At 43.8% G+C, this 71,821-nt stretch overlaps 5 protein-coding genes across 5 annotated transcripts; all 5 read left to right on the top strand.

Moving 5' to 3' along the window:
* The first annotated feature begins 17,484 nt into the window (after positions 1-17,484).
* On the top strand, positions 17,485-18,444 carry LOC115638112 (olfactory receptor 6B1-like). The gene has a single exon (XM_030539693.1). The coding sequence runs from the start codon at positions 17,485-17,487 to the stop codon at positions 18,442-18,444; it is 960 nt and encodes a 319-aa protein (XP_030395553.1).
* A 12,588-nt stretch (positions 18,445-31,032) lies between these two features.
* On the top strand, positions 31,033-31,998 carry LOC115638111 (olfactory receptor 6-like). Its single transcript, XM_030539692.1, has one exon. It carries the CDS (start codon positions 31,033-31,035, stop codon positions 31,996-31,998), a length of 966 nt encoding a protein of 321 aa, XP_030395552.1.
* A 10,860-nt stretch (positions 31,999-42,858) lies between these two features.
* On the top strand, positions 42,859-43,823 carry LOC115638110 (olfactory receptor 6P1-like). The gene is given in 2 exon segments (XM_030539691.1): positions 42,859-42,961; positions 42,964-43,823. Coding segments are annotated over 2 exon segments (963 nt in total).
* Positions 43,824-54,180: 10,357 nt separating this feature from the next.
* Positions 54,181-55,140, top strand: LOC115638109 (olfactory receptor 6A2-like). Its single transcript, XM_030539690.1, has one exon. It carries the CDS (start codon positions 54,184-54,186, stop codon positions 55,138-55,140), a length of 957 nt encoding a protein of 318 aa, XP_030395550.1. The 5' UTR covers positions 54,181-54,183.
* Positions 55,141-66,709: 11,569 nt separating this feature from the next.
* On the top strand, positions 66,710-67,657 carry LOC115638108 (olfactory receptor 6Y1-like). The gene has a single exon (XM_030539689.1). The coding sequence runs from the start codon at positions 66,710-66,712 to the stop codon at positions 67,655-67,657; it is 948 nt and encodes a 315-aa protein (XP_030395549.1).
* Positions 67,658-71,821: the final 4,164 nt, after the last annotated feature.

Here is a 71,821-nt window from a genome sequence, read left to right as displayed (position 1 = left end):
CCAATTTTAGATTTTATTCCATATTTCTTGTTCTGAGTTTCTTCATATGATTTGCAAACTCAGCTAAGACATAGTAAATAAAAGAGAAGATTAACACTCTTTTGGTTAATAGGAAGCATAAATTTTACCTGTAAAGGTGCAGTTCCGCTAGACTGATGCTGTGACATCTTCTCTTAGCCTTGTCATTTTCTAACTGCCTGAAGTTTCTCTCAGAACTTTTCACATACTTTCTTTCTCTTAGTAAAGTGAACTAAGACAATTTATAGGATACATTGGTTCATTTTAGTAGCATTTGTAAAGGGAGTAATGCATCCTTTTATATTTATATCCTTCATGTTATCTTCCTGTGAGGCAGCTACAGCAGGATATTTTAGTTAAAGTGATGGGGGACTTAATTAAGAGAACATTTAATTTGTTTGCAAGTTTAACTCTCAAGGCAATCAAACTTCTAACCTTAGCTCAATTATCAAGGGCTTATATGCTACGCCAGTGGTTCTCAAACTTCTGCACTGGTGACCTCTTTCACACAGGAAGCCTCTTAATGTGACCCCACTTTATAAATTAAGAACACTTTTAAATATCTTTAATGTAATTATAAATGCTGGAGGCAAAGCGGGCTTTGGGGTGGAGGCTGACAACTCACAACACCCCTTCCCCCCATGTAAGATCCTGGCAACTCCCTGTGGGGGTCCTGACCCAAAGTTTGAGAACCCCCTGTGCTAGTTTGAGGGATACTATAGAAAATCTATCCGTTTATCTATCTATCTACATAAATGTATAAGAATCTACTGGAGTTACCAGTTAATGGAGTTATCCTTTATCTGTTTTTTAGAGGCTCAAATGTTAGGGAAGTCAATGAAACACTGCTGACATATATCACTGGAGGATCTGGTCAAGTGTGTAAGATCCAAACTCTCCTCCCAAATGAAACCTTTTCATTTGATATAGGTTATTCTACGGTTCCTCCTTCAGGACTGCTCATCCCACTCCCTAGATCATCTCTCCGCCACACAGCTATTCCCCAATCCTATATATACATGTGGGCCGAAGAATCACCTATGTCAATAACTCAGGAGAATGGTATAAGTCTAGCGTCCGACTCTTTTGAGCAAGTGTCATAAACAGATAGCTAAGGGTTAATGTCTCTTACACCTGGAAAGAAGTAACCTGAAACACCTGACCAGAGGACCAATCAGGAAACAAGACTTTTTCAAATCTGGGTGGAGGGAAGTTTGTGTGTGAGTCCTTTGTTCTTGTTTTGTGCCTGTCTCTCTCTCGGCTATGAGAGGATTTCTGTTTCCTGCTTTTCTAATCTTCTGTTTCCCAGTTGTAAGTACAAAAGATCAGATAGTGATTTATATGTTTTTTTTGTATTTACATGGGTATAGTTGCTGGAATGTTTTGAATTGTATTCTTTTTGGATAAGGCTGTTTATTCATATTTCTTTTAAGCAATTGACCCTGTATTTGTCACCTTAATACAGAGAGACCATTTTTATGTATTTTTCTTTCTTTTTACATAAAGCTTTCTTTTTAAGACCTGTTGGAGTTTTTTTTTAGTGGGGAACTCCAGGGAATTGAGTCTGTGCTCACCAGGGAATTGGTGGAGGAAGAAGTCAGGGGGAGATCTGTGTGTGTTAGATTTACTAGCCTGACTTTGCATACCCTCTGGGTGAAGAGGGAAGTACTTCTGTTTCCAGGACTGGAAATAGAGAGGGTGGAATCCCTCTGTTTAGATTCACGGAGCTTGCTTCTGTGTATCTCTCCAGGAACCCAGGGAGGAAACACCTGGAGGGGGGAAGGGAAATGGGTTATTTCCCTTTGTTGTGAGACTCAAGGGATTTGGGTCTTGGGGTCCCCAGGGAAGGTTTTTGGGGGGACCAGAGTGCCCCAAAACACTCTAATTTTTTGGGTGCTGGCAGCTTTACCAGGTACAAGCTGGTAACTAAGCTTGGAGGTTTTCATGCTAACCCCCATATTTTGGACGCTAAGGTCCAAATCTGGGACTAGGTTATGACAGACTCTTTTGAGCATTTCTAATACTCCTGAGACTTTGCTTCCTCATTAATTTCCAGCCCATACTCTAAATCCGCTGTCACCCACTTATTCCCACATCCCTTACTATCATGGCAAAACTGTGAATCACCTGTCTGAGTGAGGCATCAGAATGGTATAGCCCTGCTGGCTAGCTCCTCCATTCATGAGTGACTCCATTCATGAATCATCATGTAACTCATGGGATGACTCCTGGTTTACAATATAATAGCTATAATTAACATATAGGTATTACCATAATATTGGTAACTGATGGGAGGACATATTTAGTGTAGGTCTATGGGGGTCAGTCCTGGGTCTGGTTCTGTTCAATATTTTCGTTAATGACCTGGATAATGGAGTGGAGAGTATGCTTATAAAATGTGCAGATGACAGCAAGCGCTTTGGAAGACTGGGTCAGAATTTAAAATAACCTTGATAAACTGGAGACTTGTTCTGAATTCACCATGAAGAAATTCAGGAATGCTAAGCGGAAAGTACTAACTTTGCAAGGAAAAATCAAAAGCAGAACTATAAGATGAGGAATAACTGGCTAAGTGGTCATACTGCTGAAAAGGATCTGGGGGGTTGAGTGATGCTGATAATTTGTATTTCAACAGTTATAAATCTTTAACTTTTTGAATCTCAGTGTCTAATATCATTAAATAATTACTCCTCCACACAGTTTCACTCAACTGTTAACATTTAATTAAATAAAAATTGAAAAAAAAATGCTTAAAACCCATCATTTTGTGCAGATGTGAAAATGTTACATGTATAAACATCTAAAATAACAAACAAAGAGTTAAAAACTATGGCCCCAGCAGAGATACTATTTTTATGAGTCATTACAAATATATGTAAACCCCTAACCTTCCTTTTTCCAAGGACTGCAAAGGTGTAATTGCCCATTTCATCTGAAATGTTCCCTTGTAACTTGTGTTTACCCCTTACGCTACACAATCTGTCCCACTGTTGTATTTAGCTCCAACACTCTGATTACATGAAGAACTCTGTTTAGCTTGTGGGCTAGTCTCTCTCACCAATAGAAGTTGGTCTGATAAAACATATTGCCTTACCCACTTGGTTTCTTTTAAAAAGTTAACATTGATATTACTGTCAGAAATGATCAAAAAATAAACATTTAATTTTGCCAAGCCTAGTTATGTGCAGCAGATCTCTATTTAAGGAAAGAGCAACAAATATATTACAGGGGGAATTCTGTGACAAAAATTACGCAACCAAAAAAAAAGAAATCTGTGCACAATATTTTAAAATTCTACATACTTTATTTGTCAGAATAACACACTATGTTCACAGCAGATTCAATTATTTTTGGTCATTTATTTCAAAATACCTGTCAGCAAGTATGTCTGTAACAATACAATACAGACAACAAAAAGTATTCAGAAATTGTTTAAAAAAATAGATTCCTTGCTAGGCACATTAATAGAGAACTCTGAGAAATAATTCATTTAAACTACAATACAGAACTGTCCCCTGCAAACACTTGAGGGAGTCAGGGGTAACAGAGGAGCTGAGGGATAGGGAAGTAAATTGCTGGGAGGGAGCCTGGGTGTGAATTTGGAGGCTTGTTGGGTATGAGTGGGAGAAGTCTTGAACAGTTATTTTCAGGGGGCAGGGAGGGATTGTTAGGGAGCTTCCCCCATGCAGACTCTTGCTGATCCCTAGCCTCTTGCATTCAATCAGGCACATTTGCCTTTGTGCCCATGTGTTCCTATGCCCCCATGTGTCCTTGCATCCCCTGTTCACATGTCCCTCCATCCAGACTCAGACAGCCACTCCGCACATCCCCATGTGGCCCTGAAGCACCTTCTACGTCTTCATGTGTCTCTGTGCTCCCACGAGGCCACTCTCCTGTCCCCTTCCCCATGTTTCTCTGTGTCCCACAGAGCCACTCCCCTGTCCCTGTGTCCCTGTCTCCCTCCCCCGTCCCAATGTGTCTCTGTATCCTCACATCGCCATGCGCCTGCCTCTGTCACTGTCCACTTCTCTGTCCTCATGTGTCTCTGTGCTCCCAATCAGCCACCCCTATCCCTATATGTCCCTGTCTCCATATGTCTCCGTGCCTGCCCCCAGTCACCCCATCCCTATATGTCTCTGTCCCTCTCCCCTTTTCCCCACGTATCTCTGTGCCCCCTCCTAGCCAACCCTGTCCCTATATTTCCTGTCACCGTCCCTGTCCCCATGTGTTTCTGTGCCGCCACCCAGCCACCCCTCCCGTCTTCATGTGTTTCTGTGCCACACAGTGCCACTCAGTTGTTCCCTTCCCCCTATCCCCATGTGTCTCTGTGTCCCCACACAACCACTCCCCTGTACCTCAGTCCCTCTTCCCTTCCCCCCGTCCCTATGTGTCTCTGTCCCCCTCCCTGTTCCCATGTGTCTCTGTGCCTCACAGAGCCACTCCCCTATCCCCCTCCCCCTGTCCCCATGAGTGTCTATGCTGCCACCCAGACACTCCCATCAGTATGTGTCTCTGTCACCCTCCCCTATCCCTATGTGTCCCTGCCCCATTCTCCTGTACCCATGTGTCTCTGTGCCCCCACCCAGTCACCCCGTACCTGTCTCTGTCCCCCTCCCTGTCCCAATGTGTGTCTCTGCCCCACAGAGCCACTCCCCTGTCCCCTTCCACCTGTCCCAATGTGTCTGTGCCACTATCGAGCCACCCCATCTCTATGTGTCACTGTGCCTTCCCTCATCCTCATGTGTCTCTGTGCCAGCACCCAGTTACGCACGTCCCTGTGTGTCCCTGTCTGCCTCCCCTGTCCCTATGTGTCTCTGTGCCACACAGAGCCACACCCCTGTCCCCCTCCCCCATCCTCTTCCCTGTCCCCATGTGTCTCGGTGCCCAAACCCAACCACCCCCAACCCTATGTGTCTCTGTCCCCCTGCCCCTGTCCCCACATCTCTGTGTCCCCAGCCAGCCACCCCCATCCCTATGTGTCCCTGTCCCTGTCTCCATGTGTCTCTGTGCCCCACACAGCCACTCCATCCCTATGTGTCCCTGATATCCTCCCTCGACCCCATGTGTCTCTCTGCCTCACAGAGCCCCTCCCCTGTCCCAGTGTCACTGTTCCCTTCCCTGTCCCCACGGGTCTCTGTGCCCCCACTAAGCCACCCTGTCCCTATATATCTCTGTTCCCCTCCCCTTTCCCCATGTGTTTTTGTGCCCTACCCAGCCACCCCTGTGCCTATATATATCCCTGTCCTCCTCTCCCTGTCCCCATGTGTCTCTGTGTCCACATAGCCACTCCCCTGTCCCTGTGTCTCTGTTCCCTTCCCCCGTCCCCATGTGTCCCTGTGTGTCTTCTCTCCCTTGCTGTCCCCATGTGTCTCTGTGCCCCACAGAGCCACTTTGTTGTTCCCCTCCCCCGTCCCCATGTGTGTCTGTGCTGCCACCCAGCCACCCCCTTCCCTATGTGTCCCTGTCCCCCTCCACCTGTCCCCACCTGTCCCCACAGAGCCAATCCCCTATCTATGTCATAGAATCATAGAATATCAGGATTGAGAGGGACCCCAGGAGGTCATATAGTCCAACCCCCTGCTCAAAACAGGACCAATTTCCAACTAAGTCATCCCAGCCAGGGCTTTGTCAAGACTGACCTTAAAAACCTCTAAGGAAGGAGATTCCATCACCTCCCTAGATAACTCATTTCAGTGCTTCACCGCCCTCCTCGTGAAAATGTTTTTCCTAATAGCCAACCTGGACCTCCCCACTGCAACTTGAGACCATTGTTCCTTGTTCTGCCTTCTGCTACCACTGAAAATAGTCTAGATCCATCCTCTTTGGAACCCCCTTTCAGGTAGTTGAAAGCAGCTATCAAATCCCCTCTCACTCTTCTCTTTTGCAGACTAAACAATCCCAGTTCCCTCAGTCTCTCTTCATAAGCCATGTGCTCCAGGCCCCTAATCATTTTTGTTGCCCTCTGCTGGACTCTTTCCAATATTTCCACATCCTTCCTGTATTGTGGGATCCAAAACTGGACACAATAGTCCAGATGAGGCCTCACCAATGTCGAATAGAGGGGAATGATCTTGTCCCTCGATCTGCTGCCAATGCCCCTACTTATGCAGCCCAAAATGCCGTTAGCCTTCTTGGCAACAAGGGCACACTGTCGACTCATATCTGGCTTCTCGTCCACTGTAACCCCTAAGTCCTTTTCTGCAGAACTGCTTCCTAGCCATTTGGTCCCTAGTCTGTAACAGTGAATGGGATTCTTCAGTCCTAAGTGCAAGACTCTGCACTTGTCCTTGTTGAACCTCATCAGATTTCTTTTGGCCCAATCCTCCAATTTGTCTAAGTCCCTCTGTATCCTATCCCTACCCTCCCTGTCCCCCCCTTGTTCCCATGTGTCTCTGTGCCCCCACCCAGGCACCCCCTTCCCTATGTGTCCCTTTACCTGTCCCCCTCCCCCTGTCCCCATGTGTCTCTGTGCCCCTCACAGGCAAAACCGTTCCTATGTCTCCCTCTCCCACACCCCCTGTCCTCACGTTTTTCTGTGCCCGCACCTAGCTACACTCATCCCTTTATGTTCCGGTCTCACTCCTTGTCCCCATGTGTCTCTGTGTCCCATGTGTCCCTGTCTCCCTTCCCCTGTTCCCATGTTTCTCTGTGCCCAACCCCAGCCAACCCGGACCCTATGTGCCCCTGTCCCCCTTTCCCTCTCCCCATGTGTTTCAGTGCCCCCATCCAGCCACTCCCATCCCTATGTGTCCCTGTCACCATCTCTGTCCCCATGTGTCTCTGTGCGCCCACCCAGGCAGACCCGACCCTATGTGTCCCTGTCCCCCTCCCCTGTCCCTATGTGTCTTTGTGCACCCATTCAGTGACCCCATCCCTATGTGTCTCTGTCCCCCTCCCCTTGTCCCCATGTGTCTCTGTGCCCCCACAGAGCCACTCCTCTGTCCCCGTGTCCCTGTCTCTATGTGTCTCTGTGCCCCAATGCCACTCCTCTGTTCCCCTACCCCTGTCCCTATGTGTTTCTGTTCCCCCACCGAACCTCCCCCATCCCAATACGTCCCTGTCCCCCTCCCTGTCCCCATGTGTCTCTGCGCCCCCACCCAGCCATCCCATACCTATGTCTCTGTTCCCCTCCCTGACCCCATGTGTCTCTGTGCTACGCAGAGCCACTCTTCTGTCCCCTTCCCTCTGCCCCATGTGTTTCTGTGCCCCACAGAGCCACTCCCGTGTCCCCCTCTCCCTGCCCCCATGTGTTTCTGTGCCCCCACTCAGCCTCCCCCATCCCTGTGTGTCCCTGTCCCTCTCCCCCTGTCCCCACGTGTCTCTGCAGGGCTGACTCCAGGCGCCAGCCCAGCAAGCAGCTGCTTGGGGCAGCCAAGGGGAGAGGGTGGCGCTTCTGGGTCTTCGGCAGCAATTCCTAGGTGGTTCCCTCGATCCCTGTCATAAACAGATAAGTAAGAGTTAATAGCACAGAAGTACTTCATATCTCTTTTGCCTGTAAAGGGTTAACAAGATCAGTGAGCCTGGCTGTCACCTGACCAGAGGACCAATCAGGGGACAGGATACTTTCAAATCTTGAGGGAGGGAAGCTTTTGTGTGTGCTGTGAGATTTTGGTTGTTGTTCACTCGGGGGCTCAGAGGGACCAGACGTGCAAGCAGGTTTCTCTCCAATCTCTTTGATACAGTCTCTTATATGTCCAGAATAGTGAGTACTAGGTAGATAAGGCGAGTTAGGCTTATGTTTGTTTTCTTTATTTGCAAATGTGTATTTGGCTGGAAGGAGTTCAAATTTGTATTTTGCTGGAAGGGTTTTAATTTGTACTTGTATACTTAGGCTGGGAGGGTATTCCCAGTGTCTATAGCTGAAAAACCCTGTAACATATTCCATCTTAAATTTACAAAGATAATTTTTACTGTTTTTCTTTCTTTAATTAAAAGCTTTTCTTGTTTAAGAACCTGATTTTTTTTTATTCTGGTGAGACCCCAGGGGACTGGGTCTGGATCCACCAGGGAATTGGTGGGGAGAAAGGAGGGAAGGGGGAGAGAAAGGTTAATTTTCTCTCTGTGTTAGGATTACTTTCTCAGGAAGAGTCTGGGAGGGGGAATGAGAAGGAAGGGGGGAAGGTGAATTTTCCTCTCTGTTTAAAAATTAAAGGAGTTTGAATCACAGTGATCTTCCAGGGTAACCCAGGGAGGGGAAGCCTGGGAGAGGCAACAGTGAGGGAAAGGGTTTACTTTCCTTGTGTTAAGATCCAGAGGGACTGGGTCTTGGGGGTCCCCAGGCAAGGTTTTGAGGGGGGACCGGAGTGTATCAGGCACTGGAATTCCTGGTTGGAGGCAGCGCTACAAGTACTAAGCTGGTAATTGAGCTTAGAGGAATTCCTGCTGGTTCCCCATCTTTTGGACGCTAAGGTTCAGAGTGGGGAATTATTCCATGACAGTCCTTCTCGAAGAGAAGGACCGACCACCGAACTGACACCGAAGAGGTGCTTTTTTTTCTTTTTTCCGCCGCTTGGGCTGGCAGAAACGCTGGAGCCGGCCCTGGGTCTCTGTGCCCCCACTCAGCCACCCTCTATCTCTGTGTGTCCCTTTATCCCCTCCCCCACCCCCATGCGGCTCTGCACCTCCCTCCCCCCTGTGGCCCTGCACCTCCACTTCCACTGAGCCCCTGCCCCAGTCCGATCCCCTCAGCCCCCAGTGGTGTCTGTCTCCCCACAGCCCCTTTCTCTTCCATCGGTGGCAGGGAGCTGCTGCTGTTCTTGTGCCACAGCTCCCTCTCTTGAGCAGAAGGTGGAACTGCAGCAACATTTCGGCAGAAGCTTTTTTCTGCGCAAAATAAAATAAAATAAAATATGAGGGACTCATAATTATGCATGCATGCAGTAGTGCAGAATTCCCTCCACATACAATGCAGTAGGTTTTCAAAATATTCTTGGATACAAGTCCATCTTCCCACAGTATTCCAGATGAAAGAAAGAGCATATATATAATAATTAAAGACTCCTTGGGCAAGAGAGAGTGAGCATGGACAAGCATTAGGATGACTCCATAGCTTGGTGGTTAAAGCACAAACCTTAGGCTGTGGGAGAGACTGGATCAGGTACCACTGTTCCCACGACTCTTTAGGTAGTTGTCTGAAGTGGAAAGGCTTCAACAACAGAGAATGAGGTGGCAGATACATTTTTTATGTATCTCCCCACTCAGCTGGAGGATGGAGTTGAACGAGTGTGGCCTACATCTCAGGTGTGTGCCCAAACCACTTGGCTATAAGTTATCTCTCCACCACCACCACAACATGGCTGCACAGGTGCCAACTTTCACTTTTCTGCGTGGGTGCTCCACTCCCGCTCTGCCCTGAGGCCCCGCCCCCACTCCACCCCTTTCTCCAAGGCCTCACTTTTGCATCATTCCCCCAGGAAACACATCCTTGCTCTGCCTTTTCACACTCCTGCTCCACCCCCACCCCAAGTGCACCCCACCCTTGCTCCACATTTTCCTGCCAGGCTCTACTCCCTCCCCCCAGTGCCTCCCACCCACCATTGAACAGCTGATCAGCAGGTGGCTGGTGGGTGCTGAGCACCCACTTTCCTCTTCCATGGGTGCTCCAGCCCTGGCCTATGCATGGCTGAGAAACCCATGCAGATGGAGGCTCATCCCTACAGCCCAAATTCAGGTGTAGAACACCCTGAGAGGGTAGGATTTTGCACACACCCTTCTACCTGGCATGTCTCATTGGCTATTTTAGGCAGCTCCCCTCCAAGTTTGTTGGCTTTTGCCAGTCCCCTTCTTAGGCACCTATCTTTCCCCATTAACTGTGTAAAGAGCCTAGACGCCAAACTCAGGTTTTGGGAATAGCTGTGATTTTCTAGGCCCATAAAAGTTAGACATTGCAACCCTCAGCATCCCAGTGCCAAAGTCCCTTTGTGAATCTAGCCCATAACCACTTGACTCTGAGTTCAGTGGAAGCTTTGCCTGAATAAGGAACAAGTAAGGTCATCAGACTTTGTCTCTGTGCGACATTTGGTTGAATAAGGAGGAAGGAGGACTTGAGGTTATCTGTCCACCAGCTGGGGGCTCAGATTTCTTTCTTTTTCACATTGTTCTCCCTTGGACCACAAATGATTAGTGGAGCTCTTTCTGGTGCAATCTGAGACCAAGCCGGGGTTGATTTGGGGTGATCAGTCTGTGTGAATATCTTCCTCTGCAAGGCCGGCTCCAGGCACCAGCCCAGCAGGCAGGAGCTTGGGGTGGCCAAGGGGAGGGGGTGGCATGTCAGGCTCTTTGGCAATAATTTGGTGGCGGGTCCCTCAGTCCCTCTCAGAACCCTAAGAAGAGGCCGAATTGCCGCCGAAGAAGAAAGTGACACAGTGGAACTACCACTGATCATGATTGCGGCTTTTTTGTTTGTTTGTTTTTTGTTTTGTTTTGTTTTGCCTCTTGGGGCAGCAAAAACCCTGGTGCCGGCCCAGTCCCTCAGACACAGCAGCATTCAGAGTCACACAACTGGAAAGCCACTGGCTGGGAATGTGTGCAAGAAGTTCAGGAGGAACAAGATTTTTTATAGGGCTGAGTTTTGAATCATCATGGCTTGTTCTCTAAAAACATTCACTCAATGTGCAGGGGCAGACAGAAAGCAAACAGAATGTTGGGAATCATTAAGAAAGGGATAGATAATAAGACAGAAAATATCATATTGCCTATATAAATCCATGGTACATCCACATCTTGAATACTGTGTGTAGTTCTGGTCACCTTATCTCAAAAAAGATATTTTAGAATTGGAAAAAGTACAAAAAAAGAGCAAATAAAATGACAAGGGATATGGAGCAGCTTCCATATGATGAGAGATTAAAAAAAACTTGGACTTTTCAGCTTGGAAAAGAGATGATTAAGGTGAATATGATAAATGTCTATAAAATCACGACGGTGTGTAAAAAGTAAATAAGGAAGTGTTATTTATCCCTTCACATAACGCAAGAATCAGGGAGTTGTCTGATGAAATTACCCCCCTCACCCAGTTCAAATACCTTATCATCCTCAAGCAGAGGGAGGGTTGATCTTGGGGTTGTGTCTCCCACAGCCCAGGTGAGTGCTGTGATGCAATTGGGTTCATGGCCTGTGAGTGGAACACTGAAGCTGCCATGATAATAATAATTTAATCGTAATTTGATTAGGCCTCTTCTTAGGGTCAGATTTCCAAAGGTATTGGGCTCCTACAGTGCAGCCAGGAGGTTAGGTACCAAACGACCATTGATTTAAATGGGAGTCAGGCACCTAACTCCCTTAAACCCTGTTGCAAACCTTACAAGGCAGCCAAGTTGGTCTTTGAGCACCTCTATATCTTGGAAAATCCAGCCTTGTGTGAATTGTGCCACATTCACATAGGGAGCCCATCAATACCACATAAAAAACCCAACAACAACAAAACAAACCACCAGCGGCGAGTCTCTGAACCTGGGTTTCCAGAGTTGGGTTCACACTCCAGTGCTAGAAAACAGCCGTGCAGACATTCCCACTTGGGCTGTGAGACCCCTGCTCCTTGCTGGCTTTCAGAGACCAAGTGGGAACATCTGTTTCTAGTGCCGTTGTGTGAGCCCCTGTGAGTTGACCTAGGATCTGAGACTCATGGCCATGTGTCATTTTTATTTGTAGTGTAAGAGATAAAGGAACCTGGTTTTCTGAGACCCAGGCTAGCGCCCTCACCTCTCAATCATCCTTCCTTTGACCTGCAGGTCCGCTGAGGGCCTGTGGCTCGCACTGGCCTCGTTGCTCAGCCCCACTGGAATCCAGGCCAGAATTGGGCAGTCCCTATCTTGAGACACCCCGAATCACTGAAAATTATGGCCAGTGCTTTTTCTTTCCTTGGTACTTTAGGCTATCGTTTTCAAAGGAGAAAAAGAGAGTAATGCGCCTGTATCTACTTCTGTTACTGTGGGAACTAATGCCTCATTTCCACAGGCTTTTTAATGCCCAGAAGTCTTCGAATGAAGGCTGGGATTTTCAAAAGGAACCTCAGGGAGTTTTGTGCTCAGGTACCAATTCAAAAGGGGGCCACTATCATTATGTTCCTGTCATAAACAGATAGTTAAGGGTTAATGTCTCTTTTACCTGTAAAGGGTTAAGAAGCTCAGTAAACCTGGCTGACACCTGACCAGAGGACCAATAGGGGGACAAGATACTTTCAAATCTTGTTGGAGGGAAGTCTTTGTTTTGTGCTCTTTGTGTTGTTGTTGTTCGCTCTCAGGACTGAGAGGGACGAGACAGCAATCCAGGCTCTCCAAATCTTTCTGAATTAATCTTTCATGTTTCAAACTTGTAAGTAGCCAGGCAAGGCAGTTTAGTTTTATTTTTGTTTTCTAAAATTGTAAATGTTTCTTTTGCTGGAAGGATTTTTACCTCTGTTTGCTGTAACTTTGAACCTGAGGCTAGAGGGGGTTTCCTCTGGGCTACATAGATCTAAGTATCCTGTAAAGCATTTTCCATCCTGATTTTACAGAGATGATTTTTACCTTTCTTTCTTTAATTAAAAGCTTTCTATTTTAAGAACCTGATTGATTTTTCCTTGTTTTAAGATCCAAGGGGATTGGGTCTGAACTCACCAGGGATTGGTGGGGGGAAAAGGAGGGGGGATGGTTAATTCCTCCTTGTTTTAAGATCCAAGGAGTTTGGATCTGTGTGAAGCCTCTCAAGGCAACCCAGGGAGGGAAAAGTCTGGGGGGAAAGGAGGGGGGATGGTTAGTTTCTCCTTGTTTTAAGATCCAAGGGATTTGGATCTGTGTTCCCCAGGGAAGGTTTTGGGGGAACAGAAAGTGTGCCAGACACTAAATTCTGGCTGGTGGCAGCATTACCAGATCTAAGCTAGTAATTAAGCTTAGAAGTGTCCATGCAGGTCCCCACATTTGTACTCTAAATTTCAAAGTGGGGAAAGAAACCTTGACAGTCCCTTTTACAGCTGAAGAAATTAAGGCACAGAGCAGGGATGTGTAATCCAGCAGGTCAGTGACAGACCAGGGCCTAGAACCTAGGACTCTGGAGTCCCAATCTATTGTTCAAATGCCTTTGAAAACCCAGATTAATTTCTTGCAAAAAGTATTTAACAAAGAAAGAGGTTGGGGATGGGGCACTAAGGGAAGCCCATCACATCTAGGTGTGTAACCAGGACTGGGAGGCTCAGAGGGAAGATCTCAGGAGATACCAAATAGAATTTAATAAGCTGCTCTTGACACACCTGGAACAACCCCTGCCCAGTGGAAGCTGGTCCAAATTCAGGAGTCAGTGGAATTGTATCTACTCGCAGTTCAGAATCCTGCCTGCTGGTCCTGCGAAGAAAACAAAGGGGAAAGGTGCTGGGTAAGAACTGGAAGATGAGAAGGGCCTGGAGCTGTTGACCTGCTGCACAAGTGATGATGCAGAAGTTTCTATTCCTCTATCCTTCTTTGGGGGCTTTCTTAGGGCATCTCTGTGCACCCTGAATCATGAGTGGTGCAGGATCATGCTTGAGTTAGAAAACAATATTAGATAGATGATTATATATGCAGATAGCGAGAGATTAGATGGATGAATATATATGCAAAAACACTGAGGTATATAGACACATGCAGATATTAAATAGAGGGGTATGTAGGCAGAAAGACAGAGAAATAGAGATTAGATAAATGCATGGACAGATTTGTATAGGGCTGGACAGATAAATAGATTCAAAAGCAAAATCCTTGCCTAGATTTGAGTTAATCCTTAGTCAGGCAAAATTGCATTGAGTGTTTTGTCTGAATAAAAACTGAGCAAAAGGAAATGAAATTAAAACATCCAGATTTGGTTATGTTGTTGATATGTTACATTTGCAAAGGAGTGAGTGAATTTTTATCCCTTTGCACATTTGGCACAAGGAGGGGAAGCATGCATCCTGGGAGAATATCATTGCTATAGATTCATCTTATTTTGTTGGTTCTCAGATCGCCAACACACTTGAGATATTTTGTTTTATGTTACTTTGCTGTAATTTCTGCAGTTCATTTTTCTGTTGCTAAATTCCTCTCTTTCCTTCTTTCTGTTGTTATTTTGGGACTATCATAAACCCTGTAGCATTTAATTGAATATATTATTTAAAAACACACCCATACAAAATAATCCCTCCTGACTTGGATCTAAACATGATACAGAAAGTGATCTTCACAGCACTAGAAAAGCAGCCCAAAATGTTTTCCTATGTAGATAAACCTTGCAACATAAATGCATTGTCCGTGCTGCTCTTAAATAGGAATGTCATAAATCATTACTAGCTGTGCTATTTCTTAACCTATGTCTTGTTATGAAAATGAAGACTCATCTTTGCTAAGAAGGGATTTTCCAAGAGAGTTTGAAGGTGAGCTGGTGAGAAACCTGAATTTCTGTTTTCTGGGGAATTGATTTTTGAGAGACAAAAGAGTTCTGATTTGGAATAAAAGAAGTGGCACATCATAGTAGCTATAATAATAATAATAATATATGGGAAGAAAGGGTAACTGATTGAAAATTAATAGCCTGTGCTATGCAGGAGGCCAGATTAAATGATCTAATGCAGAGGTTCTCAAAGTGTGGTCCGCGGACCATCAGTGATCTACAAGCTCCATTCAGGTGGTCTGCGGATAGTTCCCTCTAAGGTGCACGCCTGCCAGACCACACATGAGAGAATGAAGGGCTGCTCACCAAATTAGTAGTGTCATGCAGGTGAGGTGACACTAATTAGGTGCCTGGACCCTGCAGAATATGCACATATAAGATGAGGTGGTGGCCTTGGGGGGAGTAAAGTGTAGGTGAGAGGGGGTAATGAGATGAGAAGAGAGGGTGGGGGGAATTTGAGAGGTGCAGCACTGCTGCAGCCTGGGAAAGAGACTACTAGTTCCTGGGCTGTGACGGCCCTTTTTCCCAGCCTCAGCTTTGTGGCTGCTGTGTCGGGGGAGAGACCTCCCTCCTTCCCAGCCCCAGCTCAGGGGCTTCTGAGACAGGGGAGAGAGGGCACATCCATCACATTAGAAAGGTAAGACTACTGATATTAAAATATGAGTTGTGTGCTTTTATTTGTAGAACAAAAACATTATTATTATGGGGTTTTTTTATATAGCACTTTTATACTTTTATCCAAAGTGCTTTACAATAGTTAGCTAATGGTACAAACAACATTTGGAAAGATCATTGAGTGATTTGTCGAGACCCTAGCAATTTTAAAATGGTCCATGAAAAAACAAGTTTGAGGACCACTGTAATAAACAATGACAAAGAGTCCTGTGGCACCTTATAGACTAACAGACGTATTGGAGCATAAGCTTTCGTGGGTGAATACCCACTTCGTCAGACGCATGCATCTGACGAAGTGGGTATTCATCCACGAAGGCTTATGCTCCAACACATCTGTTAATCTATAAGGTGCCACAGGACTCCTTGTCGCTTTTTACAGATCCAGACTAACACAACTGCCCTTCTGACACTTGTAATAAACAAAGGAAATGTTACTATTGTTTCAACTTTTTGAAACAAATATTTTTGTAGTAAAATTTTGAAATTTACATATAAAACCCCAGCCCTGCAAAGACAGAACACTGATCTTTATCTACTTGTGTCATCCATTTCAAGAAAATGTAGTTACTCATGTATTCTAAGTCAAGCATTTGATTAAGCTTAGCCTACACTTAAAAGAAAGACTAACATAGTTACATGGGTCAGAGGTGTGAAAAATCCACATCCCTGACTGATATGCCTATGCTGACATACCCCCAGTGTTGACACATATGAGTTGATGGAAGAATGTTTCGGTCAACATAGTGACTGTCGCTCAGGAAGGTAGTGTTTCTACAATAACAGAAAATCTTCCAGACATGTAGCCTGCATTATACTGGCAGGGCTACGGCAAGGTAACTATTACACTGTCATTTCGGTAGCGTAGACACGCCTTAAATCTTTGCAAAACTTGGAAATAAGTAGGCTTGGCAGAATTTAATTTTTTAATCTCATAATTTCAACAGATAATATCAATGTCTATTTAAGATTTTTTTTTCACTTTTTATCAATGTAAGTGTTCAGTTTTAGAAAATGATGGACGGGTCTGACACTAATTATTAATGATGGTAGACACTGAGATTGAGGGTCAAAGCTTTATAACTATTAAAACACAAATTGTTAGCATTGTGTCAATAGATATCAAGTAAATAGCCATAAATGAAACTAAGAAGTTCTCAAGTAGCATTTTTCTTACTTTGCTGAGCTGTAAATTTCAGTTATCAATGGAAATATTTGTGTGTGTGTGTGTGTTTATGATGAAATTGATATTTACTATTTACTGGCATTTACCAAAAAAAAATCCTTCTAAGCCTAAGATTGAAAATCTTTTTTTAAGACGACAAACAAACAAATAGGAATTGAGTTTGACACTGGCAGGATTTGAAGCAAAACCCTCAAAATTGCTGTCCGACCTTCCTCTGCTGCTGATGATTTTCTATTGACCTTTTTGTCCCCTGAATAGAACATGATAGTAGTGGGCTATTAAATGAATATCAAAAAGATAATTTCTGTTATAGAATATTTGTTTCATTTTGGTTTTAATGGAAAACTGGAGTTCTGACAAACTGAACATTATTATGAAATGTGTCCACTTGCCATGGAACATTTCTCTTTTCATTCAAAAACAGAAAAAAATCTTTTCTTTAGCTGAAAACTCAGTTTTTTCAGTTTTGTGGATCTCGGTTTTCACAAAAAGTCAATGTTTACCATAACCACCCTCCCCAAATTGTGTTCCAACCACCTGTAATATTTTCAGATGTGCCTAAGAACACAAATTCCATTGGTTTAAATCTTGTAGGTCCCATTGAAAAATGTCCCCTACTCAGATTTAATAAATTAGGGACTGTTGAGTTGAGAGAGGGATCCTGCATTTGCTCTTCAGTTGGGATAAATTGGCAGAGATCTGGCAGTAATTAGTTTAATACAAACTGAATCCAGAAGGGAACATAGTGATAATCTAGCCTGACTTCTGATATAACACAGGCTGTAGAACTTCCCCTGAATAATCCATGTTTGAACTAGAGCAGATATTTTAGGGGTGGGGGGAAATGCAACTTTGTTTTAAAAATTTCCAGTGATGGAGAATAAATGTTTAAAACCGCACACTTTGTTTCTGGTCTGAGTTTCTCTAGTTTCAAAATCCAGTTGCTGGATTGTGTTATACCTTTGTCTACTAGATCGAAGAGCCCATTATTAAATATATTTGTTTCCCATGAAGGTATCTGAGGATTAGGTTTATTTTTTCCCCCATAATGCTGAGGGATTCAAAAACTGCAGGATGGGATCTCATATAAAAAATATCAAACTAAAGAACGATGATAAAAAAAATCTCATGAAATGGGTGTCTATGATATTAAAATTTCTGTTCTTTCTTTCCCCTTCTCTCATTCCTTCCTCTGACTTCCTCCTTCCCCTCTGCAGACCCTCAGCTGAACGATGGAGCAGGACAACCACACCAGAGTTCGGGAGTTCATTCTGCTGGGGTTCCCGACCATCCTGGAGCTGCAGGTGATGCTCTTTGTGGTATTCCTCACCATGTACTTGTTGACCATCCTGCAGAACATGGTCATCATCACCCTGATCAAGACAAACCATCACCTCCACAACCCCATGTATTTCTTCCTCAGTCATCTCTCCTTCCTGGAAGTTTGGTACATCTCGGTCACTGTTCCAAAACTGCTGGTGAATTTCCTGGCAGAAAATAAGAGCATCTCCTTCATGGGCTGCATGGCCCAACTTTACTTCTTCATTGCCCTGGTCTGCACTGAGTGCGTCCTCCTGGCCGTCATGGCCTATGACCGCTATGTGGCCATCTGCCACCCACTGCGCTACCCAGCCATCATGAGCCACCAGCTCTGCCTGCAGCTGGCAGTGGGCTCTTGGCTGGCTGGCTTTCTCATCTCCATGCAGAAAGTCTTCTTCATCTCCCGGCTGTCATTCTGTGGCCCCAATGTCATCAACCACTTCTTCTGTGACATCTCCCCGTTGCTCAGCCTTTCCTGCACGGACATGATGGTGGCAGAGATGGTGGACTTTGTCTTTGCCTTGATCATCCTGCTCATCCCGCTCTCCATAACCATTGCCTCATACGTCTGCATCATCAGCACCATTGTGTGCATTCCCACTGCCCAGGGCAGGTGGAAAGCCTTCTCCACCTGTGCCTCCCACCTCACAGTGGTTGTCATCTTCTTCTCGGCCACCCTCTTCATGTACGCCCGGCCCCGGAGGATCCACTCCTTCAACCTCAACAAGCTGGTGTCAGTCCTGTACACGATTGTGACCCCCATGCTAAACCCCTTCATCTATTGCCTGAGGAACCAGGAGGTGAAGGGGGCACTAAGAAAGATGCTGTGTGTCAAGAATGCTGTCCCCAAGGTCTTCAGCAGTGACCACTAGCTTTGGACGGGGCTGATCATCATCCCATCCTTGGAATCTGCCTTCTCTTACTGCACACAAGGGGCTTAGTGGAAGTGACTTCTTAAGAATGGCTGGATGGGATTCTACTCAGGACAATAGATGGCATGAGGTCACCTGAGTATGAACTGAGTTTCATGTCGAGGTTGAGCTGTATCTTGAGTGAAGTACGTGAGTGCAAAGAAGCCAAGAACATACAGATGTAGAGGAGGAAGGACATTTATGCAAGCTCTGAACATAAATCAAGTGGTTTGTGGCCAAGGGCAAGGACAACTGAAAGGTTGTTCTTTTCTTTTTGAGGTCTATGTGAAATGAGTTGTGTGGTCTGGATCTCTCTCTGGCTGAGTTTATGCTCAGTTCTGGCTCGGTTTGGCTACCAATCTGAAAGTAAAACAATTCCATTTAATGATAACAAGGATAAAATCATATTCTTGCAAATTTGAGGAACAAAGCTGTAGTTTCACTGAGCCATCACAAACAGAACTCCCTTCCACTCAGTAGGGTTATGGGTTGAACCTCCACTGTCACCAGTATGTGCTAGGAATAACTTAATTGAAACTGAAAACTCTAACTCTCCTCGGACTGGGGTAAATCAGAAGTAAGTTCAGGGGGTCAATGGGGCTCATTCTCCTATTCTGCACCCCATTTTGAATTAGTAATAACTCCTCTGGAGTCAATGGGTCTGATTCTTCTCTGACTCACCCTGGTGTAAACCAGAAGTAACCCTATTGACATTTTTGGTGTTACACTGGATTAAAGACAGAGTAAGTGACACCAGAATAGGGCCCTGAATTAGAAGTGAAGCAATAAGTGGTTACAGGTTACATTTCCCCCCAGATTGAGAGAGAAGAGATCATGCGTTTTCAGCCAGTTGTTATTTCCGATTAAAGAGAAAACCAAACCAAATCCTAAGAACACGCAGTTTTGGATATTTTAAAGGGGCATACAGGAGTCATCACATAGCTTACATTTACAGCTGGATGAATGATGATATTTTTCAGTTTGCTGTCAATTCCAAAAATAAATAACATTTTAATTTCAGGATGAATGGAAAATGACATGGTTTGAAATTCTTCAACAAACTGAAAACTCAATTTTTTTTCCAAGTAGAAATAAAGCCTTTCAGTAATGTTGAAATGAAATGTTTTGTTTTGACCTGAAATATTTCATTTTGATTGTCAGCCTTTTGTGGTGTGCATTCTTCTGTCATGTGCGAGATCCAAATTCAAAACACTTTCCCACATCAGGCAGAGCGCAGAATCAAATACAGATCTTTGATGTTCCAGATAGGCACGCTAACTGTAACAGAATGCTAATCTGTATTATTCTGGTCAGCCATTGTGTTCTACATACCTTATTTAAATGAACCTCAGCTATACCTGACAGAGCATTACAGGATCTTGTGATGAACACATCTGCTGTCTATAAGCAAACCTTGTAGCCTGAGCTAAAGTTTATAAAGGAGAAAATGTTACCGCTTCCTCCTACCCGTACTTCATTCATTTAGTGACCCTGCCTTTGCTTTTGACAAAAGCCTGGAAACTGAAACAATTTGGAGGCTCAAAACATTTTGTTTTGTTTCAACATTACCAAAACCTTTCAGATTTTTTTGGTTCAATTGAAACTATTTGGCCAACTGTACCCAAAGTCAATAATTATTTTTGCTCATCCCCAAACTGCATGTTGTTTGGTGAATTAGCCACACACCTGAAAAGTTTCACCCACCTCTACTCACAGGATCTGTCAATAGGGACTTGGATACCTAACTCCCTTAGTCTCCTTTGAAAAATTCTTACCATAAAGTCCAAAGACATCATTTTAGAAAAAAATTAGGGTTAGGGGCAAAGTTGTGTCAATATCTCTGTCTCTTCCTTCCTGCTGAGGATGCAGTTGCTCGTGTGGGGCTGGCAGGTTGTTCCTGCTTAGGTTGGATATTAGGAAAAACTATTTCATTAGGAGGGTGGTGAAGCACTGGAATGGGTTATCTAGGGAGGTGGTGGAATCTCCTTCCTTAGAGGTTCTTAAGGTCAGGCTTTACAAAGCCCTGGCTGGGATGATTTAGTTGGGAATTGGTCCTGCTTTGTGCAGGGGGTTGGACTAGATGACCTCCTGAGGTCCCTTCCAACCCTGATTTTCTATGATTCTATGATTTGTATGCCAGACAGGGGCAAGGATGTGACGGACTAATCCTATCCCAGGGAATGGGGGGAGGGGGGCGCTGGGGTGGATATCTGGGCTCAGGTTGCACCATGCTCAGCTGAAGCCTTGGCTACCACCACTGATTCCTCTCAGTTTGGCAGGGAGAAGGGGGTGGTGCTGACAGATTAACTCAATACAATCTGCCACTTCCACACCTCATAGGCCTGGGGTGGCAGATTTGTCCTGGCTGCCCTTCCATTATGGTGGATGGGCGGTTTGGCCAAATGTGAGTGCGAGGGTGGGATCCAGTGCATTAGGCCACAACACCATGCAAATCTAGTACTGGCCCAGCTGTAGTGTAGACATACCCACAAGAACCCCCACAGATGCAGGGAAAGCACCACCAAGCTGGCTGGTGAAGACCCCTCACACAGATATCCACCTCTGAGGGGGAGATCCAAGACTTCATGGGACCTCAGAGTGCTACAGGCACAGCACTTGGATTTTACACACAACTCCCACAGACAGACACAGAGCAGAAAGCAGTCCTTACAGATACGACAGATGAAGACTGGGATGGGAAACAAAGGCACAGGCTGAGGAAGTGAGTTGGTCAAGGTCACACAGCACATCAGTGGCAAAGCCTACAGCAGAACCGGGGTCCGCTGAGTCCCAGACAAGTGCTGCATCTTCTCATGGCTAGGGTTGAACTCTGTGGCCATCCCACCTCTATTTCCCCTTCATCCAGGCCCATTTAAGAACTCATAGTTCAAAGAGGTTTCAAACAATCCCCACAAAGGGTCCCATGTATGGAGTCCTCTGGTACATACTACCCACCAGGCCTAAAGCCCCGTTCAGTGTCCCTGTTCTGTTTCATCCAGACTGACATAGTCTTCATATCAGCTGGGCCTGTACAGTCTCTCCCCAGCTTGAGCAGGGTCTGTCTCAGACCTATCTATCTGGAGAGCTTTCTCCCACTGTCTCCTGCTTTTTCAACTTTTCCCCTACTGGCTCAAGGTCTCACAGGAGACTTCATGGACCCTGCAGTAACTGCAAGCCTGGCTGCACTCCCCTGGAATTTCCTCTTTGCTGCAACTTCCTGATCTTTTATTCTGTGAGGACCTGATTCAGCCCAGGTCCAGGGCTGGCTTTAGGCCGATTCAGCCGATTCTCAGAAATCTGGCCCCGCCCCTAAAACCGGAGCCCCGGACGGAGCCCAGCAAGCAGCCCCGCTCTCCCGGCTGGAGCTGCGCCCGGAGTGCAGCAAGCAGCCTAGCAGCCCCGGTCTTTCGGTTGGAGCCCCAGCTCGAGCGCAGCAAGCAGCCCCGCTCTCCCGGCTGCAGCCCCAGCCGGAGCGCAGCAAGCAGCCCCGCTCTCCCGGCTGGAGTCGCTGCTGGAGAGCAGCAAGCAGCCCCGGTCTCCCGGCTGGAGCCCCGGCCGGAGCGCGGCAAGCCACCCTACAGCCCTGTATCAGAGGGTAGCCGTGTTAGTCTGGATCTGTAAAAGCAGCAAAGAATCCTGTGGCACCTTATAGATTAACAGACGTTTTGAAGCATGAGCTTTCGTGGGTGAATACCCACTTCCTCAGATGCATGTAATGGAAATATCCAGAGGCAGGTATATATATGTGTGCTAGCAAGCAAGCTAGAGATAACGAGGTCAGTTCAATCAGGGAGGATGAGGCCCTGTTCTAGCAGTTGAGGTGTGAAAACCAAGAGAGGAGAAACTGGTTCTGTAATTGGCAAGCCATTCACAGTCTTTGTTCAATCCTGAGCTGATGGTATTAAATTTGCAGATGAACTGAAGCTCAGCAGTTTCTCTTTGAAGTCTGGTCCTGAAGTTTTTTTGCTGCAGGATGGCCACTTTAAGGTCTGCTATAGTGTGGCCAGGGAGGTTGAAGTGCTCTCCTACAGGTTTTTGTATATTGCCATTCCTAATGTCTGATTTGTGTCCATTTATCCTTTTCCGTAGAGACTGTCCAGTTTGGCCGATGTACATAGCAGAGGGGCATTGCTGGCATATGATGGCGTATATTACATTGGTGGATGTGCAGGTGAATGAACCAGTGATGGTATGGCTGATCTGGTTAGGTCCTATGATGGTGTTGCTGGTGTAGATATGTGGGCAGAGTTGGCATCGAGGTTTGTTGCATGGATTGGTTCCTGAGCTAGAGTTATTATGGTGTGGTGTGCAGTTACTGGTGAGAATATGTTTCAGGTTGGCAGGCTGTCTGTGGGCAAGGATTGGCCTGCCACCCAAGGCCTGTGAAAGTGTGGGATCATTGTCCAGGATGGGTTGTAAATCTTTGATGATGCGTTGGAGGGGTTTTAGCTGGGGGCTGTATGTGATGGCCAGTGGAGTCCTGTTGGTTTCTCTCTTGGGTTTGTCTTGCAGTAGGAGGCTTCTGGGTACACGTCTGGCTCTGTTGATCTGTTTCCTTATTTTCTCATGCGGGTATTGTAGTTTTGAGAATGCTTGGTGGAGATTTTGTAGGTGTTGGTCTTTGTCTGAGGGGTTAGAGCAGATGCGGTTGTACCTCAGTGCTTGGCTGTAGACAATGGATCGTGTGATGTGCCCGGGATGGAAGCTGGAGGCATGAAGGTAGGCATAGCGGTCGGTGGGTTTTCGATATAGGGTGGTGTTAATGTGACCATCACTTATTTGCACCGTGGTGTCAAGAAAGTGGACCTCCCGTGTAGATTGGTCCAGGCTGAGGTTGATGGTGGGGTGGAAGCTGTTGAAATCATGGTGGAATTTTTCCAGAGTCTCCTTCCCATGGGTCCAGATGATGAAGATGTCATCAATGTAGCGTAGATAGAGAAGGGGTGTGAGTGGACGAGAACTGAGGAAGCGTTGTTCCAGGTCGGCCATGAAGATATTGGCATATTGTGGGGCCATGCGGGTGCCCATAGCAGTGCCACTGATCTGGAGATATATATTGTCATCAAATTTGAAATAGTTGTGTGTAAGTATAAAGGCACAGAGCTCTCCCTGCTGGAGCTCCGGGCCCTTTAAATAGCCCTCATAGCCCTGGGATAGCAGAGGGGGGGCCCCCAGGGGCTATTTAAAGGGCCAGGGCTCCAGCTGCCTCTGCTGCACCCTCTGCCCTGCCCCCAGCCAGCTCTGTCCCCAACCAGCTCTTGCACTCCGTGACCACAGCCAGCCCCTGCCAAACCCCCTGCCCTGTCTCCAGCCACTCCCTGCCCCACACCCCTGTGGCCCTTCCCAAAGCCAGCCAGCCCCCACGCACCCCTGCCTGCACCAGCCCTGCACACCTTGCCCCAACCCCCCTGCCCTGTCTCCAGCCAGCCCCTCTGCACTCCCCTGCCTGAAGCCAGCCAATTCTGCACTCCTCTGTCTCCAGCCCTCCCAACCCCTGCTGCATCCCTCTGCGGCCATGCCTGAAGCCAGCCCACCCCACACCCCTGTCTCCAGCCAGCCTTGCACCCCTTTCCCTGCCTGCAGCTCCACCCTACCTCCAGTCAGCCCCTGCCCTGCTTCCAACCAGCCCATGTCCACTGTTGCCCTGCAGTTCCCAGGACAGTAACCTTGCACATCTGCTTCAATGAGGGGGGCAAGGAGCAGCTGGGACCTACACATGTGCACACCTGCAGGGAGTGGCAGGGACCCACATATGTGAAATGGGGGTCATTAATAAACAATCAACAGCATATATGATGCAATGTACATAATATATAATTGTATTATTTATATATTTATGGAAAGTAAATAATACATGGAAGAAATGAAAGGCTTTTTTTTACTTTTTTTTTTTTTTAGTCATCCCTGCCAGGGCCCCGCCAAAAATGTTCGAATTGGGTCCCGCACTTCCTAAAGCTGGCCCTGCCCAGGGCTGGCTCATCAGGGCTGGCTTAGCCCCAGACTCTCTATTCAATGGGGCAAGCCACACTGTTACACCTCCAGATTAGACCCCACTGCCTTCTGCAAAACCCATCCCTCTAGAATCCCAAAGTTTTCTGCATGGCTGTGACTAGGATACCAAGAGGAAGGGGTAAGAGTAATTCTTCATCAATATTAGCTCAGATGCATCCCTGAAATATTGAAAAACTACTTAATGGTGGGAAGGGATCATTTTTGTTTTCCTTGCAAGTAGACAAAAAAGTTCACTGCTGTGCTCCAGGCTTGTTTGTCCAACCCCCAGCATAAACAATCAAAAGAAATGACAGAACCCAGGTTACATAAATAGGATAACTGTCAGGGATAGAACCAGGGTGCTTAGGACATAAGTGACTATATCATGAGCTAAAGAGCCAGCTGTTGTTGGTTGGGGTTTTAACATTGTACTTCCTATGGAGCAGGCAAAATAGGGAGACACAAAACATACACAGGGCTAGCTGGTTACCAACCAACACACATAACATCCAAATTTGCCAAAGAGTTGGCCATCTTTGGAAATCTTTTGAATTAACTCCTGCTTCATAGATTTGAAGGTGCCATAAACAGATCGTAAAGGGTTAACAAGTCCAGTAAACCTGGCTAACACCTGACCAGAGGACCAATCAGGAGACAAGATACCTTCAAATCTCGGTGGAGGGAAGCCTTTGTTTGTGCTTTCTGGGTTTATTTGTTGTTCTCTCTGGGTTCTGAGAGGGACCAGCCATGTAAGCAGATATCTCCAAATTTCTGAAACAGCCTCTTCTGTTCTATTTAGTAAGTACCAGTTAGGAAGGTGGTTTAGTCTTTTTGATTGTTTTCTTTATTTGCAAATGTGTATTTTACTGGAAGAATTGTATCTCTGTTGCAACTTGTATTTGTGCTGAGGGAAGGACTCTCCCTGGTGTCTATAAGCTGAAAGACCCTGCAACATTTGCCATCTTAATTTTACAGAGACAACTTTTACTTTTTTCTTTCTTTTATTAAAAGTTTTTTTCTTTTTTAGAACCTAATTGATTTTTTGGTTATCTTGTGTAAGACCCCAGAGGAGGGAGTCTGCACTCACCAGGGAATTGGTGGGAGGAAGGAGAGAAGGGGGGAGGAAAAGCTGATTTCTCTCTGTGTTAAGATTACTTCTCTCTCTCAGGGAGAATCTGGGAGGGAGAGAGAAGGGAAGGGGAAGATGAATTCCTCTCTGTTTTAAGATTCAAGGAGTTTGAATCACAGTGATCTTCCAGGGTAACCCAGGGAGGGGAAGCCTGGGAGAGGCAACAGTGGGGGGAAACGGTTTACTTTCCTTTTGTTAAGATCCAGGGAGTCTGGGTCTTGGGGTCCCCTGGGAAGGTTTTGGGGGGGACCAGAGTGTACCAGGCACTGCAAGTCCTGGTTGGTGGCAGCACTACAAGTTCTAAGCTGGTAATTAAGCTTAGGGGAATTCATGCTGGTACCCCATCTTTTGGAAGCTAAGGTTCAGAGTGGGGGCTCATACCATAACAGAAGGTCAGACGAGACCATATTGAATATCAAGTCTGATCTCGTGCAAAACTATGTAGATTGACAAATGTACTTACTGACTGGACTGGAACCCTGGCTCTGAGAAGTCAGTCCTCCAACACTCAAGCAGAGAAAAAACAGAGTTAAAGCTCTTTTCTGCTAGTTGGATTAGCCACTGGAGAGTGGCACTGCTCATGGGTACACAAAATAGCTAGTATATTACTGAAGCTTTAGGTTGTCTTGGGTATGTGTCCAAATGAGTGGTGACATCTTGAGACACATCCAAATGAGATCCGCAAAACAGGGTGATAGAATGTCAATGGGCCTTAGGTACCTAAGTCACTTAGGGACATATTTTAAAAGGTATTTAGGTGCTGAGTGGGATCTTGGTGCCTAACATCTATGGGTATTAAGTGCACAGGAGCTTTTGAAAAATCCCACTCAGTGCCTACTTATCTTTAAACATCTGCCTTTTGGTGCTTTCAAAATTATTCACAAGTTTCCACCAAACTTAGCTGTCCAACCTGACACCACTTGGACTTCATGTCCAGAGCTGCTGAGCACGCACAGCAGCCTCTAATGTCAAGGACACTCAGTGAAAATTGGTCCCAAGGGGGACTCAATTTAGTGGACATTTGAAAATCTGGGCCCCAAACCAGCCTTCCCTCTTTCTCAATACAGGATTACGATATGTAATAGTGTGAGAATGCCTATTGCAAGGTGTGTTGTGCACTGAGAGAAAGATAGATGTGTGCATGGGGATGGATAGAAAGGAGATCAGCATAAAATATCTATGGATAAAGACATAGATTATTATTATAATTGCATTTATATAAATTGGAGAAACCATTGCTTTCCAAGTGTCTCACCAGATATTTTCACATTATTGATCCGGCAGATTATGCCAGTGCAGGAGATACTTTTATTATTATAACTCCATAGAGAGCGCCTATCTCAGATTAATGTGACATTATCCTAGATCCTCTCTAGCTAGGATTTTCCAAACTACAACGCAGTTTGATAACCATTTTCTATTCATAATCATTGAGAGTTTGGTTTCTAACTCCCTTAGGCTCCTTTAAAGCCCAGCATGCACAGACAATATTAAGTATTATCATCCACTCTTTCCAGTTGGAGAACATAAACACGGGCTAGACTGTTAATGGGATTTAGGTACCTAAAACTGTAGCTAGGCACCTAGTGAGATTTGCCAACCATGCAAGCAGGTTAGGCATCTAACTCCCATAGATTTTTATGACAGCTGGATGCCTAAACTCCTTAGGCACTTTTGAAAAGCCTGCTAGATACCTCATAGATGTTAAGGCCAGAAGGGACCATCATGATCATATAGTCTGACTTCTTGGGAAAGAATAACCTGTTTTTGTATCTTTCAAAATCTGGCCTGAATGAGTTTTCCAAGCTCATACAGGAAGTGTGTAGTAAAATTAGAAATAGACTGCTGCTTGCTTGAGTCCCACTACAGTGTCTTAACCCGATGACCCGTCTTCCTGCCTAAATCTTCCTTTAAGTAACAGTAATAATAATAACAGCAATTACTCTCCTAGGCCAGACACATGCACCCTGATTTAGTTGGGCTACATGGGCTCTAGGTCACTACATACCCATGAGCACAGAATCAACTTTGTCTGCATTCAGGTTTCATGTCCAGGACCCATTCAGCCAATGCTTATACAGCCCTTAGTCAGTTACACATACATAGGGCTGAGAAGGAGGGTGGGGGAGGGACAATTGCACTCAGATCCGAGCTCAGGTGCCCCCTCCCAAAAAGAAATGTCTGTAACATCTGTGCAAATAAAGTGAAATGTGACGGGTTGCGGTTCCGTTGCACATGATGTAAAGGGGCCCCAAATTTCTCTCAACTAGCATGAATGACATACATGTGCTCCCAGCACTGGGAGCTCAGAGGGACAATTAGACCTCAGGGGTTAACGAGTATATTTAGTTTGCTGTTTCTTGTTCTGGGACAAAGTCAGAACCGCTAGAAACAGGGCATTTAGTTTGTGGAGTTGCACCTGCTTACATCACCTTTGAATGTGGCCCTGAGTGGATGCAGGGAGGAGATTTGGCTAATGAGTCCGAGGATGTGACTAGATCCTCGCTGTTGATCTGCTGCTAAGGTAAAAGAATAGAATTTTCTTTTCTTTTATTCTTACTTGGGAACTTTGCTTGGATAAGATCATTCATCTGTAATGTAACTGAAATTATGTTGATTTTAAAGGGATTTTTGGGAATACACTCATCTATCATCGTGATAGATGGATAGATAGATAGATAGATAAATAGATAGATGGTTGCAGTGTTGTTATAGCCGTGTTGGTCCTGGGATATGAGACAGACAAGGAAGGTGAGGTAATACCTTTAATTAGACGGAAAGATAAAATGAGCCAAAGAGAAATATAAAGAGTGAGTTTAATTTAGAAATACCAATACTGCTGTTGTCGTTGTCGTTATTATTTCTCTTGGGAGGGCTTGCTTGTGGCTGGATTTATTAGATTCTTGAACCATAATGTGCTGGGAATTTTTGCAAACATGTATCTGGATTTAGACTGGTGCAGAAATTATACTACTTAAAAAATTGCTAAACAGCTAGGCTTTAAGATCAGCACTATAAAAACCATGATAGAAAAATTGTGTGTATAGAACTGAAATGGTTGCGGGGTGGGAAAGAGATTAGATCAGACAGCCAGAAACTCTTTATTCAGTGTCTACTCACTTCTAGTTACTCTACTCTAGTCCTGTCTGTGAGGAAACATCCCTAATTCATTGTTATCCCTGTTGTAGTAAATGACATTGCTTGTGGCACTAAAGTTTCATAGTGTTACCAATCCTATGCACAGGAATTTGCAGGATTGGGCCATAGTGTGTCTGGCATATGCACTGTTGCCTCTGAATCTATGACTGCTTATAGATTTACTTGTGCCAATTTTCAAAATATTTATTTTATGAAAATGAGATCTCATCTATCAAAGGTAAATATGAGTCTGGGTATGTTTTTGTTTCCTTTTTAAAATACAAGTATTTTTGTACCATGAAAAGAATGTTAAACTAGTATCATTTAAAATTATGTTGAAAAGGCATTCTGACACTCATGAATAGAACAGAAAAATGTAAATGGGGAGAGAGAGAGATGTTCTGATACAATTTCTTAATTGTTGTTAAAATGTTTGTCACTTCTGCTTTATATTAGACAATTTGACAGTTAAGGTAGATAGATAGATAGATAGATAGATAGATAGATAGATAGATAGATAGATAGATAGATAGATAGATAGATAGATAGATGATAGGGTGTATGGGGATAGATAGCTGTTTTTGTCTCTTTATGTTTTTGTTAGATCAACTGTCACAGAAACAGTATTTTAATTTTGCATTTAAGTTTCTATATCATCATCATCATCATCATCGAAGTGTTGACCCTACACACTATAAAATTGTAGCACATAATTATAACAAAGTCATTGTTTTCAGTACAATAACACCAATGATAAAAAGAATTCCGTATAGGTGCTAGATCCTGCTGGCCCCAACCCGGAATATCACTTAAGCAGTGTTTTGAAGTTAAGCATGTAAGCTCATTGACTGCTATGGAATTACTCATGCTGAAAGTTAAGCACACACATAAATGTTGGCTGGTTCAGAGCAGTGTGCCTAGAAGATAGGAGGATTAAGCCCCAGTGAGTTTTGTCTATTTCTTGGGAACAGCCAGAGATTGGATCCTGGAATGGCTCCAATTGCTCCTATCTGATGCTGATGCTGGTGTGAAGTCCCGGGCGCAAAGCTGAGTGTGTGTGAATCAATTAGTCTATTTTCCTCTCACTGTTCTTAAGTTCCAGGTCTACTCCCCCACATTGCAGCAATAAGGACTGCTGGTCCAGATCCCTAGCGGCTGTAAACTGGTATCACTCTGTGGGAGTCAAAGAAGCTATATGAGTTCACACCAGCAGGATATCTGGACCACTGTTTTCTTGCTTTTCTGTGATTACACAGAAAAAGTATGGTTTGTTTGTTTTAAAGAAACAAAGAAATGACAAATAAACATAAAACAAACCAACTCATGGCCTAAATAAGGCCCATGAAGTTATCAGCAAACTAGAAATGTGGAAAACATTGGGCTCAGGTGGGGACTTTCAAAGTTTGCCTAAGGTATTTAAGTACCCAACTGCCACTAAACTTCAATGGGAGCTGGATGCCAATCTTCTTTAGGTTCCTTTAAAATTCCAATTTGTCATCAATGGAGCTCAGAGTTCTTTACTTACAAGGGCCATATCGTTATGCTCATCTTACAAATGGGAAAACTGAGGCAGGGTCATGAGCAAAGTCATCCTGCAGGTCAGGAATAGAACCCAGATCACCAGCCCTGTACTGGAGTCATAAAGCCACACTGTTTCCTGTAGGTCTGAAGTATGGTCTCTGGCACTGTAGATTAGTTTATGAGCTGGCCAAAGTATTCACTACAGATTTAGGCTGGGACATCCAGTGAGTTGGGGGCCAACCTCCATTATGCTCTTTAAAACCACAGCCTGACCTCCTGCATTAAACATTCAGCTCTGGAGAGCTACAAAGTTTTCTGAATCAAGATGTGGTATAGCTGAGAGCGAGACATTGGCGAGGGGTCCTCGGAACTATGGTGCAGAGTCTGCTGCTGAAGGGAGAGAATTTTGAAGGCACATTGTAACTCAAAGGGACTTGTGCACCCAACTCCTATTTGTGTCTTTTAAAATTTGATCCACAAAATATAGAAGTAAAGGCCTGCTGTGAAGAATCACAGGAAGTGGGTGTCTGTGTCTTTGAAATGCTGTATGTAGTCAATACCATATAACTTTATTTTGTCTTTTTGCTCTTCATTTTTTTTCTTTTCATCACTTCTCCTTTCCATATTTATCTCTCCTGTCTCTTTCTCCACCTTTCCTCTTCTTCTGACTATTGCTTTCTATTTCTTATGTTCTTTGTTCTTTTTTCTTCTTCTTTCTGTTTTTCTCCTACATTTTTATTTCTTTGCTGCTTGATTCTGTGCCTCTCAGCATGGAGTGGGAGAATGACACCAGATTCCAGGAGTTCATCCTGATTGGATTCCCAACTGTCCCAGAGCTGCAAGTGTTTCTCTTCATGGTATTCTTGGCGGCTTATTTGCTGACCCTCCTGGAGAACGTGGTCATCATCACCATGATCAAGACAAACAGTAACCTCCACAAGCCCATGTATTTCTTCCTCAGCAACCTCTCCTTCCTGGAGGCCTGGTACATTTCAGTCACTGTCCCAAAACTGCTGGCTAATTTCCTATTGGAGATCAAGAGCATTTCCTTTGTGGGATGCATGACACAACTTTACTTCTTCAGCTCCCTCCTATGCACCGAGTGCGTGCTCCTGGCCGTCATGGCCTATGACCGGTATGTGGCCATCTGCAACCCGCTTCGCTACCCAGTCATGATGACTCACCAGCTCTGCCTGCAACTAGCAGTGGAGTCCTGGCTAGTGGGCTTCCTGGCTTCCATGCTGAAGGTCATCTTCATTTCCCAGCTGTCATTCTGCGGGTCCAATGTCATCAATCACTTCTTCTGTGATATCAGTCCTTTATTGAACATGGCCTGTACAGACATGACAGTGGCAGAGATAGTGGACTTCATCCTGGCTTTGTTCATCCTTCTGGTCCCGCTGTCCATCACCATTGTCTCCTATGTCGGCATCATCGGCGCCATCTTGCGCATCCCCACCACTGAGGGCAAGAGAAAGGCCTTCTCCACTTGCACTTCCCACCTCACTGTGGTTGTCATCTTCTTCTCAGCTACCCTCTTCATGCATGCCCGGCCCAAGAGGATCCACCCTTTTGACTTGAACAAACTGGTTTCAGTGGTGTACACGATTGTCACCCCCATGCTAAACTCCTTCATTTACTGCCTGAGGAACCAGGAAGTGAAGGGAGCTCTGAGGAGAGCTTTCAGTGATGTGAATGCTGTCCACAAGGTTCCTATTCTGGTCACCATCTCTTAGTCGACAGAGATTTCCCTATTGGTGGAAAATTAGGTGTGGAGGCAAGAAGGAAGACGTAGCACACTTATGATGGAATATAAATTTGGTAGTTATGGAGTCTCTGTTTGCAATACAAGATGGGTGCTCAAAAACCTGAGGCAACCACATTGCCATTCTGTCTCCAGAAGCCTCAATACTGAATCTCCTTTCTAGTCAATATATCCAAATCCTATCTCTTCTTTGACTTCAGGGGACCATAAAATGACTGAGGTCTAAAAATGTCAGTATGGGTTGGAAGGTCCTGGAATTTGGGTTGCATATTAGACCTTGTATTCCAATGCCAGCCAATATTTGGTGTCTAATAATCAAAGAGATTTGGAAATTGGGATATAGACTATGGAGTTAAGTCCCCAAGGGAACAGATGGGAGGCCAGTCTCCTGGGATAAAGCTGGACAAAGCCCTGGAAATGGTTTGCAGGGATAACTTTTTCACTGGCCCTAAGAAATCAATAGACCAAATCCAGGGGGTTTTAGTTATTGTGTACTCATGCAGATTCCACAGAAGTAGTGAATTTTCTTGAGTAATAGCTGAATAAAAATTGTGTTGGGAGTTGGGTGTCTCTCCTTCAGCTCAGTGTGGATTCAATTCTATAGGATAATTAATCTCCACAGAAAATGATTTTTATATTTTTATAATTTTGATGGATAATATTGATGTTTATTTTTAAGCATTTTTGTCTATTTTCCTTGATTTATATTTTCACCGTTGTGTGATATTTTGGGTTTTAAGCATTTTTCCCCCCAATTTTCTCAGTGGTAGGAAATTTGGGGGAGGGGCAGACAATTATTTAAAGTTGGTATCTAATACGTTCTCAAGTAGCATTTCTCTTACTTTACCTATGTATAAATTTTAATTATTATTGATGGAAATATTTTTCGTCGGTTTGGTTGTGTACGATGAAACCAACGTTCACCAGTCTCCACCAATAAAAATCAAATCCTTCCTGGTCTAGGGATAATTACAATAAAACCACATCATTATTTTATACAGGACATTTCCCATATGGGAGATCTATAATGGCTGAACCCAAACCCAATATCTCAGTATGTCTGAACTTTGGAGAAGTTTAATTTTGGCTTCCAAATCTGGAGGTAGAGCCCACCTGTGGCTAGGCTAGAAATGCTCACTATGAAATACTCTGAAAATGTTATTGGGAATATCCATGCTTGGAGGGGAATTCAAAAGGGCCTAAAGGATTTAGGCACCAAAATACAAGACAATTGAGTGGATAATTCCCTTAGGTAGGCAGCATAGGTGGTTAAGAGGGATGTGGGTAGGACATCATCTCAGAACAGATTTCTTTACATTTCTTTATCCTGACCTTAGCTCCTTATCTGTGAATTAGGATATTTTTCTGTTCTCAGGAAGGAATCCTTTACTGGTTGTGAGCTGCTCAAATACTAGGGAGATGAGGGCCATATAATTACCAAAATAGATTAAATGCCTGCTCTATTGTCTCCTGATGACTCCAGATCACATACCTTCATATTAAAAGTAATACAGGGTAGACAGGCCCTACAAACTCACCTGGGATCTGAGTGTCAAGCTGGTTTCTTTCCTTCTCAGACAGAATCCTCAGCAACACTGCTTCTGTAGGACAAATTACAGCTTCAATTACCTGGGTGTAGCCCCTATCCTCTTCAATCCCTGCACTCTGTGACCTCTGCACAGCCCCATCACCTTCAAATCCTGATCTTCATGACCTTTGCATAACTCCTCCTTTCCCAAATCCTACCCTCATTTCTACCTGTACAAACTCATTATCTTCAAATTCTTCCCTCGTCAGATGCTTGGAACTTGGTGAACAGTTCTGATGATGTTGGACACGCAGCCAAAGACTTGATTTAATTCTCCACCAGCTGCATTGGATAGGCAAAGCCAAAAGGAGGAATACAATAGTCACTAGGAGCAATAAGGCTGGTTGAAAATTTTCCATTGATGATTTATGACAGACAACTGGGTTTTCAAATAAAAAAACATGTTTATGGAAAATGTCTGCTTTTTGCATTTTTTCCCCATTTTTCATTGAAAAACAGAAAACCAAAATGGTTCCAGTTTTCAGCTGAAAAAAAAAACAATTTTTGGCCAAAACACCTTTTTTTTTTGGTTACAAAAAATATTTTTTTAGCCAAAAATGAGCACAATGTTTAGTTTTCTCTTTTTTCAGTGACAAGTCAAAATTTTCCACTGGGGAAAAAAAAATCTGACCAGTCCTATTCTAAACACACATGGGAGTAGATCTGTGGAGGAAAACAGGGCTAATTTTATACAGGTCCTGATTTTTATGTGTCTAGCGGGAGGTTTAAGACAGATTGGTGCCTAAAAGTCATTGATTTAAATAGGAGTTACTCATGCAGGGCTGAATTCTCGAAAGGACTTAGGTTCCTAACTTCTATTTAAGCTCCTAACATCTATTGAAATCAATTCCCTTTGAGCATTCAGCCTTTGAAGGCTTTTGAAAAGCTTATTAGGCCAGAATCTCCTCTGACATCGCCTTCCCCCCTTAAAGAAGGGTTGCAGACAGATGTGCATGTGACAGTGAGGTTTACTTTTGTGGCTGGAAAATGAACCAATACTGAAAAATAAAGGAAGAGCGGCGTGAATCCTTGTCCTTTCCTTCTGCAGTATCAGGAACAAGGGGAATTAAAATGCAGGGATAATATTAGGCTAAAATTAGAATTCCCTTCTTATTGGGTCAAACCCTGAAATCCCTCATCCCTGAAGGACATCACTGTCTAGGGGAGCGTTTCTTGGTTAAAGCATTTTCCATCTGACTGGTCACTGGGTCGAGGTGGGTTACTGGAGACTGTGGAGGTGGATGAATAGTGTGTCTGTGGCTTTACTTGAGTTGTAGGTGGGATTTTTGGTTGTCCTCGGTTGTAGGGTTTATGGTCGGTGTGCCCTCTGGGGTATTCGTTCCCCTTGACAGTAGCTTTCTTGCTTTCTGCCACTTCCATCCATCTGGCTTCAATCTCCCCCGCCTCGGTGAGATTTTTGGGTTTTCCATCTTGTATGTACCGTGTCATGTCCTCAGGAACACCATCCAAGAACTGCTCCATTTGTATGAGGAGGTGCAGTTCTTCCAAGTATTTAACATTGTGTCCTGATATCCAGGCCTCATAACTTTTCCCAGCTTAGTAGGCGTGCTTGGGAAATGACACATCTGGTTTCCACTTTTGGGTTCTGAAAAGCCGACGGGCATCATCTGGGGTTATCCCCATTCTTAATCTGGCCTTGGTTTAAAAAAGTTTATAGTCGTTCATTTGCTCCTTAGGCATTTCAGCTGCCACCTCTGCTAAAGGTCCACTGAGCTGTGGCCTCAATTCTACCATGTACTGGTCTTCAGGGATGCTGTACCCAAGACAGGCTCTTTCAAAATTTTCTAAGAAGGCCTCAGTGTCATCACCTGCCTTGTAGGTAGGAAATTTTTTTGGGAATGTGGAAGCATAATTGGCGAAGGTTTGTTAGGATTGGCTGGATCATGCAGCCCAGCTTGCGCTAAGTCCAGTTTATGTTTTCTCTGTTTTTGTTTCTCTTCACTTTCTTTTTGTTGTTTTTCCATTTTTCGGCGGTGGGCCACCTCTTCTTCTTGTAGTTTTCTGTGGTGGGCTGCCTCTTCTTCTTGTTGTTTTCTTTTGTGGGCTGCCTCTTCCTTGGCTAGTTTTGCATTAATTAGTTCTATCAGTCTCTTATGTTCATTTTCTTTGTCTATGACTTGTTGCCGTGCTCGCTCCTGCCTTAGGCTTTCCTTGGAACTCATGTTTTTTGCTTTCTTGTGCTGAGGCGCCCTCTGGTGTTTATTGTCTGAACTTCAGCTTCTCTGTTGCCTCCTGGGGTCTGCCTAGCAACAATGCCTTTTTCCCTTTCTTCCTCTAGCTAATTTTTTAAATGTAAAGTAAACCAGAAAAACCACTGTATTTGCATGTGTATTGCTGGATACTTGTCTCACAATGGGAGTGCTATTGTGTCACAAAAGACCCTTTTGTCACAGCTTAATGGTTCCTTGCTTAATATGCAAGCCAAAAACTGCAAGAGAGAGCAGAAAAAAAAATTCTCTCTTGTTCCTTTTAAAACCAAACTGTTTCTCTTTGCTTAAAAGCCCTAGCAGAGAAAAAGAAAATAATATTTCTACTGGCTTCTGGATTGTATCTTTCCCACAACGGCTGCCACCATGTCATAACATATTTCCCAGATTTGGACCTTAGCGTCCAAAATATGGGGGTTAGCATGAAAACCTTCAAGCTTAGTTACTAGCTTGGACCTGGTAAAGCTGCCAGCACCCAAAAAATTAGAGTGTTTTGGGGCACTCTGGTCCCCCCAACAACCTTCCCTGGGGACCCCAAGACCCAAATTCCTTGAGTCTCACAACAAAGGGGAATAAACCATTTCCCTTCCCCCCTCCAGGTGTTTCTAGAGAGATAGACAGAAGCAAGCTCCCTGAATCTAAACAGAGGGACTCCACCCTCCCTATTTCCAGTCCTGGAAACAGAAGTAATTCCCTCTTCACCCAGAGGGTATGCAAAGTCAGGCTCTAACACACAGAGGCTTTCCTCCCACCAATTCCCTGGTGAGCTACAGACTCAATTCCCTGCAGTCCCCCACTAAAGAAAAACTCCAACAGGTCTTAAAAAGAAAGATTTATATAAAAAGAAAGAAAAAGTACATAAAAATGGTCTCTCTGTATTCGGGTGACAAATACAGGGTCAATTGCTTAAAAGAAATATGAATAAACAGCCTTATTCAAAAAGAACACAATTCAAAACACTCCGGCAACTACACACATGTAAATACAAAAAAAAAATCTCTTTGTATTTACAACTGGGAAACAGAAGATTAGAAAGGCAGGAGACAGAAAAAATCCCTCTCATAGCCGAGAGAGTACAGGCACAAGACAAGGACAAAGGACACACACACAAACTTCCCTCCACCCAGATTTGAATAAGTCTTGTTTCCTGATTGGTCCTCTGGTCAGGTGTTTCAGGTTACTCTTTTCCAGGTAAAAGAACATTAAGCCTTAGCTATCTGTTTATGACAGGGGCACCGGGGAGGTTGTGAGATGTTGAGTCAGCAGGGAGGATAGGTAAAGAGCAGGCCATAGCAGGGAAGGTAGTTGTCAGGGGAGCCATTCAGGTATGGCAGGGGGAGCTGGGAAGTGGGAGCTGGTTATGGAGGGGCTGGTCCATAGAACCCAAGGGCTGGTGTGCTGAACTGAGCCCCACAGCCCAGCCGGGAGTTGTGGCATGAGGGGTGGACTGAGAGCAGCCCAGGGGGAATACTATGCAATCTATCACGCCCATTCCTCTAACTCAGAGGTCAGAGTCCCACGTCTTTACAGTCAAAGACTGGTGGGTTCTGTCCTAATATAAGGCCCAGACACGGGTATATTTAATAGACAAAGGGTGACAGGGGAAGCTAGAGTGACCAGATGGCAAGTGTGAAAAATCAGGATAGGGGGTAGGGGTAATAGGTGCTTATATAAGACAAAGCCCTGAATATCAAGACTGTCCCTATAAAATTTGGACTTCTGGTCCCCTTAGGGGAAATAGAATCACAGAAAGGGTGAAGGTGACTTGTCAAGGCCCATAGCTCTAAAGACAAGCCAGGACACCTGACTCTCCAGAATAGTGGGCTTTGCTGGGCAAATCTGATTCCTTCATGCACCTTGCATGGTACTTCAGTCTGGATCAGATGGCAGCTTTCTGGCTCTGTATCTCTCGCATGGGCCTTTCACCAGACCTGGGCAAATAAGGGATTTTTCAGTTTTCTGGAAGGTCAGAAAAACTGGAAAATGAAATTGTTTAGGCTTGACCCCAAAATATTTTTTGGCATATCAAAAGTCGATTGTTTTTTGTGTTGCTTGTAAATGAAACATTTCAGTTCCAGTCTGAGCTTTAAAAAAAAAATCCAATTTATTTTAAAAATGAAATGAAAGAGAATTTTGAAACAAAAGGTCATTTCAACTCAAAGTGTTGAAACTTTTTGTTAAGAGAAAGTCAAAATGAAATATTTAGATTTTTTTGGTTTATTTGGGGTGGGGAAGGAGTCAACAAAAACAATTTGCTGAAATCCACAGAAATTTCTAAAATGTTTTGATCGACCCAAATAGAATTTTTTTTTTTGGGGGGGGAGGGGGAGTTTTGTTTATTTTTTTTAACCCAACTCTACATTTTGTAATGTTGCTTGCAATGGATGAGTGAGGGGTAGGGGGGAGAAGGGGACCAGTTTGTGGGCAGGCAGAAAGAGGATTGGACAAAATCTTGCTTCCACACAACTCCGACCCCAAACCTGAGATAGTGCAGAGGGGGCACTCAACTGTATCAGATGGAAATTATCTCCCATGTGGAACCAATGGGAACTAGGGTCCAGATCTCCAAGTGCCAGTCTGGGGTGCTTTGGGGGCAGTGCAGCCACAACACACTCCCTTGCTCCAGGCTTGTGGTGACAATCTTGCCCTCTGCAAGCTGCCCTGTCAGGCCCCCTTTGCTCAGCCCCCTTTGCTCAGAACCTTACTCTGGGCCAAAGTATGACTTCAGGCCCAGATTTGAGCAAGAGGGGGTGGGGTATAAGGCCTTGCACCAGGAGCCATGTGTCTCAGGTGCACTACTTCCCTCACTCCCTTAGGCACTTCAGGGCCACCCAGAGGATTCAGGGGGCCTGGGGCAAAGCAATTTTGGGGGCCTCTTCCATAAAAAAAGTTGCAGTACTATAGAATACTATACTCTTGGGGGGGGCCCTGCAGGGCCCGGGGCCTAGGGCAAATTGCCCCACTTGCCCCCTCCCACACTCTGGGAGGCCCTGAGGTACTTTGGAAAATCTCATCCACACTCCCAGAATCTGCCAGCACTCCGGGAAATTCTGCAAGGTTTCTTCACACCCCCTCTTGCTTAGCCTGGAACTTCTAATTAGCACATAGACCTAATCATCTCAGGTATCTTTTCCCCACAGACCAGGCATCTGCTGACTGCAGATACAAAGCATTCAGCCAGGGCTTTGTCTGTGGACCTGTCCTCATGGGTCACCGAGGAAGCCGACAGAGTGGATACATTTTTATGTGTGAGCGTGGGGAGTAAATCAATGAAGATCTTCAGTGAAAGTGCTCTGTTGGAGACAGCAAATTTCCTATGTCTGAACTGGTTTCATTTGCAGTACACGGAAGCACCGGCTCAGGTATGGCCTGGATGGTGCAGCTTATGTTCCACTCCTAGCACAGTGACATCCCAACTCAGTGCCTCTTGCATCTCTCCACGGCTCTTCCAGGTAGGAGCTAAGGCTGAGATTTTCAAATGGCTCCTAAAGGAGTTAGGTGTCCAGTTCCTCTTGAAATGTGAAGGGATTTGAGCACCTAACTCCCCTAAAATCCTTAAAAATCCCAGCCTTATATCTTGCCCCTGGCTTTGGTGCTTGGGGTCAATTTCTTACACTAACATGTTGCACTTTTGGAGATCAATCTATCCATACAGCAGCCCTGTTTGGGAGCTCAGCCAGTGTCAGAATGCGTAATTTATGGATGGGGAAACTGAGGCACGTGGGGTTAAGAGACTTGCCCAAGATAACAGAGGAATTCAGCATCAGATTAGGACCCAGAGGTATCTGATTCCCAGGCTCCTGTTGATGGCTTTCTATCATGTCTCTCTGGTAAAAATTATGATGGCAGTTTCTGAGAGTTGCATTAGCTGGGCTGAGAATATAAAGACACATATACTGGAAGCAGGTCTCATTTCGTCCAGTAGGGAGCAGGAGTCACACCCACAGACACAAACACACCTCTCAGAGGTCTGCATCAGGTGATAACAACTTTTAAGGTGGGCTGCAAATGAAGCGTCTGAGTTTAATAGCAGCTCCTTTCTTTTTACCAGACAACTACTCTTGGAATTATAGAGTGTGGGCAATACAAAATGGCCAGGATCCAGATTGCCTATCTGAGGTGAGTTCCTTCTTAATTTATATATAGGGCTGGGATTTTCACAGGAGCCTAAGGGAGTTAGGCACAAGGCTTCCGCTGCAATTCAATAGGTGTTAGGCACCTAACTCCCTTAGCCCCCTGTGAAAATCTCAATCCAGATCTCTCTGCTATGAGGAGACTATGTTTGGGAGAGGACACTGAAAAGAGCGATACAGACATATCCGCTTGTGGGTGACTTTACAGGAGCCGGGCACCGAAATGCCCTTACAAGTGTAGAGTTCATCCTGTAACGTGAGGCTGAAGAGTAGCTGAATGCTTGCTTAGATGAGGAGTTGTTCCAAGATTGTTAAATGGCCAAATGGTCCAGAAGATGGACATGAAGGTCATAACAATGAGTTGCTAATTGGTAGAATCATGCAACACTTATTCACATATCTTTCTTTTTCTTTCTTTCTTTCTGAAGCCTATTTGAAGTCACTCATGTGAGTCAGGACTACTCATGGGGGTAAGGTTTACTGATTTTATCTCCATATCTGTTCTTATAAATGTGCACAGTCCAGTGGTTAAGTCATGTCAGGACACTTGGGTTGTATTTCTGGCTCTTCCACTGACTATCTCTATGTGTGATGACAAACAAGTCAGTTCACCACGCTCTCAGTGCCTCGGTTTCCCTATCTTAAATTTAGGATAATGGTATCTGCTTGTATCTACTTTGAGGTGCATGGATCAAAGGACAGAACCTCACCTGTTTGTGACTTGGGGCGAATTTGGAACAACAGTAATTTACACCCACTAGGAATCTGGTCCCAAAGTGCTATGTAAATGCTCAGCACAGTAAGATATTTAATGCAGGGTAAAAATAATCCAGTTTCCAGTGTATGTAAAATTCTCCCTTACATTACATTTTCCAGTCAGCAACATGTCAGCAAATGTCATTCCTGATATTTAAGGACCTCTCATTAAGCCCCTCCCTGCCAGACCCTGGTGAGTTGCCGCTCAGGATGGCAATGCGCTGCTTCCTGTGTCATTTCATAGGAGGCACTAGCAGATTTTGGTATGGTGCCTTAGGCTGCTATATTCAGTGGGGCTACTTGGTAGATCTCAAAGCACTAAACCCACCTGGGTGACAGTTTACCCCGACGGTGTCTGATAGACAATAGCTCTATACCATCTAGCAAGTCTCTATCTGATCCAGGAGTAAAACCAGGATTCTTACTTCTACTTTGTCCCCATCCCACCCCTAGACATCAGATCCCTCTGACCCCAAGTTGTCTAGGGAGTGTCAGGTTTCATGCCACTGACTAAAGCCATCACATTATAGATTCTAAGGCCATGAGGGACCAATGTTTTCATCTAGTCTGAAGTCCTGCATCGGACTTCCCTAAATTTACCTCACTTTGAACTAGAGCAGATCTTAAAACAAAGAAGAAACATCAAGTCTTGATTTTAAAGTTGTCAGTGTTGGAAGATCCACCACAACCCTAAGTAAATTGTTCCAATGGGTAATCAGCCTCACTATTAAAAACGTGCACCTTATTTCCAGTCTGAATGTGTCTAGCTTCAACTTCCAGCCATGGGATCGTGCTACACCTTTCTCTGCTAGAATGAAGAGCCCATTATAAAATCTAGTACTTAAAACTGTAACTAAGGCTATGATTTAGTCACGAGTATTTTTAGTAAAAGTCGTAGACAGGTCATGGGCAATAAACAAAAATTCAGGGTCCAGATACCTGTGTTTAAATGGGAGGAGCACTGGGTGTGTGTGGGTGGCTGCCGCTGGATGGCTCCGGCCATGGACGTTCCAGTCAGCTGACCGGGGACTGCTGCCAGGCGGTGCGGGCTGCGGTTGCTCCATCTGGCCAGCCAGGAACCGCTGGCCAGAGGCAGGAATAGCAGCTGGTGTGTCTGTACCTGGGGCCAGTTCAGTAGCTGGCCCCAGAGCCAGCTCCTTGGGCATTCCTAGGATCAGCCACTCTGGCCCCCGCAGGAGTCACGGAACCGTGACTTCCATGACCGCCCTGACAGACACAGAGCCCTAACTCTCATCAAACACCCTTTGAACTGTCTGTTTATTCAGACTGTTTTCATGTCTGCCCTCATCCCTTCAGCCTTCTCTTCTCTAGACTTAACTCCTTTGGAACATGCTTTGTTGAAAATGCTCTATGGGCTAGCAAGCTATTGAATTCATAGCTCCCAATGGGCAACTTCTCTGGTAGCTTCTTGTCTTGCTTTTAACTCCCTTTGTAATGCTCTTTGAGATCTTTAGCTGAATGTTATTTTAAAGGAGCTAAGTATGACTATTATTAATAGTGCACGAAGTAGCTGGGTGCCTAAATTCCTTTAAAAACCCAACTCATTGTTCCTGCAGGTTTCTATCAAAGCCAGAGCCAAGACGAGAACCTAGACTACCTGAGTCAGAGGTTATGGACACACTGCAATTAAAAACACGTGGCTGGCCCATGCCAGCTGACTTGAGCTTACAGGGTTCAGGCCAAGAGGTTGTTTAATTACGGTGTAGACATTTGGGTTTGGTCTGGAGCCCAGGCTCTAGTAACCTGTGAGGTGGGAGGATCCCAGAGATTGGATTGCATGAATGTCTACACTGCAATTAAACAGCCCCTTTGCCTGAGTCCCTTAGCCCAAGTCAGCTAGCATGGGCCAGCCACGGTGGTCTAACTGCAGTGTAGACATACAGTTAGCATATTACTAAGAGCACCTTTCTATAATTCTTCTCTTCCTTTATGATTTGCCGTGCTACACTTATTCTATGAATTATTTTCGTTCTCTGGCCTGTGTTATACAGGAGGTCAGATCGGATGATCCCAGAGGACCCTTCTGGCCTTGGAGTCTATGGCTCTAGGCAATCACTGAATGTTGGTTTTATTATTGTATCTCCAGGTTTTTCTCAAATGTGGAGATGAAGAAGGAAAACCAGAGCAGTGTCCAGGAATTCATCCTCCTGGGGTTCCCCACTGCCTTGAAGGAGGTGCAGATCCTACTCTTCCTCATCTTCCTCCTCATCTCATGCTGACGCTCCTGGAGAATGTAGTTATTATTGTGACGGTCCAGGTGAGCTACCCGCTCCACAAGCCTATGTACTTCTTTCTAAGCAGCCTCTCTTTCCTGGAGATCTGGTACATCACCGTCACAGTGCCTAAGATGCTGCTCGACTTACTGAAAGGAAGCCAGCACATTTCCTTCTTGGGATGCATGGCCCAGCTCTACTTTTTCATCGCTCTGGCCTTCACCGAGTGCGTCCTTCTTGCTGTCATGGCCTATGACCGCTATGTGGCCATCTGTATCCCCTTGCACTACTCGGCCATCATGACCCATGGGCTCTGCTTCTGCTTGGTTGCTGGGTCATGGGTGAGTGGCTTCACCAGCTCCATGCTCAAGGTCATCTTCATTTCCCACTTGACCTTCTGTGGCTCAGTCATCAATCACTTTTTCTGTGACATCTCACCTCTGCTAAATCTGGCCTGCACCGACATGTCATTGGCGGAGAGGGTGGACTTTATCCTGGCCTTGATAATGATCCTACTGCCACTTCTTGTGGTGGTGGCCTCTTATGCTTGCATAGTGGCCACTGTTGCAGGGATCCCCACAGCTCAGGGGAGACGGAAAGCCTTCTCCACCTGCACCTCCCATCTGGTGGTGGTGATCATCTTCTACTCCACCACCCTCTTCACCTATGCCCGGCCCAGGGCCATGTACGCCTTTGACTCCAATAAGTTGGTGTCCATGCTCTACACGGTCATAGTACCGTTCTTCAACCCCATCATTTACTGCCTGAGGAACCAGGATGTCAAAAGGGCCCTCAGAAAAATTATTAGGGGCAAAAGTAAACCAGAAAATAATGTTTCTGGGTCTCAGATAGGTTAATGGGGAATGGATGGCTCAGTTAATGACTCCTGTTGGAGATCCCATGGGATAGATTAGAAGTTGGGTAACCCCCCTGGAGTCAATAGCTACCCTTCCTCTCCTAATAGTTCTCCAGCCCTATTCTTCACTCATTGGTCCTGACTTTGTGAGGCATCAGCTTTACTTGGTAAAGACTCTGCCTCCCAATTACAAGGGAACAGTGCTATATCTTTGTACAGCACGTAAGAGAACAGGGCCCAAATGGGCTGTGGCCTTGAAGTGTTCCCACAGTGGTGAATAAATGAATAAATAAATAACTGAGAGTGCCATATCTTCATTTGATATAGAGTCAGGCCATCTATTAATCTATGATGTAGCTCCACTCATTTCAGAATTCAACAGATGGCAATCTGGCCCCATTGACACTAATGGAGTGATGCTGATTTACACCAGCTGGGGATCTGGCCCCACTGATGTCCAGGAGCCATATTGATTTACACCAGTGGGGGATCTGGCCCAGCATTTTTCATTGTACTTCTGTTCTGATTGATAGACCTGACAGTCTGGGAATCTGTTGGCCTTTAAGGCACCTTTATCCAGTTAAATTGAGATTTTCAAAGCTGCCAAAGGTACCTCAACATGCCTGAGAAGCCCCTGGTGTAGCTTACACAGTCTGAATGATCTGTGATTCTGACAACAGCCTCCCCCAGTGGTCCCATGGTCAGGGACGGCTCTTCCATTAGGCGACCCAAGGCGGTAGCCTAGGGTGCCAGGATTCAGGGGGTGGCATTTTGTGCGCTCCTCACGAGGTGCACGGGAACTTCCAGTTCCGCTCTTGTCATGTCGCTGAAGAAGGACCTTCTGCCAATATGCCGAGAAAAACAGCAGCAGGCAATTGAGCAGCTCAATGACTGCCACTATCGCCTGGGGCATTTCGGCAGAGGGTCCTTCTTCAGCAGTATGATGAGAGCGGAACTGGAAATTCCTGCGTGTCCTGTGGGGAGCGCACAAAATGCTGCCCCCCAAATTCTGCCTATGGTGCCAGAAACCCTGGCTCCGCTCCTGCCCATGGGATACAACACTGCCTGGAATCGCTGTCTGCTGTAGACCCCAGCTCAAACCTTGTAAAGGGGACCTCAGAAGGCAACATTGCAGCTGTTACCCATCTTGCCTGCAGCTGGGGTATCCTCTTGGCACTGAGAGGCAAGAATGTGGGTCTTCCTCCCTCAGTCTCTCTCATGGCTAGTCTTCTACAGATGGGTGAATTTCACCTATTATTGACTCTTAATTACCTAGGCAGCTCCGATCAGTATCTCCAGGAGCTAACCAAGGTATCTGGGTAGTTAACAAAGTGCCTGAGATTTTCCAGGGGATCTAAAAGAATCAGATGTCTAAATTGCATTGAAAGTCAAGGTTGGTGAGAACCCAAGGCCTATTGAAAATCCTGGTCAGCATCAGCTTAGATTCTTTATAAAATGTACGTATATTATAGCTCAATTGATGTAGCTTAACAAAGAGAAGGTTAAAGGGGGACTTCATTGAAGTCTCTAAGTACCTCCAGGGGGAACAAATACTTAACAATGAGCTCTTCCATCTAACAGAGACAGGTCTAACACCATTCAATGGCTGGAATTGAAGCTAGACAAAGTCAGGATGGAAATAAGGTATATATTTTAAACAGTGGGATTAATTAACCATTGGAACAACCAGGGCCGTCCTTAGGATTTATGGGGCCCTACGCAGTATTATTAAACTGGTGCCCCTATGCTGGATGGCAGCCCAAGCTCACAGCCTGGTGGGGGAGGGGGAGGAGGGACTTGACAGCAAAGGATAATGAGATGCCCAGCCTGCCTCATGGTGGTGGAGAGTCACAGTTCCCAGCAGAGACTTCCATGCACTCTCCCTCATGCAGAATGGACATGAAGAAAGTACCTAATTAAAAGCACTAAAATTTGGGAATAAAAAATGTCAGTCACAGGTTTTTTGATATGCCCTGAAGTTTGTCAGAGATTTATTTGCAAAAACTTCATAGTAAGGGTGAGTCAGCTGTCCTGCTGAATACAACATTACATATAATGGAATACATGATGCAGCTCTTCTCTGTTTTACATTTTCTTCATCAGTATTTCTAAGTTGAATTTATATTTTAAATGTACTCAAATCTTAAGCCAGCATTCCAGATTACCACATATTTAACTCACTGAAACAAAGACATTCTTTTAAATTAATCAGAGAGGTTTAGTGTGTTCATAACAATGTTCACTGCTTTTAGAAAAAGGGAACAGTAATTTACTTTGTGTGATCTCCATAACAAGAGACATGGTTATGAAATTTCACCAACTTTAAAAAAATATGTTTCCAAAGATTTTAGGTATAACAAGGATTTTATCTTACTAAGGTACTGATTTTGCTGGAGGGTTCTTTTAAAACTAGTTTGTCGGATAGTCAGAAGTAAAGAAAGGGAACTCTTTGTCCAGCTATCTGGAAGGGAAGGACTGTTGTCCCTTTAAGGCCTCTCTTCAGTGGGGAGTGGGGGGAGAGGTGGTGAAGGGATGGACAGAAAGGACAGGAAGACTTGGAAGCACTTTTTTTTTTAACTATAGTAATTAAAATGTGTATTTTAGATAAGGGAGGTCTTTTGAAGGATTTATTTAAAAAACTCTGTGTGAAGATCATTTAAGGCTAAAGATGATTGTGCATCTAAACCTCTATGCAAGCATTTTTTAGAAATGTGATTTTATAATCTTCACCAGCTCACTAATGAAATATTTTTAAAGCAAATTTTAAACTAAGGTCCTGTAGACTGACATGTTCTGTGTAAATATTACATTAATGCACAACTGTTTTTGTCAGTAAAGTCAGAAACTGACGGTATAAAAATTTATTGGGCATAAGCTTTCGTGGACATCTGATGAAATGGGTTCTAGTCCACAAAAGCTTATGCCCAAATAATTTGTTAGTCTTTGAGGTGACACAAGGACTCGTCCTTGTTTTTGCTGATACAGACTAACAGGACTACCACTCTGAAACCTGTCAGTATATACCTTGGGGTTGGCAAATGCCTGTTAAATGGCTTTATTACCCCTTGAATATCTCTTTAACAGTTTCAATGTTGTGCTAATAGGTCTGGCAGGCTGGAGGTTTTTTCACTTTTAACTATTAGATTCCCTCCCAAGGAAGACTCACCAGGCTAGAGCAGCCATCTGTGGGAGCCTGCAGGAAGGGTCAGAACAGGGACAGGAAAACAAGAGGTTGGACACTAAGACCCAGTGGTGCCCCAAATTTTCAGGTGCCCTACGCAGCTGCCTATGTTGCCTATGCCTAAGGACGGCCCTGGGAACAACTTACTAAGGATTATGGTGGATTCTCCATTATTGACAATTTTCAATGTTTTTTTTTCTTTAAAAGTTCTGCTCTAGGAATTATTTTGATGCAGTTCTCTGGCCTGTGTTATCCAGGAGGTCAGACTGGAGGGTTACAATGGTCCCTTCTGGCCTTGGAATCTATGAATCTATAAATTGCATATTGTTAGGATGGAAGAAAAATAATTATGAAAATGTTTACTAAGGAATGCTTCTACATGGCTGACAACTGCATGATCACCAAAGCTTTGGAGGCAAGATAACGTTGCCAATGACTGACATGAACTAACTACCCAGCCACACCACCTTATGGACATAGCCAGAGAAGGATCTGGGAGGTGCTTGATCTGCAAGGAGGCCATGTCTTTTGGGGATTTGCAATGATGAAGATGATGTTGATGATGATGATGTTGATAATATGCATGTGCACCTTCCTATTTTTCCAGGTTTGCTAAATAAAAAAGAATATAAATAAACAAATATTAGCCGCGTACATTATTATGTTTTCCCAGTTGAAAAACAGAGCCAGGTAGCACAAAGAAGCACAGGAATACACATCCATACCAAACACACAGTACACAAAACAAACACAACCAAATACCAGCACATAAAGATCCTCCAAACCCCAATAGAAGAGGAAAGCATAAAACCTGAGAGAAACACAAACACTAACCAAAGCAAACATATAATATAAACAGAAAGCAAAACCACAATCAAACACACAAAGACACATAAAGCAAAATAAAGGAACCAAATGAAACCAAGCACAAACATAAAAACAAAAGAAAGAGAAAACAAAACACACAGCTAAATGCAATGAAACAAGGTGGGTGGGGTCATATCTTTTATTGGACCAAGTTCTGCTGGTGAAAGAGACAAGCTTTTGAGCTACACAGAAGTCTCAGGCACACACCAAATACAAACTCTAAACACACACACACATCAAACAAACAAACAAACAAACAAACAAACAAAAACAAAATGAAAAGCAAGCTCACAAAACCCAGCACACGCGCACACATATGCACAAAAGCGAAAGCAGAAATACAGACAACACAAACACATGCCCACCAACCACAAACACTAAACAATATCCACAAAAGTCAAAACACAAATACACCTACATATCACACACATGGAAAAGCACTAATGTCACCGCATGTCAAACTACAAACATACAAGTTGTGGTTGTGTTGTCCTGCCTGGAAAAGTAAATGATAAATAGGCCCATTGACTTCAGTAAAGTTACTCCAGGTAAAGGAGAGGAGAAATCAGGACTTTTGACTAAAACTGTGTTGCTCTGGATTTAAAATTCTTTAAAGGAGAGGAGAATCAAGTCCATTGGCCATACTGCACTTCTGCTTGTTTACACCATCATGTGTGAAAGCTGACTCAAGCCCACTACTTGTTGTTTACATCCCTGACTGTCCCTCTTGGTCTGCCTTGGTTTTGTACATTGCACATCCTTCTGTGTTTGGACAATGAATAATTTTGGATATTACCATAACCGAAGACTGGGATTTTCAAAGGTGCCTATGGGAGTTAGGTGCTGAAATCCTTTGAAATTCAGTGGTAGTGGGATACCTGTCTTCCATAGACTACTTTAAAAGTTCCAGCATAAATATTTATAGTCATTTCTAGTGCTGTCTCTCTCTACAGGAATGTGGAAAATTCCAAATGCTCTGGAGGAAAACATAAGAATAACAATTGCCTAGGGATTTGCAAAGGAATTTAAGGAAATTAGATGCTCAATTCCATCCAGGTACCTAACTCTCTTAAATGCCTTTGAAAATCCCAGCCTTTTAAAGTTGGGCTCATTTCAGAGTTGAACATGGGACCTGTTGTAATAATTAGACCTACAAATTTATCCTAATTGTGAGCTCAACTGTAAAAAGTATGTGAAAGATCAAACGATGTCACAATAACCTCCAACAACAATTGGGAAAGGTTGATGGGAAAAGGTATAATAAGGAATCAGAAAAACTGAATTAGCCCAAAGAAAAAGACCTCCTGTTGAAACTCAGCGACTGTTTTAAGACTATCCCCGGTAAACCAAAAAAGTGTGGTATGAAACAAAATTGGTATGTCAGAAATGAGGCCTGATTGGTAGAAAAACAATGAAAGGATGGGGTATTCCACCCATCACTCCCTTTTGGGGTGCTTCAAAAAAGAAACTTTGGGGGAAAATGGCTACTGGAATGAGTTTGTCCATCATGGTTGCAAGCCTATGGACAGTTATTGCCATCTTTGATACCACCTCGAAGACTGTCAAATAAGGTGTTTTTTTTTCCTTCTAAAAGCTCTCTCCAGCTCAAGGGAAAGGGAACAAGGAATGATGTTTCAATTAATATTTTATTTAATACATTATATTTCAAATACTTTAACTGTTTCTCCTCCTTTCCTGTACCTTTCATAAAAGGTCAAAGGGGTTTTTAATGGCGTGTTTGCCATGGCACTGAGCAAGCTGAGGTCTCTGTATATCAAACCTTATTTAACATGTTTAATATTGGACAGTGACTGAGTTATGTTAACACCTTCGGCCCATTTATTCCATTTAAATTAGTACAACAGACTCCTTAAGATCCAAAGTGAGCCTCATACACATACATTATGTTGCCATTTAAACAAAATGAGAAAACAGAAAACAATCCATCAGTAGATGACCTTGGTGCTGTGATGTCCTGGAAAGGATATCCATCTCTCAATCCACCATCCGAAGGTCTTAAGGCTGCGATTTTCAAGGAGTAGAAGGGAAGGAGGGCCCAAATCAACATTGAAATAGATTTAGGCACCTAGGGCCAGATATATAAAGGTATTTAGCTGCCTAACTCCCAATATCATGGGAGTTAGGCACTTGAGCTAGATTCACAAAGGGACGTAGACGCTTAACAGCTACTTTAGGTGCCTAATTCCCAGACTTAGGCATCACTGGTATTCAGAAACCCCCTGCTCAGCTGCCACCGAACCCTGTAACTGCCTTACGTTACTTAACACCTAAATATTTGCAGTAAAAGTTTCCCAGGTACCTGTATTTCTGCCTCTGGACATGCTCGTTGCTGCACGGTAGATGTCCAAGAGCCTAGAGGCCCAGTGTGTTACACGGCCTAGGGACAACATGGGTTTCCTCCACCCCTATCTTGCTCTGATGTTCTAGGTGTGCTCTGAGGACACCTAAGTCCACACCTAGCAGCAGCCTTGCCTCATAAATGTTAGCCCAGCGACCGGGTTGCTCACCATGACAGATAGTACAATCACATGCAATATCTCTGAGGAAATATATGTCATTACGTTTATGTTTCACGGCGGGGCAGGGATTGTATGGACATTGCATTCTACTCCATGGGGAAGGGTTACTGAAGGTCCTTCGGTGAATGGGGCATGGGTAAGGAGAATCATGCACATTGTAAACACCTCCAGAGAGATGCCACCACCGGAGGTGATTGCATATATGGTTCGAGCTGGATTTCCAGAGATGAGGAAACCAAACAAAAAGCTATTAGCTTAAAAAGGCTGCATTTAAACTGATTCAGGGCCTTCTTTCTGGTCCAGAAAATGGACAGGACCTTCTGTCCTACAGGGTCCCCAATGGTTGCAGAAGGGTTGGAAAGACGTTGGTCTGCTAGGGCCCAATAAGAGTGATGGGTGACTCCTGCTATGTTTTGTGTGGGTTTCAATCTGTTTATTATTTTTATTGTAGTTTCTCTGTAATACTTTTGCATTCAGATTAAAGGTACTTGCTTAGAAAGAGATGGCTGGTAACTGCCAATGCATCATTCAGAGCCCTCGGAGAGAAAGCAAAACACTGGCTGTGGCAGTTCGACAGACTGGAGATATCACAGGGGAAGGCAGATAGCTATTTAGCCTTAAAGTCTCCTGGTAAGAAGGTAGTGGGACAAGGATCCTGACCAGGGACAGGTGGCAGGTGGGCCCTGACTGAGCACTTGTGGGGGGACAATACAACTGCTGTTCCCCTGAAACTGACACTTATCTGGGAGACCACTGATTCAAGGCCCACCTCTTCCTGATAGAGAGAAGGGATTTGTTGGTGGCTCAGCCACCAGCCAGATGAGTGTGCTAACCACTGGGCTAAGGGACAATCTGATGTGCAACTTCCTCAGTTGGTCTCGTCCTGACTTCTTGCAAAAATGGCACAGGTGCCTAACTCTGGGAGACAGTTCATGGCTGAGAATCCCAAAGAGGGATAGGTGCCTCCCTGCAGCCTGGATTAAGATACCACACTCTCCGAGTGGTGCAGGGTTTAGCACTCACCCCTCTCCTTGGCATCTCCCTTTGGCTAGCTTAGAGGTTCCCTGCCTAGCATACTGGGTTTTGTGGATCCCATTCTGAAATGCTTCTCTCTCCTCATTCATTGTAGAGGGAACCTGGATACCCAACTCAGTCTCTGTGAATCCCAGTGATTTTTGAGGCACTTAATTTCCTTTATGAATCTAGCCACAGGTTCCTATCTCCAGCTTTTGGGATCTACATCCTTTGAAAATCTGGCTATTAGGCATTTTTTGAAAATTTTGCCTTAAGTCTACAAGATACACACTCTCTCTCTCTCTCTATGTCTCTCTCTCTCTCCCTCTTATCTCTCTGTGTACAGTCAGATTTTCAATGAACATAAATTTCAATGGGAGTTGGGCACCTAAATCCCTTAATCACCTTTGAAAATCCCAGACCTAATCATTGAGCCATCCTTTCAAGCATAGCATCTATCTACCCTTCCTCCTTGGTTTATCTTTTTCTATACTTCTCTCATCTATTTGTCTATCTGCACTTCTGTTATCCAATTGGCATCCATTTGTCTGCCCTGTGTCCGTCTACCTGTGCCTTACACACCTGCTCACAATCACACTATTCTATCTTGGATTCATTTCAACTGCTGCTTCTTGCTTCTCTCAGAAGCTGTTTTCTACCTCATTATTACTAAAGTAGTACCTTGAGGTTCCACGCAAGATCAGCTCACAATTTGCCAGGTGCTGTATATACAGGACAAGAGGTCATGGAGAGTATATAATCTAAACAGACAAGGCAGACAAAGGGTCAGACGGAAAACAACCTGCTGAAGATAGCACAGCAGATCAGTGAGAGAACATAGGATAGGACATAAGTCTTCCAATACATGACCTCATCCACTAGATCACACTAGCCATCGGAGGCTGATTTCTCTGGACTGATGAACATTATGGCTAGGAGGGTGAGATGATATTTGTTTATCTTGTGTGATTGCTTCCGTTGGGAGAGGTAATGATAATTTACAGACCAAATCTCATGGGACAGAGAAGGGCTGATAATGTGCTAGCTACACCTGCATCAGCATGAGGCAAAGAACACTGCCAGTTCTTCACATTCTCTCTGCACTTTAAACACTCCAAGCTACATAACGTTGTTGGGAAGAGTCATATCTGTTAAGGGCAAGTCAATTTTTATTCTAATTGTTATCTTTTTAAGCCAGATGATGTTTTCCCATAGAATACTGAGTAGTGTTTTACAGAATGAGTCTTGGAGCTGATGAAAAGTAATTAAAGTTTGTCTTCTTTCTCGACACTTCCCTGTTTAAGGGAACTCTTTATGGGAAAGTTGGCAGCTTTGATAGCCTTCTTAGAAAACGTTCCAAAAGGTATCACATTCCGGGAGGTGTAAGGGAAGCATTTTAGAAATGTATACATAGATGACATGTATACATGGAAAATGTCTAGTTACTAGGATGCTGAGTGCATTAAAATAGAGATTAGACAGTGCGAGGAATAATGAGTGGAGAGAGAGATATTTTGATGATGATGACTGTACAGTCTGTGGATCTATCTATCTATCTATCTATCTATCTATCTATCTATCTAGTTGCTTACTTGTCCCTCACCACATATCCTATAGAGGTCTTTCTGAAATTTCTTATTTTGTACAAATTGGTTAAGAGATGCAATTAAAAGATCAGTCAAAATATAATTAGCTCAGATTCTTCAAATGAAATTAAATGAATTTTGATCATTTATTTAAGAAGTGTCATACAGATCACAGCAAGACAATCCACTCTCTTTAGTACATGTCACATAATGCAGGTCCAGCCCAAGCCCAAATGCTGCACAGCTGATTTTTTGCACCGTCACAAGAGCCTGTGTCTGCAGATCCAAACTCTGAAACTTGCTGCTGCACCTTTGGGTTTGTCTGTTTTCTTTCGCCATGTAAACATACCTATTGAATCCGACTAGCACCTTGATTGACTGAGTAATAACTGAGTAGAAGGTTGTTACAGGTATCCAGTGCAAGATAATATTTTGGCTCCTTGCACTCATTTACTTCCTCACTCCCTGGATGCAAATCTGTCTTTTATATTAATTATAGTAACTCCTAGAGTACAGCTTGTTCTGGTCACCATTGTAATAGGATCTGTACAAACATATAGACAATTATCACTGTTGTTTTTATGCTACAATATTTATGCTACAATAGTGCCTAGAGATGATCCCTTTTCTTCAGCCCAAATCTTTAAGTAATGACCTGTGTACTGGTTTCATCATTCATCATATTCTTCACCAGTGTTGACATAAGCACAAAGGACACCCAGTATTATTAGTAGTTTTGCTTTTCAAATGTGCATAAGGGCCAGATTCTCAAAGGTATTTAGGGACCTAAAGATGCAACTAGGCATTGAGTGGGGTTTTAAAAACCACCTAAGCAGGTTAGGTGTGAAACTCACATAGGTAATTTAGGAGCACAAATGCTATTGAAATGCTAATGAAATTTTTAATAGTAAGTCACTTAACTGCTTTTGAAATTCTCACTGATTAGCATTAGAATTATCTGTAGTGTGAAGAAGATTGCCAATAAAATGTAAAAAGGCATTGGGAGATAGAAAGAACTATGGAATTAGATCAGCAGATAGGTTGATCGGTTGATAGATGTGTGTATAAGGGGGTAAATCAATTGATCGATAGATAACATACTGATAATCACTAGTAGTAAATATGTTGTTGTTCTGATTATATATTTATTTATTACAGAGCTGGCTGTTAGACATGGAGATGAGAAATCAAACCAGTGACACAGAATTCATTCTCCTGGGGTTCCCCGTAGCTCCTCATCTGCAGCTCCTCTTCTTCACGAGCTTTCTCATTGCCTACACCTTAGTAGTGCTGGAAAATGTCATCATCATCATGACGATCCGGGTGAACTGTCACCTCCACTGCCCCATGTACTTCTTCCTGAGTAACTTGTCCTTCCTGGAAATCTTGTACGTCACAGTCACCGTGCCCAAGACTATGGTCAACTTCGTGTCTGGGAGCAAACGCATTTCCTTCATAGGCTGTATGACGCAGCTCTATTTCTTCCTCGGCTTGGGGAACACTGAGTGCATCCTTCTAGCCGTCATGGCCTATGACCGGTATGTTGCCATCTGCAACCCACTTCGTTACCCGGCCATTGTGAGCCAGGCTCTATGTATCTGCATGGCAGCTGGGTCCTGGCTCTGCGGCTTCTTCATCTCTGCATGGAAGGTTTTTCTTATATCTCAACTGACGTACTGTGGTCCCAATGTCATCAATCATTTCTTCTGTGATGTGTCCCCCCTCTTGAACTTAGCCTGCACAGACATGACCCAGGCAGCACTGGTAGATTTTGTTGCTGCCCTGTTTATCTTGCTGATTCCCCTCTCTGTAATAATCCTTTCCTATGCTTGTATCATCTCCACCATTCTCCACATCCCCTCCACACGGGGCCGCCAGAAAGCATTCTCCACTTGCATGTCACACCTCATTGTGGTTATTATCTTCTATGCTGCCAGCATTTTCATCTACATTCGGCCCCAGGGCCTTCCATCCCACAACACCAACAAAATTGTTTCTGCTCTCTACGCCATTGTTGTCCCACTTTTCAACCCCATCATCTACTGTCTGAGGAACAAGGAGGTCAAAGAGGCCCTGAAGAAGACTTTCATTAGCAAAGGAGTTCAGCTGCAGAAACATCAGTACACTTAGAAATGGAGGGCATGGGAAGGAAGAAAATGGAAAAAAAAAACAAAATTGAACTTCACACAGAGATCGCTGGGTAAAAACCTCTGGCCTGTGTTATGTCACAGGTCAAACTAGATGATCATGATGGGCCCTTCTGGCCTTAAAATCTCAGAATCTATTAAAGCCTATCAGTACAAGCAGAACTTCAACTTGAGCATGCAGTAGCACCATCAAGTCGTTGTGTTCTCTGGGGACACAGCAACCCATGCATTGTTCCCATGTCCTTAGCCTACAATTCCGACATAGTTTGTTCCAACATCCTCTTCCCTTCCCACCATCTCACAGTCTCTTAACCTCAGCTTCATTCTGCACCTGCTCTTCATGTTTTCCTTCCAGACATTTTCCCTGTTCTGTCCATGTGTTCCTTCTCCCTTCCCTTGTCTTTCCATTTCCCTAACATCCTCCTAATTTAACTCACCCAAGGGAGAAAGAAATGGTGGCACTCACATGACATTTGTTGCCATCCTATTGATTGATTTGCTTGTGTTTTCTTTAGATTGCGAGGGACTGTCAGCTAATCTGTGTTTATGCAGAACTGAACACAACGGGGTCCTGATCTTGGTTGATCCGTGGATGCTACCATAATAAACATGATTAATGATAAATAATAAAACAAAGGATTTTTTTTTGTATTTTTGTCTAAATGTTCTGTTTTTTCAACCAAAAAATGTGAAACTGGAATTTTTTTTTAATATAAAAAGTTAGTTTTTCAATTGAAAAAAAGATTTTTCCCAAAAAAATGAAAATTTTACCCGATAAGTTATTTTACTGCAAATAATTTTAGAAAATTGAACAATTTCTGCTTCTGGTCTTTCTTCTTGAGCAAAGTCCCCCAAAATTTCACTGGAAAGTATTAAAAAACATTTCCAGTGAAAAATAATTGGCATTTTTCAACCAGCTGTAGCAAGCAACATCATGTGACCTGAACAATCAATCAAAGCTACCAATGATATCTTGTACACCGATATAAAATTTTCACATTGTCTACAGACCTCAAATTACCCATGGGAATTATTTTGTGAAACATGAATAAGTACAAGCAAATGGCAAGCTGTAACCATATATACATATATTAAGTAAATTATTATTTTTTAAAAAGTGTTAATCTTTGTCATGGGTGCACAGGTTTGGTGCTCTGGAACAGCTCTCAATCAGTTTCAGTCAGTACCCTCTTCAGCGTGACAACCCCACACGGTGCACTTTCACTAGAGTAAGCCTCCTTGGCTTCAGTGCCTCCTGGGACAGACTTCAGAGTGTGCAGCATCCCTGTTCCATATTGTGGGCTCCCCCCCAGGCAGTCCACCTGGATAGGACAGTTGGGGAAGCCTTACACCCCCCCCAAAGGGGCCATGCACCCCAACTTCTGCAGTCAGCAATGACTCCCAGCCAGCACTGTAAAACAGAAGGTTTATTAGTTGTCTGGAAAACAGTGTAGGAAAGTTCTTCGTTAGCACAAAAGCCAGAAAGTTACAGTAAAACTCATCTTGGGTAGACCCAGAGTCCCCTGGCTCCCCCTTACAGCCCCAAAAACCAGACGATGGATTCACTTTCAACAGCCCATCCCCAGTCATGTCCAGTTGTCCTTCCATCCTTTGTTCAGTTTCCCAGGCAAAACTTGTCCCTTGGCCTCTACCTCTCTGTCTGTCTGTCTGTCTGTCTCTCTCTCTCTCTCTTTTTCTTCTCCAACATGTCATACCTGGCTGGCTTCTTGTAGAAGTTGTCTCTCTCTCCCCGGCCATCAGTTGCTAAATTACAAAATATGAGGCCATTGTTTGGGGTTCTGGCAGCTAGACCACAGTCAGAGAGTCTCTGCAAAGATTAAACACTGTTATCCCACTGCCTGGTTAATCATGCAACACGTAATGGAAACTGAAGCATGCATACAATATTCATACAAATCATTAAGAACCCCCCCACACTTCATCACAATCTCTAATTAATATTAGGACTTATTATTCCATTTATTGAAAAGTCCCGTCTGGACACATGAGAGACTCTATGATCAGTCTAGATGACAGGTTTCATGGAGGTATTATGGTATTCAGGATAAGGTACTGGACTAAGAGTAGGGAAGTCAATGAGAGTTGAGTGTATATTCCTCCTGGGGATGCAGGGTTGCTATAGCCATGTTAGTCCCAGGATATTAGAGAGAAAAGGTGAGTGAGGTAATAGCTTTTAATGGACCAACTCTTTGTTTCTATCTCCAACAGAAGTTGATCCAATAAAATATATTACCTCACCCACCTTATTCCTCTTAGGCTCTTTTTAGAAAATCCCAGTCAGAATATTTTGGCTGGACCTTTAAGCAGACGCAGGTGGATTTCAGAACCAGGTTACTTCAGTTGCGACCAGATAGGCAACAATATTTCATCTATGGTACCTGAGGGAATGATAGAGAACATTCAGCCTCAGGTTTTCTTCCCTGGACCACATCAGGAAGAGATTTATGAAGGTGTTCAGTGGTGGCCTAACACTGTTTCAGTGTTAAAGCCTTCATAAGCCTTGATGGGAGCAGAGTTGGGCAATCTGAAATGCCATCTTTAGGCATGGAATTTCAATGCCCCCTGTGGGTTTTGATGTGAGTGTGTCACGCACCATAGCACTGTGGCAGTTATAGGAGCAGAGCAACTCAGTGATACCCAGTTGAACTTACTCACCAGGGCAGGACATGACCAGTAGTGCAACGGGAAATGTAGAGTTGCAGGACTCTGTCTCTCAGCTTGTCTAGCTGCCTAGTGTCATATATACCCCTCCGTCTATCCATGTAGGCTGAGATTTCAGTGCTACTGAAGGTATTAGATTGGCCTATTCTCACTCATTTATACAAGAATTGGGTGCCTAAATGCCCATGGTGGATTGAAAATCTTCTCCTTAATGTGTCTATGAAGTCTATCAGCAGTTCTTTAGTGGGGAGGGATAGCTCAGTGACATGAGCATTGGCTTGCTAAACACACAGTTGTGAGTTCAATCCTTGAGGGGGCCACGTAGGGATGTGGGGTGAAATCAGTAGTTGGTCATGCTAGTGAAGGTAGCAGGCTGGACTCAATGTCCTTTCCAGTTCTATGCAATAGGTATATCTGAATATATCATTATTTATTCATCTGTCTAACCATGCCATTGATTTTTCTGCCCCTCCTTCTGTCCGCTAACTATCTAATAATCTCTAGCTAGCATCTATATATAGGTCAAGGTATGCATTTGTAATGTGCCAAGTCACACTGTTTTTTAGGCACTGATTCCCTTCTCACTTACCCCGGTATAAATCAGGAGTAACTCCATATGAGTCAATGAGTTTGAACCTTCGCTCGCTCACCTCACAGTAAAGTAGGAGTAACTTTTTTTGAAATAACAGGGAGTGCTTTTCCTCTCACTCACCTCTGTGTAAATCAGGAGTAACTGTAATGGACTTAGAGCTGGCTGAACATTTTTCAAATTTTTTTTTCACCAAGAAATGGGGTTTCATCAAAAATAAACTTTTTCAAATGAAAATGTCATTTCTGAATATTTTTTAAAAAGTTTTTCTACAGGATATTCCTATATGAAACAATATTTGTTCTATTTAATTATGAGCTGAACATTTTCATTTTGTTTCACTTTTTGTACATTTTGGATTTTTTAAAGCCCACCTTTTTATTTTTTAAGTACTAAATCCATTTTTAGGTTTTGTTTGGTTTGTTTACTACTTTTTCCTTTTATTTTTCTTCTCTTTTTCTGCTTTGTAACTTCTCAAAATGCTGCAACTTTTGAAAAGTTACTGAGCAGCAGTAGGAACAATGAAACTGGATAACGCCACCGCCCTGTAACTTTTGCAAAGCTGAGGAAATTTTGAAGTCAGTGTAGTTACAGCATTGTGAAACTTGAGTGAGGAGAGAGACATGGTGGGTGAGGTAATATCTCTTATAACAGTGGTCTCCAAACATTTTTGATCGTGCAACACTTTCAGTAAAAACATTTTGAGCATGCACCCCCAATATAAATATATTTATTTATGTATAAATTACATACATTTACTACTATACTAATATATTATGTACTTTATAAAACACACAGAAACAGAAATAAAAAAGGATGAGATAAAGATGAAATAAACAATATTTTTTAAAAATAATTTTTATTGTATTTTATTTATTAACAGTACAAAAATATTTTTGCTTTCACAAAAAATATTATTAATAATAATATTTTTAGTGAGAGCAATGTGATTGAATATGCTTCATTATTTCCGAAAATCTTGGTTTAACACTTTGTGATGCAGTGATTCGAAGGTCTGGATTAGGGTTAGGGTGCGGGAAGGGGCTCAGGGTGGGAGTGTGGAGTCTGGGAGGCAGTTAGGGTGCAGGAGGGCGCTCAGGGTGGGGTTGCGGGAGGAGGCTGAGGGCTGGGGCAGGCAGGAGGCACAGAGCACTTCCCTGGGGCAACTCCTGTTTGGTGCAGGGGGTGTGCAGGTGGCTTTGTGCAGTGCGGCACCAACCCCATGGCCATGATTCTGGGAGTCACCCCGCCCCGCAGGCAGGGCCACCCAGAACACAGGGGCTTTGGGGGCTGCAGGGCCCCGGGCTAAGGGGACCCCAGGGCCCTGGTTTGCAGCTCTAAAGCCCCTTTGGGAATGTGGCCCCGTGAGCACGAGCCGGAGGACTCAGGAGGAGCAGGGGCAGCCTCACAGCCAGCAGCCAGAGAGAAGCGCCACTTTCCCCTTCAAAACGCCGCTTCTCTCCGGCTGCTGGCTGTGCAGCTGCCCCTGCTCCTCCATGGGCCAGAGAACTCAGGGCAGCATTCTGAAAGGCTCTTTAGAGCTGCAGGCCAGGACCTGCACTTTAGAGCTGCAGGCCAGGACTCTGGGGCCCCTTTAGCCCAGGTCCCTGCAGCCCCTAAAGCCCCTGCGTTCCGGGTGTCCCTGCCTGTGGGGGAGGGGGAGGCAGCTTCCTTGCTCACTCCCTCCTCCAGGAGCCTTTCCCCCACCCCCATGGCGGCGTTCCTCCTGCTGCGCCCTCCAATGGATCATCTTGCGCACCCCACTTTGGAGACCTCTGTTTTATAGGACCAACTTCTGTAGGCGAAAGAGACAAGCTCTTGTCTTTTTCACCAACAGAAGTTAGTCCAACAAAAGATATTACCTCACCCACCTTGTCTTTCTCATATCCTGGGACATGGTTACAGCAGCACTGCAAACGTTCGAGGAAAATCTGATCTTAATTATTTGATTTTTAGCTTATCTTAGAAGCCTTTAGTGGTCCCTATTCTTGAGCTCACTGAGAAAACCCATGGAAAAAATGTGTTTGTTCTTTGTTGTGATTGCTTCCACTGGGACGCAGTTGGAATTTTCAGATCAATTCTCAAGGGACACTGAAGGTAAATAAAGAGGCACATAAATACCTGTACCAGCATATTTCATGTAGCCGGAACTAAACTCTGCTCTTCATATCTTCTCTGCTGTCCAGCTACTCCAAGTTTGATTAGGGCTACGTACACAGAAGTGATTTGAACTTTGCTCTGATAATATACAAGGTTAAGGCAAGTTTTCCTTCTATTGCAAAGGGGTTTTTCTGAAGTGTTCCCCATTTTGTTTCTGAAATGTAAATCTGGATTAGACCTATATTGAAATTATGTACGGATCTATTTATCCATATATATCTTTACATAGGCTGGGATTCTCGAAAGGACCTAGGGAATTAGAGGTCTGCAATCCATGGAAAGCCTATGGAAGTCTGATGCTCACTTACATGCAGTGTTGTTGTAGCCATGTTGGTCACAGGATATTAGAGAGACAAGGTGGGTGAGGTAATATTTTTATTAGACCAGCTTCTATTGGGAAGAGAGCTTTTGAGTTTACACAGAGCTCTTCTGCAGGTCTGGGAAAGGTACTCTGAACTTCACTGTGAAATTCAAAGTGGAACAGATTGTTGGGCATAAGTAGTTCATACGTATTTCAAGGGACCCTTCAAGGTGAAGTGGCCCGTTAACACTCCTCCAGTCATAGGGGGAGAAGGAAATGGAAGCAGGAAAGTACGCCTGGGGGTGGTTGCTAGTGAGTTATAGATTGTTGTAAATCCAGTATCTGTATTCTGCCAATGATTGTTAGTTATGAATTTAAGCTCTCGGCTTGTCATTTGAGAAGACTGAATAGAGACACTAAATTTATGGCTTATTACATAAATCTATAAGCCACTAATTCCCTTTCCAGCTGCCTTGTCCCTCCTTACTTCCCCCCAGTGACTGAAAGAGTGTTCACAGGCCACTTCACCTTGACAGGTCTCTTGAAATACATGTTAATTATGCTAAACAATCTGTTCCACTTTGCATTTAGCTGTGACACTCAGAGTATCTTTCCCAGACCTGAAGACGAGCTTCCTGTAAGTTCAAAATCTTGTCTCTCTTACCAACAGAAGCAGGTCCAGTAAGAGATATTACCTAACCTACCTTGTCTCTCTAACTCACTCATACTCCTTTGAAAGTCAGAGATATAATGTATACATGTTCATCTCTATACATGCCCTTAATTAAGATATCTTTAGATTATAGTCCATATGTATCTAGGCTTGGAAGATTAGATTTTTATTGTTTAATATTGGAAAATAAAGATTCCATCACACACACACACAAAATGAAAAAAAATATTTCCATTGATAGTAATTGAAATTTACAGATAAGCAAAGTAATAAAAAAAAAGCTACCTGCGACCTTATGAGAGTGTGACTTAAAGATATTTACTTTGTATATTTTGACATATGATGTCGACTACTTGTGTTTCAATGGTTATAAAACTTTCACTTTTTGAATCTCAGTGTCTTTGGCCATTAAATAATTATTGCCTGAAACTTTTTGTTTGACCTCACTCATAATTTCCTGCAACTGTGAACAGTTTAATTGATAAATACAAAATAAAGAAATGCTTAACATCCATAATTTTGTGCAACTGTGAGCATTTAGATTGATAAAATTTAAATTGATAAACATTGGAAAAATACTTAAAAATAAACATTGATATTATTTCTCAATGTGATAAATAAAGATTGAAGTCAGAGGCACTGGATTTATGGCTTATTACAACAATCTGTAAACCACTAATGTTGAATGGTCCGTTATCATCTGCGTTAACTACTTATGCAGAACAATCTGTTCCACGTTGCATTTTGCTGTGATACTGGGAATATCGTTCCCAGACCTGAAGAAGAGGTCTATGTGGCTCAAAAGCTTGTCCATCTCTCACCAACAGAAGTTGGTCCAATAAAAGATATTACCTCCTCCACCTTATCTATGTAATGGAGAAAGAGAGGAAGAGTGTCATGCTTTGTCTGTGATCTTTAAAGGAACCCAAGGGAATTATTTTTATATTATCCAGTGTTTCTAATAGCAGCAGCAATTAGTAGTTAATAACCAGATTCTCCTTTCAGCCACCAAAGTGTAAATCAGGAGTGTAAATCTACTGCGTCTTATTTGCCTCTCATTCACCCCAAAGTAAATCAGAAGTAAATCTATTGCAATTAGTGGTGGCCAAGATTAGCAATAGCTGACTGTGCATAGTAGAAGTCATTAATTGTGTTTAAAATGAGTTACTTTGCCATTGGTCCCCATTCCAAAATCTACTCATTGCACTTTTGCAACTGGGCTTTGTAATATGGAGACCTGGCCCCATAGCAACAAGAAGGAAGCTCACCAATCTATTTCTCACACACCACTGGTTGCAAATCATAGACAAGTAGAGAGATGGAACAGCACTGAAGATAAGAAAGGCAGTGTTGTGTTTTGTTTTGTTTTTTAAAAAAATGTGGAGATCGATTGATCGATCGATCGATCTATTTAAACTGTGGTATCTAAGACTGTGGAGTTTAATGACTGGGCAGATTGATGTATGAGGGATTAGTTGTTAGCAAGTGAACCAATCTCCCCATGACTCTTTGTATATAAGACCCCATGAAATTCTGTGCACAAGCCCAAAGTATTTTGTCTCTATCATTCTAGTTTTTGTTTCTCTAATTCTAGGCACTCTTTACTTAGGTTGAATTTAGCATGTGATCAAATGATGGAACGTACATAAGATTTTTCTCTGACCTGATTGACCAGTGGAGAATGTGTCCAGATGTCAAGGAAGGGATTTCTTGTGATTGATGAGAGACATTTGGTATTGCAAATGTCTTCAGTGATTGATGAGACAGTGACCCATTAAGAGATGATTTTAGCTGATTAGGAATTACTTATTGCCACTGGTCTTTTCTATAATAAAGACTTGGTTACAGATATCTTTCGCTTATTGATTAGATACTAGTGCATGGGATGGTGCACCCATCCAGTTTCCTATATGCAAGTATTCTATTAATGAATCCTCTCCTTTAAATATTCACAGATTCAAGTTTTGGATACAGCTCCACTGAAAGAAATGTCTCACCTTGCTGCATGTTGACACCACATTGAAATGTAAGTGCAGTTCTTATGGGTGTCTGGAATTTTCAAAGGAGTCTAAAGGAGGAGGTATCCATTATCATGGCAATCGCCCTACCTAGCCAAATGACTCACATTGCTTGGGTGAGAGAGCAGACTCACTCCAGACAAAGAAGTCTGGCCCAGTGACTTGGCTGACCTGGAACCTAAAGAGCGGGTAACATATTGGAAATGAGGGACCTCAGCAAAAATTGAGAAAAACTGGCCCAACTTTCTAGAAACTTTTGTTTAATCTCTAGTGGATGGAAACTGGGATGTTCCTCTCCTGTCACACACACATACACACACACACACTGAACCCACCAGGTGACCAGGGGTGATGGCATGCTATCTGCAGTCATGTAGGGAAGTTTTCAGATGCTATGAATTTTTGAATCTCTAGGGCAGGACTGAGGGGGCACCAGGCAGGGTTAGAACATGCACTCCTTTGCACGTCGATAGAAAATTTGAGAGTGCTGCATGTGGAGATCTCTGTGCATCCTAGCAACATGGCCAGCATTTTCCTCTCTTTCCATTCCTTTCCATTTTACTTCTTTTGTCTTTTTTTCACCCATTATTTCTGAAAGAAAAAAAATCAATTATATATAACTCCTTGAGAAGCCTTTCTAACTCCTTTAGGATCATCTGAGATAGATAGATAGATAATCAAAGGAGCCCAAAGGAGTAGTATAGATAAAGATTATATATATAAAGGGAGCCTTTAGGAGTTAGATGCCAATTCAATGGGAGTTGTGTGCCTAACTCCCTTAGGTTCCTATAACAATACCAATCTTTTATTGCAACTCCACCACACACAATTGTATTTGCTTTGTCACTTTGTTTGATCTTCATCCTAAAAGGTAATTTTATTTCCAATTTGTGGTATACGCTGGGATTTTCAAAGTAGTCTTATGGACTTAGGTACTTGAATATCTTCAAAACCACCTAGGTGATTTAGGAACCTCCATCCTATAGCAAAGGTCATTGAGGAGTATATTGACAAACGTGCTTAGACATTGTGACAATGAACACCTAGTTGGTAAGTGTCTAGGAAATCACACACTGCAAGTTACAAAGCCTGCGGTTGGCACCCAGGCTCCCTATGCAATGAAAGGGGAGAATCAGATGTCTTAGGTTATGATTCCCAAAGCCACCATACTAGCCAGAGAAGAGCCTAAGCTAGCCAATGGGAGATGCTAATGAGAGGGGTGTATGCTAGTCTCACCCCTGTCTCTGAGCTAGGTGACTAAATCTAGGCCACAGGGAAGCACCTGTTTCTGCTTAGCAATTCTCAGCTGTGATCCCTCTCTGGAGTTAGGTGCCTAAGGCATATTTTGCAAGAAGCCAGAGGATGAGGGAAGAATCACCTTCTTCATAACTGATAGCCCAGTGATTAGTCAAAGGGATTTGAAGCGTAAACTGCTGTCTCTCAGGCAAGTTCCCTAATCTCCAGGCTTTGAATGTTCTGATATAGAGCTCCCTCAGTCTCTCCTGTTGATAGAGGCCTGTCCAGATACAAAATGTCTATCCGTAGATGTGGATATCTGTGGCTATAAATTGGTATCTGCAGATCTGCAGGGGTCTACTGGGAACTGCAGCGGTGAAAGCAGCAGCCTGGTGGGCCACCACTCCCAGGAGCCAGCACCCCATGCCAGCAGCTCCTCTGGTATGGCTGTGCTGCCCCTAGCGATGCCCAAGGGGTGGGCACCAGGCTCACCAGCAGCTGTCCCTGGTTGTGCTAGTGCAGTGGGCAGGGCTGGGGTCAGGCTGGCACTGGTACAGCCATATCAAAAGAGCTGCCGCCATTGGGCACTGGCTTCTGGGTGCGGTGGCCCACCAGGCTTCTGCTTTTGCTGCTGCGCTTCCTGATAGAGCCCTGCAGCACTGTGGATACCGGTTCATATCTGCAGATATCCTCATCCGTGGATAGACATTTTGTATCCACGCAGGGATCTACCTATTGAAGCGGTTCGACTCTGGATAAATAATTAATGAGTCATTGGAGTGGAAGGATTGAAGTCTGGGTCTCTCTCAGCCTGAGGGGGGAGGAGCATACTCTAGGCATAGGCATTATCTGGCCTAGTGACTCTTTAATAATTTATCCATGCTTCAGCAGGAGAAATTGCGGCAGTCACACAGAGATTATCCCTTCATCCAGTGGTGAGAGCTCTCACTATGAACTTGCAGATCCTTGTTCAAATCCCTACCCCGCACCAGGTGGGAGGGGACATGAACGGGGGGGCTGTCCCAGGTGTGTACCCTAGTCACCAAACTGAAAGTCAGGCTTGATTTCTCTTCTTTGCACTGTATCATTTTGTGTGACTTTGCCTGAGCGGCCCAATTTGATAGGCAGCCTCTGAGCACATACCTACTGCTTAGGACCCCACATGGGAGTTAGGCAGCTGAACACCTGTCTTCCCCAGGTTTGTGAATCGCTTTAGGACTTTGATGGGAGTTGGGTATCTGGACACCTAGGATGATGCAGCAGTGTGCATGGCCAAAGGTAGATACATAGACACCCAGGCAACTTGTACTGCAAAAACCCAGGTGCTGAGTGCATTTAGGCACCTGCGGAGTTCAGTGAGAGTTTTGTGAACTGTAGTGGAGCCTAAAACTGGGATTTAGGCACCCAAACCAAGATTTAGGCACCTAAATATGCACTTTAGGTGCTTAATTCATTTGTACTCAAGGCCTTGGGTGCTTGACTTTCAATGAAATTTTAGTCCTATAGGACAGTTTTTCAAAGACCTTCAAGTACCTAAAGAAGCAGATAGATGATTAGTAGTGTTTTCAAAAACACATTGGTGCCTAACTCCCATTGAAATCTCACTGTGTTAGGTGTTGTACAAATGCAGAACAAAACGATGGTCTCCAGCGTGAAGAATCTACAATATGAGTCCTTCTTGTCTATTCAGATTCTGAAGGTATTTGGTGCAGCGACTGTTCTTGTACAATATATCTATACAGAGACACATACAAGGGGCCCCGCTCTTGGGTTGGGCTGCTAGTTGATACTATCAAGCAAATAATGAACAGTCATGGATCTAGACTCATTGGAATCTGGCTAATCATGATTAAATTCATCACAGGTGGAGGAGGAAAATACTGCATATAAGGAATGGACGAAGGAAATCAAACCAATGTCAGCCACTTCATCCTGCTAGGATTACCCACTTCTGATGAGCTGCAGCTGCTCCTCTTCTCTGTCTTCCTCCTGGCCTATTTGCTAACACTGATGGAAAATATCATCATCATTCTTGTCATCCAGGCCAACCACCAGCTGCACAAGCCCATGTATTTCTTCCTGGGCAACCTGTCATTCCTGGAGATCTGGTACATGACAGTCATTGTGCCCAAAATGCTGGCAGATTTTGTGACCCAGGATAAGCGCATTTCCTTCCAAGGATGCATGGCACAGCTGTATTTCTTCGTGACCTTTGTGTGCACTGAGTACATCCTTTTGGCTGCCATGGCATATGACCGTTACTTAGCCATATGCAACCCTTTGCGGTACCCATCCATCATGAGCAATAGGTTCTGCGCCCAGCTGGCTGCAAGCTGCTGGGTTTGTGGCTTGATCATCGCCGCAATCAAGCTGAGCTTCATCGCCCAGCTCAGCTTCTGCAGCATTGACGCCATCAACCACTACTTCTGCGACATCTCACCTCTATTGAATGTCTCCTGCACTGACTCATCTCTGGCTGAGCTGGTGGACTTCATCCTGGCCCTGATGGTCATCATGGTGCCTCTGTGCATTGTGGTCACCTCATACATCTGTATTCTGTTCACTGTGCTCAGGATCCCCTCATCCCAGGGCAGGCAAAAAGCCTTCTCTACCTGCAGCTCCCACTTGGCCGTGGTAGTCTTGTTCTACTCCACCACCCTCTTCACCTACGCCAGGCCCAAGGCCATGTATGCTTACAACTCCAATAAGCTGGTGTCAGTGCTCTATACTGTGGTGGTGCCACTCCTGAACCCTCTCATCTACTGCCTCAGGAACAAGGAGGTCAAGGTTGCCCTGAGGAAGGCAAAGCTTGGCACAAGGAGCACTGGGGAATGTAGTTAAAGACTGCTGGAGAAGGGGGTTACTGATGAGTCTCGGATGGATGTCATACTACACTAGGAATAAGCAAACCTGTGTTATCTTATATCTAGGTGAAATTCGGCAAGCCACACTGCTGGGGAAGGATGGGCTTGTGGTTAAGACAGTGGGCTGTAGCCGAGAAAGTCTCTGTTCAGTTCTTCTCTTTGCCTCACACCTTGAATTTCAGTGACATTTGGGTCCTGAGCTCTGGCAGGCTCTTTCAAAAATCCCAACCTAGGTTCCAAGCTCCATCTGAATATCAATGGGTAGCTAGCTTCTTTGATCACCTTTGGAAATCTCAGCCCAAGTTTACTCAAAAGTTTACCAAAAGTTTTTGGCTGTGCTGTGGTGATGTTTGGGACCACAAGACCATCCCCCCTCCCTGATTTGTGTTGGAAGCATATTGATTCTGAAACTGTATGGAGAGAAAACCAATCATTAATACACTGCCATGTCTCTCTTGTCTACATATATACCAACCCATTGTCTCTGGGCTTTACTACCTTTACACACTTCCCACCTGTTCTGTCTCTCTCTGCTCCTCCCTCTGCTGACTTTTCCACCATTCTAGCCCTATTCTGGGTTCCCACATTCAAAAAATGCCTATCCCATTAGAGTACACCTCAATTCTTGTACTCTTTCCAACCCCCTGTGCTGTTTCTGTTCACCAGTCCTTTGCTCCTCTCATTCTCACTTATCCCCCTCAATCATCTGAAATCAATGGGTGTTGTGGCTTCTCAGCACTCAGGATGGTCAGAGGTTTTCCATGAAAGTGTTTTCTGACAGAAAATTGGCATTTCGACTAAACAATTTTTTTTTCTCAAATGCTTACATTCTATGGAAAATTTCAGTTTTTCATTAAAAAACAACAACAACATATGCTTGAAAAAACAACTTCTTGGAAATATTTTGGCAGTGCCTCATAGGAGTTTGGTTCAGTTTCCTCACATCCTCATCGTCCTCTTTAGGTTGCTCCCACCAACCAAACTACATCTCCCATAATGCATCACAAGTGGGGACTCACATGATGCAACTGCCTCCCACGTCCATGACAGGAAACCATGGTAGGTGTAGTCCAATCAGGGAGCTCGGTTTATACAAGTGTTGACTATATGAGGCAATTGAACTGGAATTGCAATGTGGCACTGTGGTTGCATTTCAAAACTGAAATTGATTTTCAATATTTGCCAAAAAGGCAAACTTTTCTGTGGAAAACTTAGATGAAATAAATATCTGTCATTGAAAAATTCCCATTTTCTGATGAGTTCTAATCAATATCCAAAAACTTCTGAAAAATCAGGCCCAAGGTGTCTAAAGTCATCCTCTCACAACCTAAGGAACCAACAATTAATGAACATGTTGATCTAACCGTCTCTGTTCTTCAGATTCACATATGTAGAATTACAAAGATCCCACAGTTAGCTATGGCATCAAACAAAGGACCAGCCATAAGATGCAGGATGGCTGAACACTGCTGTGACAGGGGGCTCTTCCATTGTTGAAATGGCCTTTGAAGCATGACTTAATTGTGCATTAATTATTGGAAAATAAATTAAATTACTTTCTTTTGAGTCCATGCTCAGAGGATGCTCAGCTAATGAGGGAAGTTGGTCTTAAGGATGAGTAGAAATTTAATGAACAAGTGTAACACACCCAATATATTGTTTTCTAGAAGAAGAAAGATGGTCTTGGTTTACTGGAACAGATCTCTGAATACTGGGGTTCAATTTTCAGCTCTGGGTGACCTTGGGCAATGCATTGGGACAGGGATTGTTCAAAATTGCCCACAGAAATTACAGATCCAGGGAGGGATTTTTCAAATGCCAATGGAACTTGTGCTCCTAAGTCACTTAGGCATTAAAAAAAAAAAGTCTCACCCCGATTTCCATTGGTTTTCAACAGTATTTGGGTACCTAATTCTTCCTTTTTCATTTAAAATCTCCACCCAAGTCCTTTGTAGAGCCCAATTAAAAGTCTCTATGGCCCAGTTCTCTATCTGTCAAACAGGCATGATCACAATTCCTTCACCTACCTTGTTTATTATAAATGTAAACTCTCTGAGGTATGGACACTATCCCTGTGGCTGTGCAGTGCGCAGTGCAAGGGGGATCTAATCTCACATTGGAGTTATGGTACTGTAATAATAAATAAATCTTTCTTTGTCAACTAAATAAAAATGCCTTTGTCATGAACTATAACAGCAATTACAGTTATCAATATGGAACAATAAATCAAAATCAGTGCTTAAACTCTTCCCATAAAATATTTACAAAATGTTTGCTGGATCCCCCTGTGGGAACTGGCCCACAGAGAAGATAACAGCCCACTACTCTGCCACCAGATAGATTTCCTCCTCAAGTGTCAAATGGCTGTGATTTAGGTCTGATGATCCAAAGTTCCAACTTTACAGATGCTGATGAAGGTGGGGGAGTTATTACATTGTATCTGAGCTCATGCACCAGACTTTGACTAGAGAAAAATATCTGGCCAAGAATTTTCCATTTAAATTGTTTGCAAATGGAAAATTGGGGTTTCAACCAAACAAAATTTTCTCAAACAATTCTGCTAGTTAATAAAGCTTAACCCCTGCCCCCTTCATGAGGAGCTGTTTTTTTTCAGCCAAACCCCAAAATATTTCTATTCACAATGACACCATTGTGTCTCTTAGTAGTTGTAGTTTGGGTGGCCTCTGTTGCCATTTTCCACTATGGGCTGGGGTCTATGGCCAGAATACACCTCCCATAGCACACACCCACTCCATATAACAAGGAGAAAAACTGGTGCATAATTGGATGTGTGGTCCAGCAGAAGACTGCGGCCCCAAGAGAAGGAGGGGTGCATAAGGCATTGAACCTATCATGATGTTCATGATGCTCCAGGGCGTCATTTTGAATATTTTGCATTTTTTAATTTTTCACCAAAAAATCATTTTTGTAAAAATTTCCCAGGGCAGTGGGGACTACACCCAGCACAGTATTGCACAGTGGGACGTCTCCAGCCCCAGGCTCCATAGCAATAGGCCTTGTCCTATTCCTGTTGCAATCAATGGAAGCGTTAACAATGGGAGTGGGTTGTAGCCCTAGTCAATCAACAAAGTTATGGGACTTTTCATCCACCAAAACTATTCAAGCCAGCGCCTCTCCTTCGGAGAATCCAAATGTTAGAGATAAGCCTGAGAGTGGTCAAGAAACCTGTTGGATCATGTGTGTGAGCTAGAGCTAAAGAAAGGAAGGATGATCCAGTGGTTAGTGTGTGTGCCGGGGCTGGTTCAAGGCCCTCTTCTGCTACAGGCTTCCTGTGTTACTTAGGGTCAGTTTTCTAAAAGGTATTTAGGTGTCTAAAGATGCTGACAAGAACCTACAGAGATTTTCAGAAGCACTTACATACCTAACTCCTGGTGACTTCAAACTGATTTTAATGTGCATTAGGCACCTCTCTGCATTGGTAGGCATCTTAATCCCTTTAAAAATCTGACCTAAGTGACACGGGAAGTCTATGACAAAGTAGGGACCCAAACCTAGGTGTCTAAAGTCCAAGTCAAGAGACCTAACCATGGACCCATCCTGCCACTCAAATAGTTGTTTACAAAACATTCTGAAATTTAGCAGTCAGTGAGCAAATTCTCCAGTGCGATCTACTCTTTCTACAGCACCAGCAATTCATAGTTTCTTAGTTCTTAAAAAGATCACATCCTTATACACAAGTGGAAAACAAAGTTAATTGACTGCTTAAAGAATGTGTCCTATGGGAAAAGGAAAGTCACTTTAAAAAGCAGGTAAAGGGTGAGTTAACGAAACATTCAGAGTTACTCAGAGTCAGCTAAGAAAGGTGCTGCTGCTTCCTATGGTATCATAGAGCACAATATATAAAGATGAGCTACATTCAGAAATATAATCACAAATGTATGCAGATGGAAAACTCATATTTTTTTCTCTTGTGTAAGAAATCAGTGAAATCAAGGAAGCACTTTTATCATTGCTTCCCTGTCATATGATTTCTGAACGTTTCAAATCTCAGGGGTTTGTTTTGTTTTTTTCTTATTTTTTTCTTTATCATATTTCTTAAGATCCACTTTTTAAAATGAAATAAGCCCAATGGATTATCTGTGAATCACTGTGGTGGTGTATATTCCTGAAAAGTAAGTAA

The sequence above is a fragment of the Gopherus evgoodei genome, chromosome 21 (genome assembly GCF_007399415.2).
Source record: "Gopherus evgoodei ecotype Sinaloan lineage chromosome 21, rGopEvg1_v1.p, whole genome shotgun sequence".
NCBI lineage: Eukaryota > Metazoa > Chordata > Testudines > Testudinidae > Gopherus > Gopherus evgoodei.
Note: the sequence above shows the minus strand (reverse complement) of the source record. Positions and strands in the feature narration are given on the sequence as shown.

Coding starts and splice junctions, on each gene's coding strand:
- LOC115638112 (XM_030539693.1), top strand. CDS start 17,485: ATGGAGCAGGACAACCACACCAGAGTTCGGGAGTTCATTCTGCTGGGG.
- LOC115638111 (XM_030539692.1), top strand. CDS start 31,033: ATGGAGTGGGAGAATGACACCAGATTCCAGGAGTTCATCCTGATTGGA.
- LOC115638109 (XM_030539690.1), top strand. CDS start 54,184: ATGGAGATGAGAAATCAAACCAGTGACACAGAATTCATTCTCCTGGGG.
- LOC115638108 (XM_030539689.1), top strand. CDS start 66,710: ATGGACGAAGGAAATCAAACCAATGTCAGCCACTTCATCCTGCTAGGA.